The 72,089-nt window shown below is 43.0% G+C and overlaps 4 protein-coding genes across 8 annotated transcripts in view; all 4 read right to left on the reverse strand.

Moving 5' to 3' along the window:
• Positions 1 to 1,917: 1,917 nt before the first annotated feature.
• On the reverse strand, positions 1,918 to 20,886 carry LOC123493089 (putative monooxygenase p33MONOX). Of its 2 annotated transcripts, none has more exons than XM_045226955.1 (8): positions 20,721 to 20,886; positions 10,738 to 10,841; positions 10,314 to 10,501; positions 9,909 to 10,020; positions 9,107 to 9,234; positions 3,963 to 4,102; positions 3,649 to 3,836; positions 1,918 to 3,398 (listed from the first exon to the last, which is right to left on the reverse strand). In XM_045226955.1, the coding sequence occupies exons 2-8, from the start codon at positions 10,763 to 10,765 to the stop codon at positions 3,190 to 3,192; spliced, it is 993 nt and encodes a 330-aa protein (XP_045082890.1). In that variant the 5' UTR covers positions 10,766 to 10,841; positions 20,721 to 20,886; the 3' UTR covers positions 1,918 to 3,189. The 2 variants fall into 2 exon arrangements, with proteins under 2 accessions (XP_045082890.1, XP_045082894.1); XM_045226959.1 differs by lacking the exon at positions 20,721 to 20,886 and adding an exon at positions 17,214 to 17,228.
• A 5,162-nt stretch (positions 20,887 to 26,048) lies between these two features.
• On the reverse strand, positions 26,049 to 37,071 carry LOC123481553 (C-X-C motif chemokine 11-1-like). Of its 4 annotated transcripts, none has more exons than XM_045205989.1 (5): positions 36,847 to 37,071; positions 27,155 to 27,277; positions 26,867 to 26,984; positions 26,686 to 26,763; positions 26,049 to 26,496 (listed from the first exon to the last, which is right to left on the reverse strand). In XM_045205989.1, exons 2-5 carry the CDS (start codon positions 27,216 to 27,218, stop codon positions 26,424 to 26,426), a joined length of 333 nt encoding a protein of 110 aa, XP_045061924.1. In that variant the 5' UTR covers positions 27,219 to 27,277; positions 36,847 to 37,071; the 3' UTR covers positions 26,049 to 26,423. The 4 variants fall into 4 exon arrangements, with proteins under 4 accessions (XP_045061924.1, XP_045061923.1, XP_045061922.1 ...); XM_045205988.1 differs by having other exon boundaries at positions 27,155 to 27,281; XM_045205987.1 differs by lacking the exons at positions 26,049 to 26,496; positions 26,686 to 26,763; positions 26,867 to 26,984; positions 27,155 to 27,277 and adding an exon at positions 30,652 to 32,003.
• Positions 37,072 to 54,985: 17,914 nt separating this feature from the next.
• Positions 54,986 to 55,900, reverse strand: LOC123492719. Its single transcript, XM_045225611.1, has 3 exons — positions 55,652 to 55,900; positions 55,409 to 55,547; positions 54,986 to 55,277 (listed from the first exon to the last, which is right to left on the reverse strand). The coding sequence occupies exons 1-3, from the start codon at positions 55,845 to 55,847 to the stop codon at positions 54,986 to 54,988; spliced, it is 627 nt and encodes a 208-aa protein (XP_045081546.1). The 5' UTR covers positions 55,848 to 55,900.
• A 4,927-nt stretch (positions 55,901 to 60,827) lies between these two features.
• LOC121578962 (A disintegrin and metalloproteinase with thrombospondin motifs 2) overlaps positions 60,828 to 72,089 on the reverse strand; it is a 257,078-nt gene continuing 245,816 nt past the window's right edge. Inside the window, exons 22-23 of the mRNA XM_045226962.1 lie at positions 71,437 to 71,529; positions 60,828 to 63,039 (exon numbers count right to left, since the gene is read on the reverse strand). Coding sequence (XP_045082897.1) covers positions 61,895 to 63,039; positions 71,437 to 71,529 — 1,238 coding nt within the window. The 3' untranslated portion in view covers positions 60,828 to 61,894. The remainder of the gene's footprint in view (positions 63,040 to 71,436; positions 71,530 to 72,089) is intronic.

Here is a 72,089-nt window from a genome sequence, read left to right on the forward strand (position 1 = left end):
TATATGGAAATATCATCATAACACACCATTTAACACTAATAACATAATATCTGGAGATATATATATATATATTAGTACCAGTCAAAAGTTTGGGCACACCTACTCATTCCAGGGTTTTTCTTTATTTTTACTATTGTCTACATTGTAGAATAATAGTGAAGACATCAAAACTATGAAATAACACATATGGAATCATGTAGTAACCAAAAAGAGTTGAACAAATAAAGTATATTTTATATTTTTGAATCTTCAAATAGCCACCCTTTGCCTTGATGACAGCTTTGCACACTCTTGGCATTCTCTTAACCAGCTTCACGACGTAGTCACCTGGAATGCATTTCAATTAACAGGTGTGCCTTCTTAAAACGTTAATTTGTGGAATTTCTTTCCTTCTTAATGTGTTTGAGCCAATCAGTTGTGTTGTGACAAGGTAGGGGGGGGGGGGGTATACAGAAGATAGCCCTATTTGGTAAAAGACCGAGTCCATATTATGGCATAGAACAGCTCAAATAAGCAAAGAGAAACGACAGTTCATCATTACTTTAAGACATGAAGGTCAGTCAATACGGAAAATTAAGAACTTTGAAAGTTTCTTCAAGTGCAGTCGCAAAAACCATCAAGCGCTATGATGAAACTGGCTCTCATGAGGACCGCGACAGGATTGGAAGACCCAGAGTTAACGTTCATTTGAGTTACCAGCCTCAGAAATTGCAGCCCAAATAAATGCTTCCCAGAGTTCAAGTAACAGACACATCTCAACATCAACTGTTCAGAGGGGACTGCGTGAATCAGGCTTTCATGGTCAAATTACTGCAAAGAAACCACTACTAAAGGACACCAATAATAAGACAAGACCTGCTTGGGCCAAGAAACACCAGCAATGGACATTGGACAAGTGGAAATGTGTCCTTTGGTCTGGAGTCCAAATTGAGATTTTGGGTTCCAACCGCTGTGTCTTTGTGAGACGCGGTGTGGGTGAACGGATGATCTCTGCATGTGTATTTCCCACCGTAAAGCATGGAGGAGGAGGTGTTATTGTGTGGGGGTGCTTTGCTGGTGACACTGTCTGTGATTTATTTAGAATTCAAAGGCACACTTAACCAGCATGGCTACCACAGCATTCTACAGCGATACACCATCCCATCTGGTTTGGGCTTAGTGGGACTATCATTTGTTTTTCAACAGGACAATGACCCAACACACCTCCAGGCTGTGTAAGGGCTATTTTACCAAGAAGGAGAGTGATGAATCAGATGAACTGGCCTCCACAATCCCCCGACCTCAACCCAATTTAAATGGTTTGGGATGACTCGGACCGCAGAGTGAAGGAAAAGCAGCCAACAAGTGTTCAGCATATGTGGGAACTCCTTCAAGACTGTTTGAAAAGCATTCCAGGTGAAGCTGGTTGAGAGAATGCCAAGAGTGTGCAAAGCTGTCATCAAGGCAAAGGGTGGCTATTTGAAGATTCTAAAATATAAAATATACTTTCATTTGTTCAACAATTTTTTGGTTACTACATGATTCCATGTGTTATTTCATAGTTTTGATGTCTTCACTATTATTCTACTATGTAAAAAATAGTACTATTGTAATTATTCTGCACTATAGCCTATTTATTGCCTTACCTCCATAACTTGCTACATTTGCACACACTGTATATATATTTTTCTGTTGTATTTCTGACTTTATGTTTTTTTTTTACCCCATATGTAACTCTGTGTTGTTTTTGTTGCACTACTTTGCTTTGTCTTGGCCAGGTCGCAGTTGTAAATGAGAACCTGTTCTCAACTGGCTTACCTGGTTAAATAAAGGTGAAAAAAAAAAAAAAAAAAAAACCCTTGAATGGATAGGTGTGTCGAAACTTTTGACTGGTGGTGTGTGTGTATGTATGTATGTATGTATGTATGTATGTATGTATGTATGTATATATATATATATATATATATATATATATATATATATATACATACATTTTTTTTTTATTCCAGGTTAGCAGTAGCCACTCTCTCATCCAAGACTCTTGAAAAAAAATAAGATCAACTGATGTGGCAGATGCCAGAAGCAAGCTTAGGCACAACGTCTCATTGCACCAAAAAAAGAAAACTATGTAAAACTATCAAACTACCAAAGCATAAGACTGTCAACAGAGGTGATTGAGTCTAGTTGAGTGAAATGGCATTGGCTGGGGGCTGTACAGTGCTTTTAGCGAGAGGGAGTTAATATAAGGAACCATGCCGGTTTTTGTCAGAGCAGGGGACTGATTGAACCAGTACCTGGGCTTAAGAAGACGATTAATATGACGAGATCTCCTCTGATGCCCAGGATCTTTCAAGTAAAAATCCCACTAACCAGCTCTGCAAGCGTTATGTAAAAATGAGTTCGGTACTCACCAAAATATGGAGTTTCTCAGAGCAACTATTAGAAAAAAAAAAATCTCATTTTTGACCAAGTGCGCATGCGCCAAATCCACCTTCGGCGCCTCCAATAAAATGACTCATTACTGCCACGCACAGGTCGGCTGATCCTGCAGCAATACAGACCTTTTTTGGAAGTAAATACAGTGCGTAACGGCAGTAATGACGATAGTTGCTCTGCGAAACGCCATATTGCGGTGAGTACAGAACGTATTTTGACATAACGTTTGCAGAGCTGGTTAATGGGACTTTGACTTGAAGGATCCTAGGCGTTAGAGAAGATCTCGTCATATTCATGGTCTCCTCAAGCCCGGGTACTGGTTCATTGACTCATGAGACATCATAACCACCATTTCAATCTCATGACATCACTGACAAGAGGACGACAATGACAACAGGGCATCATATGCCAAAGCACCAAGGAACTGGGACCCTCTTAAGGCGAGATAGGTGGAAATGCTCTGTTTTGGTGCTTTAATTGGACCAAGGGGGGTTGGCACTAAAGAGGGAGAGGTCTATAGTAGGGTCACTAGCAGCAGGAATAGGGTCAGGTAGAACAGTAAGGTTTAGGGAATAGTTCGGTAGCTTGACCTCCATCTTCTCTGTCTCAGGGCTTCCATAGAGGCTGAGGAGACAGGAGTGTAGTAGACCAGCTACTGGTCGACAGGGGGCGAGGGTAGGCCAACAGGGGGCGAGGGTAGGCCAACAGGGGGTGAGGGTAGGCCGACAAGGGGCGAGGGTCGGTAGGATTCAGGGGAGAGGGCTCCAGGGGGTATCAGAATCCCGATGGCGTCAGGACGTTCATGTCCCGGGGTTTGAGTTTGTGTGGGCGAGTCTGGGGGGGTCTCTTGCCCTCGATGCCGCTGATCTCGATCTTGGGGGGGTTGAACTTGGCAGGGTCGTCCACCATGAGGTTGACCTGGGTCTTGATGCCCTCCATGGTGTTGGACTTCGGCACGCCAAAGTACGACTGTAGTGTGAAGCCTGAGGGAGAGAAGAGGAGACAAGGATGTTCCTCAACTGACAAAAAGGTATTTAGACTTGACAAGGACTATAGTAGGCCGTCATTGTAAATAATAATTTGTTCTTAACTGACTTGCCTAGTTAAATAAAGGTAAAAAAAAATAAAAAAATAGTTGATCTATTCACACATTCTCTCTTGAGAACACAGTCCACAATGACAGCTCAGCCAACAGTCATAATAATAGAGACTCCTGAGGGACTGATTTCTCACCTGTGTTGGTTTCTGAACCGGGGTCAGTAGAGGACTTCTGTACTACTGGGCGAGAAGTTCCAAAGAAGCTCCACCTCTCCCCTCCGGCTCCTCCTCCCTCGTTGCCTCCCATTTCTGGGCCGAAGTTAGGACTGCCGAGCTCCGGTGTGGCGAGAAACGGTGCCGGACTCAGCCTGTTGAACCAGCTCCTGTGCACCCACACATATTAACAATATTAGAGACATGGAACAGTTGTACCCAAAAGTGCCATCTGAAGTTAATCTTTGCAGCTATTGCTTATTCTGAAAGTGGAGAAGTTCTATTCTACTACATACCTGCGGTTGAGTATCGGTGAGGAGTGGGGACTGACGCTGGGGGTAACGGAGGGGGTCCCGGAAGGGGTGCCACAAGGGGTGGATTGAGCTGATGTCGAAAGCCTGTCCTCCTTGAAATCCCCACTTGGCATTCTCAGCTTCTGCAGAGACAAAGAGGTAGAAAGATGCAGCTTAGAGATGTTGTTCAGTAGCTCCCTGTCTGCAGCCCATGAGGGAGCGAGAGGTGTGTGTTCTGCAAGACATTTACAGACAACAACACACATGACAAGACCCAGAGCAGGACTGTGACATTGAGGCGAGTCAAATGATGGCTGGCCACAAACACACAAACCAAAGGCCAGTTTGGGCAGTTCCCCCTCCCCTGTTTGTTTCTGCGTCAAACTAAGGGTTATTGGAAACCGTTGACCGCCCTTGACCTCAGAGAGATAGCCACTCAGGGGGCAGTGAACAGAAGATTCTCTGGCGGGCCAACCGGCTACACAAAGTCCACTGGACCGGCACCCAGACGAATGGCCTTTGAATACCCCTCTCTATGCAGGGATCCCATTCCCATCTGTCCAGAATTAGATGCTCGCTGCATGTCAAGTATTTTAATTATGTAAGTGTAGTGTATGTATAACTCAAACGCATCAAGCCAGGGAGTGTTCTTCCTAGGCCAAACAAGAGAGGCAAACCACCTGTCCTGCACCCACCCACCCAGAAAGAAACCAAACCACCGTCAAGACCTGTCACCAAACATCCCTATTCCCCATATTATCCATAGCAGGGTAACCCTGCCAATATGGTTCCCCAGCTAGGTAGCAATATTCACAGAAGTCTCAGAAGACTAGGCAATCTAGGGAGAGTTTCCCATAGAACCATGCCATGCCATAGGCTAGTGAAAAAGCTCCAATCTTACCGTTTTGAGTCTGTGGATTTTGGTTACTACCATCTCTGGAATGATATTCTCAATGTTCATCATCCTCCATTCCTTCTGGGAATATTGGGATGAATATCCCATACCTCTGTGTGTACTATGCTCCTGCATTTTCTCTGTCTGTTCTCCCAGTTGCGATCCTTGCTCTTGAGTTCTGCTCACTGTACTGCTCATCATTCCAATGTGGCTGATGCACTGTCTGTCCCCTCTTGGTTTGCTCTGCTCCTAACATTCTATCTATGGGTTTCCTCTAGGGTTTCAGCACCTGACCGAAACATAACCTCTTTGGAACCCTGCCCATTAAATCCAAATCTGGTGTCGACCACAGCTCCAGCCGGTTGGTCAGGGACCACATTTTTATGTCACACCAATGTACCAGTCAAAGACCCGGGAGGGGGGGTAAATCCCTGACCATATAACATTGATAGAGCACACCTTTTAAGTAGGCAGGGCAATCTAGATTTGGTGATTTCTGATATATCATCAAAAATCAAACGCAGCACGTTTTTGGACTCATTCCACTGTTTTTACATGATTAAGTACAATACCATTGGAAATTAATGTTGAAAGTTCAATTTATATTCCTAAAACTTAAGGTGAAAATGTCGCTGCTTCCTGTTGACAAGACATTTTGATAAATAGCCTAATGTGAAAACACAGCTTTAAAGTGTCCAAATCAAAAACCAATATGTAGAAACAGTTTGTGATATATTGAAAACATAAAATGTACCATCTACACTGAGTATACAAAACATTAAGAACACTCCATGACAGACTGACCAGGTGAATCCAGGTGAAAGCTATGATCCCTTATTGATGTCACTTGTTAAATCCACTTCAATCAGTGTAGATGGAGGGGAGGAGACAGGTTATAGAAGGATTTTTAAGTCTTGAGACATGGATTGTGTATGTGTGCCATTCAGATGGTGAATGGGCAAGACAAAATATTTAAGTGCCTTTGAACGTGGTATGGTAATAGGTGCCAGGCGCACTGACGTGTCGAGAACTGAACCGCTGCAGGGTTTATCACGCTTAACAGTTTCCACCACACAAAGGTCACACAGCCAACTTGACAACCGTTGGATCATTGGAGTCAACATGGGCGGCATCCCTGTGGAATGCTTTAGACACCTTGTACGGTCCATGCCCCGACGAATTGAGGCTGTTCTTATAAACTAAATATTAGGAAGGTGTTCCTAATGTTTGGTGTACACATACATGTGCAGAAAAAGTAATCACATTAACGTTGTATGTATGTGTGTGTGTGTGTATATATATATATATTTTTTTTTTACAAGTACCGTGTAGCTCAGTTGGTAGAGCATGGCGCTTGCAACGCCAGGGTTGTGTCTTCGTTTCCCACGGGGGGCCAGTATGAAAATGGATGCACTCACTAACTGTAAGTCGCTCTGGTTAAGAGCGTCTGCTAAATGACTAAAATGTAAACTCCAAGCACCAAAAACCCTGTTGTTTTGACAAGTGGCAATAAATCACTCATTGATTAGGGGGTTACATCTGGTTGTACGCGCTGTTGAAACTAACAACTAACGTTAGCTACAAAAAAAAGTATATATTGTCTTGATATTAGACCGGAGTCGAGCGGTCAGACTGGCTCTAGCCAGTTAGCTAGTAAGCTACAGTAGCTTGTTAGCTAACGTTAGTTCGCTAGCACAAATTGTCCCTGTTTCTGTTGCCGGTATAACGTTAGCCAGCAGTTAATAATTATTACCTAGTCAGCTATATGGCTATTCATTGTATGTTAAATTACGTTAACGTTAGTTTCAGCTTTTTTGTTGCTGCTAACGTTAGGTAATGTTCACTTACGGTAGGCCTCGGTTTCTTTTACTCCTGTTAGGTTAACTTAGCGAACGTTACAGGCCTCGACATACAGCAGGATATTGTCAACGAAAAATGAAACAAATACATAGATCTGATTAAATACCTTTTCATGAGAAGATTCCTTTGACTTTCCAGTACGATCCACTCTGTCATTTTATCCATTATTCGTATTTTTTCTTCAGGGTTAATTGACAAATAAAGCACGGAGACGGCGGTACAATGATGTGTAGTTAGCTACAACCCGAAAAAGAATCCCCTTTGTTACAGTCTGATTGGCTGTTTCAGGAAAATATGGGCGCTCGTGTCATTTTAAGGGTGTATGTAAAGCACAGAAAACTAAACTATAGAACAGACGTATTCTTATTATACCTCAGTGGAACAGACGGCATTAGCTACGGTGTTACTACTAGTGTCAAAAGAACATAGAACCCCGAAATCGAATCGAGAACCTGGCAACAAATCAGATTATCTAAAAACAAATCCATCACACAAGGAAATAGGCCTGCTTTATTGAGGGTGCCAATTTCTATATCCAGTAGCATTTATCAACTTTATTAGTGCTGTTTGTTTTACACGAAGGGTAAAATGTATATAAGCTATTGTCGAGCCATTATATGTGTTGATGAAAATGAGTCACCCATATATGTGGATACCATTCACCTATAAAATAACTGAATATAGATTATGAATATAGTACTAAAATGACTACATAACATGAGTTGATATTGATTGAATTCATATATGTAACAGGGTTGGTTATACTACTACTTGCTACTTTAGATACATTTATTTTAATGTTTTTGTATTCAGATTGGTTGGATGACTTTACATGTCAATATAAACTGGGTAGTTTGGCTCCTGGATGCTGATTGGCTGAAAGCCATGGTATATCAGCCGTGGTATATCAGACTGTATACCACAGGTATGACAAAACAACTTGTTTACTGTTCTAATTACATTGGTAACTGGTTTATAATAGCAATACGGCACCTCAGGCATTTGTGGTATATGACCAATATACGACGGCGTTGTGCATAAGAACAGCCCTTAGCCATAGTATATTGGCCATATACCATACCCCCTCGGGCCTTATTTCTTAATTATACCACAGCATTGTTGAATACTTGTTTCTGATTGGCTAGAAGGGCATTCTAGAATGGGCATTAAAACCAGATAATGGACAGTTGGAAAAGATATTGGGACACCTTGCAGTCATGACGCAATATGCCCTTGGCCACTCTTGGAGATTCTATCCAGTCAGATATTTACATGCCAGCGGTAGGTCACATTCTAAAGCAATGTATTCTATTAATGTACATGTGTACAAGTTCAGTATGTACTGTATATATGCATAGGTGCTGCATGCAATAGGGGAAGCTAAGCTTATATGTAACATACATTATGTGCATATTCAAGAATAGCATGCAATCGGTTGGCTCTATAGAGACATCTTTTGTTTACAAACAAATGGCATGTTCGAGCGATGCGCACCCATCCTCGCATCAAAGTTAACAGTGAGTGAGTGATGACTATGAAAACACACCAGACTGGTGGCTATAGCTAAGCTCAACAAGTATATTATTCTTTTGGCTTTATCTAGCGCTATTTGTGATATTTTACCTTGGCTTGCTAAGTAATCAATCCTCTGATGACATCTGCAATGTTGTAGATGATAACCATCTGCATCTGAAATTGGATGTTGTCGTATTCACTTCAACGTAAACAAGCCCCTTTAATGATGCAGCCTGGAAATGGGTATATGGAATCCAAACCATTGACACTTGTGTACAACATGTTTGGCCAGTCTCATTGGCCGCTGAGGGGGTGGGGTGTTTGCCCATGCCTAATCATACACCACAGAGACAACAACTGCACTGGCAGGCAGACACACATGAGGGTTGCATTCAAGATTTATAAGATACACGTGTTAAAAAAAAAAAAGATCCAAGCACACTCTGGATGAAGACAGCAATAGCTATGCATGTTTCTAGTTCTTCAAGATTGATTGCTCTTATATAACACTATGTCCTGCTCCCATCCACCTATGGTATGTCAGGTAGCATGACTCAGAGTCTGCACTGATCAAAGGACTGGAATTACACCAACTATTTACAAACATTAGTTTTTCTCAATCGCGTACAAGCAATTTTTGGTTCTGCGTTGAAACGTATCTATAGCAGAACAGAATTATGAAATACATTTACAAAACTTCTGATCATTTTCTTGCTTTAGTACCTGACTTACATATCTTATACCACCTTTTGCTAAACTTTAAATACAATTGTCATCAGTGAATACAAAATGGTATGTCAGATAGCATGAGGCTGCACTGACATTAACTTATGCATCCCCCCCCCCCCCGCAACCCTCCAGTCCCTGTCATACTCACAGGCATCGGCCCCTCAGCCAGGCGGTGGAATTGTGTGTCCTCAACAGAGAGGCCCTTGTGGGGGGTGTAGCCAGCTTCTGTCAGCCCTGCCTGGAGCTCAAACCTCTGGAGGCTCTCCTGGGTCTGCTCTGAAGGACCAGGGATGGGTTCACAGTCAGTAGTAGGACATACAAGTCTGGTGTGGTGTACTAGTCAAGCACAGCATCATTGAATGCAATGATATTATGTAATCCATCTGATCCCATTGTGGAATATATCTATCTATGTCATCTCTATCATGTAGAGGAGGGATGGGCAACTTTTATGGGGGTGGGGACAACAACAAAAAACTGACCCCCCCTCCCCCTATTCTGACATTTCTACAGTATTCCATATAGTATGATAAGAGTGCATCAGGATTTGGGTTGTCTCACTGTGTTAACATGTTAGATGTGTAGATACATTGTAAAGTTGACAGGTGTCTCACTGTGTAAGCATGTTGGATGTGTAGATACATTGTAAAGTTGACAGGTGTCTCACTGTGTTAGCATGTTGGATGTGTAGATACATCATAAAGTTGACAGGTGTCTCACTGTGTTAGCATGTTGGATGTGTAGATACATCATAAAGTTGACAGGTGTCTCACTGTGTTAGCATGTTGGATGTGTAGATACATCATAAAGTTGACAGGTGTCTCACTGTGTTAGCATGTTGGATGTGTAGATACATCATAAAGTTGACAGGTGTCTCACTGTGTTAGCATGTTAGATGTGTAGATACATTGTAAAGTTGACAATGTGAGTTTGTTTGTTTTCCCACTTACTGATCATGAGTGTGTTCATGAGAGAGGAGGCTTTGGCCTTGACCACAGGGACAGGGGGCTTGACCGGTGCGGCAGAGAAGGTCAGTGTCTTCCCATTCCCACTCTCGTCCTCCTGGACACAACAGGTCAATAGGTTGAATATTAACACCATGCTACGTGCATTGTGGGGGGTCATTCTCCCAGCGACGGTTGATTAAACTCTACAGTCTATAGTGATAACATTTACATTTACGTCATTTAGCAGACGATAACCTTGGCCGGGTTGGACATTGAGCGTTACAGTTGCCGTTACACAAAACGTACTATTACACAACTTATAAACTTCTATACTGTATGTAGTAACAGGATAGATACGGTATTTCTTATCTCAAACAGGCCTAATTAGGAGATATATAGGTTCTGTACCTCAGCAATCCTCTTGAACTTCCTCTGTGGGATGAGAGGGTCATTCCATGGGTTGTTGACACACATGTCAGGGGGAGGGGAGTGCATGGGAGCGTCCAGGGCCTCGTCATAGCTAAAGGCTCGTCTGGACATACCAATAGGGGACGAGAACCCCCCAAAGAATCCCCCCGATACACCAGACTCCAGCGCTGGAATTGGAGAGAACGGCAAGAGAAACATTAGAGCAGCATTTAATAACCTGACCTTATTTATTTGATTGCTAGTGGACCATTTGTGTGTCAAATGAAGAAGCACCCCATCACATTGACTCTCTTATGGTGTTGGGAATCATAGAAACGTTACTAGTCATCAATTACATTTGCTTTTATCTTTGATGATGTATATCACATGTGATCAATGAAGGAGGATGTTCATCATGCATTACCTGGTATATCACCCTGTCTGGATCCCATTCTGCAGTGGGCTATGGAGGACTAGGTTATCTATGAGAATGAAGGTGACTGTGGAGATCTTGACAGGCTTCCTAACCTGCAGAGGTCAGCATAAAACCCAACATGAATTAATCACGGGGCAGAGATCCAGAGGCCTGGGCCGTATCCACAAAGCATCTCAGTAGGAGTGCTGACCTATGATCAGTATTACCTATTAGATTATAATGAATTAAAATAAAAGGACAGGTGGGGACCTGATCCTAGATCTGCACTCCTACTCTTTGTGGATACGGGTCCTGATACAACAACAAAAAATGCTTTACTAATAATGTTATACAATACAATGTGATGTGTGAATCACTGAGGTTCAACACACTAATAAAGGTTGGGTTTTATGTTTGTTTTGGGAAGAGCACACTGTCCTGGGAGGGGTTCCGACCCCCAAATAGACCCGAGTCTGGTTACAAAAGGTCACTACGTCAGAGAGTCATGTCGCGGGAAGACAAGAAGTCACACACGTCACACTACCATGTTACTGTGTCCACACCAGATGGTGAAGGTGAAGCAATGTTTCAATTTACAGTTGTAGGCTTTTATGAGAGAAGATTAGGCAAGTACCTACACTACCGTTTAAAAGTTTGAGGTCACTTAGAAATGTCCTTGTTTTCGAAAGAAAAGCAACTTTTTTGTCCATTAAAATAACATCAAATTGATCAGAAATACAGTGTAGACATTGTTAATGTTGTAAATGGCTATTGTAGCTGGAAATGGCTGATTTTTAATGGAATATCTACATAGGCGTACAGAGGCCCATTATCAGCAACCATCAGTCCTGTGTTCCAATGGCACGTTGTGTTTGCTAATCCAAGTTTATCATTTTAAAAGGCTAATTGATCATTAGAAAACCCTTTTGCAATTATGTTAGCACAGCTGAAAACTGTTGTGCTGATTAAAGAAGCAATACAACTGGCCTTCGAGACTAGTTGAGTATCTGGAGCATCAGCAATTGTGGGTTCGATTACAGGCTCAAAATGGCCAGAAACAAAGAACTTTCTTCAGTCTATTCTTGTTCTGAGAAATGAAGGCTATTCCATGCAAGAAATTGCCAAGAAACTGAAGATCTCGTACAACGCTGTGTACTACTCCCTTCACAGAACAGCGCAAACTGGCTCTAACCAGAATAGAAAGAGGAGTGGGAAGCCCTGGTGCACAACTGAGCAAGAGGACAAATACATTAGTGTCTAGGTCCTCAACTGGCAGCTTCATTAAATAGTACCTGCAAAACACCAGTCTCAACGTCAACAGTGAAGAGGCGACTCCGGGATGCTGACCTTCTAGGCAGAGTTGCAAAGAAAAAGCCATATCTCAGACTGGCCAATAAAAATAAAAGATGAAGATGGGCAAAAGAACACAGACACTGGACAGAGGAAGATTGGAAAAAAGTGTTATGGACAGACGAATCGAAGTTTGAGGTGTTCGGATCACATTTGTGAGACGCAGACCAAATGAAAAGATGCTGGAGGAGTGCTTGATGCCATCTGTCAAGCATGGTGGAGGAAATGTGATGGTCTGGGGGTGCTTTGGTGGTGGTAAAGTGGGGAATTTGTACAGGGTAAAAGGGATCTTGAAGAAGGAAGGCTATCACTCCATTTTGCAACGCCATGCCATACCCTGTGGACGGCGCTTGATTGGTGCCAATTTCCTCCTACAACAAACTATGCAATAACTATTTAGGGAAGAAGCAGTCAGCTGGTATTCTGTCTATAATGGCGTGGCCAGCACAGTCACCGGATCTCAACCCTATTGAGCTGTTGTGGGAGCAGCTTGACCGTATGGTACGTAAGAAGTGCCCATCAAGCCAATCCAACTTGTGGGAGGTGCTTCAGGAAGCATGGGGTGAAATCTCTTCAGATTACCTCAACAAATTGACAACTAGAATGCCAAAGGTCTGCAAGGCTGTTATTGCTGCAAATGGAGGATTCTCTGACGAAAGCAAAGTTTGAAGGACACAATTATTTTTTTTTCAATTAAAAATCATTATTTCTAACCTTGTCAATGACTACATTTCCTATGCATTTTGATACACTGCTCAAAAAAATAAAGGGAACACTAAAATAACACATCCTAGATCTGAATAAATGAAATAATCTTATTAAATACTTTTTTCTTTACATACAGTGGGGAAAAAAAGTTTAGTCAGCCACCAATTGTGCAAGTTCTCCCACTTAAAAATATGAGAGAGGCCTGTAATTTTCATAATAGTTACACGTCAACTATGACAGACAAAATGAGATTTTTTTTCTCCAGAAAATCACATTGTAGGATTTTTTACAATTTTATTTGCAAATTATGGTGGAAAATTAGTATTTGGTCAATAACAAAAGTTTCTCAATACTTTGTTATATACCCTTTGTTGGCAATGACACAGGTCAAACGTTTTCTGTAAGTCTTCACAAGGTTTTCACACACTGTTGCTGGTATTTTGGCCCATTCCTCCATGCAGATCTCCTCTAGAGCAGTGATGTTTTGGGGCTGTCGCTGGGCAACACAGACTTTCAACTCCCTCCAAAGATTTTCTATGGGGTTGAGATCTGGAGACTGGCTAGGCCACTCCAGGACCTTGAAATGCTTCTTACGAAGCCACTCCTTCGTTGCCCGGGCGGTGTGTTTGGGATCATTGTCATGCTGAAAGACCCAGCCACGTTTCATCTTCAATGCCCTTGCTGATGGAAGGAGGTTTTCACTCAAAATCTCACGATACATGGCCCCATTCATTCTTTCCTTTACACGGATCAGTCGTCCTGGTCCCTTTGCAGAAAAACAGCCCCAAAGCATGATGTTTCCACCCCCATGCTTCACAGTAGGTATGGTGTTATTTGGATGCAACTCAGCATTCTTTGTCCTCCAAACACGACGAGTTGAGTTTTTACCAAAAAGTTATATTTTTGTTTCATCTGACCATATGACATTCTCCCAATCCTCTTCTGGATCATCCAAATGCACTCTAGCAAACTTCAGACGGGCCTGGACATGTACTGGCTTAAGCAGGGGGACACGTCTGGCACTGCAGGATTTTAGTCCCTGGCGACGTAGTGTGTTACTGATGGTAGGCTTTGTTACTTTGGTCCCAGCTCACTGCAGGTCATTCACTAGGTCCCCCCGTGTGGTTCTGGGATTTTTGCTCACCGTTCTTGTGATCATTTTGACCCCACGGGGTGAGATCTTGCGTGGAGCCCCAGATCGAGGGAGATTATCAGTGGTCTTGTATGTCTTCCATTTCCTAATAATTGCTCCCACAGTTGATTTCTTCAAACCAAGCTGCTTACCTATTGCAGATTCAGTCTTCCCATCCTGGTGCAGATCTACAATTTTGTTTCTGGTGTCCTTTAACAGCTCTTTGGTCTTGGCCATAGTGGAGTTTGGAGTGTGACTGTTTGAGGTTGTGGACAGGTGTCTTTTATACTGATAACAAGTTCAAACAGGTGCCATTAATACAGGTAACGAGTGGAGGACAGAGGAGCCTCTTAAAGAAGAAGTTACAGGTCTGTGAGAGCCAGAAATCTTGCTTATTTGTAGGTGACCAAATACTTATTTTCCACCATAATTTGCAAATAAATTCATTAAAAGTCCTACAATGTGATTTTCTGTATTTTTTTTCTCAATTTGTCTGTCATAGTTGACGTGTCCCTATGATGAAAATTACAGGCCTCTCTCATCTTTTTAAGTGGGAGAACTTGCACAATTGGTGGCTGACTAAATACTTTTTTTCCCCACTGTAGTTGAATGTGCTCACAACAAAATCACACAAATTATCAATGGAAATCAAATTTATCAACCCGTGGAGGTCTGGATTCGGAGTCACCCTCAAAATTAAAGTGGAAAACCACACTACAGGCTGATCCAACTTTGATGTAATGTCCTTAAAACAAGTCAAAATGAGGCTCAGTAGTGTGTGTGGCCTCCACGTGCCTGTATGACCTCCCTACAACGCCTGGGCATGCTCCTGATGAGGTGGCGGATGGTCTCCTGAGGGATCTCCTCCCAGACCTGGACTAAAGCATCCGCCAACTCCTGGACAGTCTGTGGTGCAACGTGGCGTTGGTGGATGGAGCGAGACATGATGTCCCAGATGTGCTCAATTGGATTCAGGTCTGGGGAACGGGCGGGCCAGTCCATAGCATCAATGCCTTCCTCTTGCAGGAACTGCTGACACACTCCAGCCACATGAGGTCTAGCATTGTCTTGCATTAGGAGGAACCCAGGGCCAACCGCACCAGCATATGGTCTCACAAGGGGTCTGAGGATCTCATCTCGGTACCTAATGGCAGTCAGGCTACCTCTGGCGAGCACATGGAGGGCTGTGCGGCCCCCCAAAGAAATGCCACCCCACACCATGACTGACCCACCGCCAAACCGGTCATGCTGGAGGATGTTGCAGGCAGCAGAACATTCTCCACGGCGTCTCCAGACTCTGTCACGTCTGTCACGTGCTCAGTGTGAACCTGCTTTCATCTGTGAAGAGCACAGGGCGCCAGTGGCGAATTTGCCAATCTTGGTGTTCTCTGGCAAATGCCAAACGTCCTGCACAGTGTTGGGCTGTAAGCACAACCAACACCTGTGGACGTCGGGCCCTCATACCACCCTCATGGAGTCTGTTTCTGACCGTTTGAGCAGACACATGCACATTTGTGGCCTGCTGGAGGTCATTTTGAAGGGCTCTGGCAGTTCTCGTCCTGCTCCTCCTTGCACAAAGGCGGAGGTAGCAGTCCTGCTGCTTGGTTGTTGCCCTCCTACGGCCTCCTCCATGTCTCCTGATGTACTGGCCTGTCTCCTGGTAGCGCATCCATGCTCTGGACACTACGCTGACAGACACAGTAAACCTTCTTGCCACAGCTCGCATTGATGTGCCATCCTGGATGAGCTGCACTACCTGAGCCACTTGTGTGGGTTGTAGACTCCATCTCATGCTACCACTAGAGTGAAAGCACCGCCAGCATTCAAAAGTGACCAAAACATCAGCCAGGAAGCATAGGAACTGAGAAGTGGTCTGTGGTCACCACCTGCAAACCAGTCCTTTATTGGGGGTGTCTTGCTAATTGCCTATAATTTCCACCTGTTGTCTATTCCATTTGCACAACAGCATGTGAAATTTATTGTCAATCAGTGTTGCTTCCTAAGTGGACAGTTTGATTTCACAGAAGCGTGATTGACTTGGAGTTACATTGTGTTGTTTAAGTGTTCCCTTAATTTTTTTGAGCAGTGTATATTTCCTATTCAAACTAATTTCATGTATATTTTCATGGAAAACAAGGAAATGTCTAAGTGACCCCAAACTTTTGAACGGTAGTGTATATTGCAATGGACTTTGTTTTCTTATTGCAAGTTGCAACAGACCAATGCTGTTTGCACAACATGCACCCCTATAGGAATTATCCTGGTACTTGGTGGCCTAAGCTCTCCGTGATCTACCACCAATGTTATCAACAGATCAGTAACAAATGCTACTATTTTAACCCCATTCCCAAGATTCTATGAGGTGAATTCGCTGAATCGGTGGAGACCCCACGGAAAACACATACAGTGAGCTCCATAATTCATTGGACAGTGACCATTGTTTTGTTATTTTGGTTCTGTACTCTAGCACTTTGAGTTTGAAAGGATACAATGACAATGAGGGGGAAGTGCAGACTGTCAGGTTTAATTTGAGGGTATTTTCATACATATCGGATGAACCGTTTAGAAATGACAGCACCTTTTGTACATGGTCCCCCCATTTTAAGGTACTACAAGTATTTGTTAAATTGGCTTCACAGATGTGTGTCGTTAGGCAGGTGTATTCATTTGTGTCGTTAGTGAATGCAGGAGAGCTGTTGATGAATAGTATTGATTCTAGACTTTGCTATTGCCTTTGGAGGTTGTTGTTGGGGTGTGACAACATGAGGAAGACAGCAGTGTCGATGCAAATGAAGCTGGCCGTCATAAGGCTCAGAAATGAAAATCAATCAATCAGGAACATTGCAAAAACCCTGGCCATGCCCAAGTCAACAGTTTGGTTCATCATTAACAAGAAAAAAACAACCGGTGAACTCAATTATGTCAAAAGACCCGGTAGACCGAGGAAGACCACTGTAGTGGATGACCGGAGAATACTCTCTATGGAGAAGAAAACCCCCCTGACAACAGCCCAACAGATCAAAAACACTCTCCTGGATGCAGGTGTAGATCTACCATACGTAGAAGACTACACCAGCAGGACTACAGAGGGTACACTACAAGATGCAAACCACTGATAAGCCTGAAGAACAGAAAGGCGAGATTACAGTTTGCTAAAAAGCGCCTAAAAGAGCCCCAAGAGTTCTGGAAAAAAGTATTGTGGACAGATGAGACAAAGATTAACATGTACCAGAGTGATGGAAAGAGGAAAGTGTGGAGAAAAAAAGAGAAATGCCCATGACCCAATGCATACCACCTCATCCGTGAAACATGGTGGAGGGGGTGTTATGGCTTGGGCCTGTATGGCTGCCAGTGGAACAGGCTCACTTGTCTTCATCGATGATGTGACTGCAGACAGAAGTAGAACAATTAATTCTGAAGTCTACAGAAATATTTTATCTGCTCAGATAAAACCAAATGCCTCCAAACTCATTGGACAGCACTTTATCATGCAACAAGACAATGACCATAAACATACTGCTAGAGCAACGAAGGGGTTTTTGATGGCCAAAAAGTGGAAAATCCTTGACTGGCTGAGTCAATCACCGGATCTGAATCCAATTGAACATGCATTTTACATGCTGAAGAGGAGACTGAAGGCAATAAGTCCCCGAAACACGCAGGAACTGAAGATGGCTGCAGTACAGGCCTGGCAGAGCATCACCAGGGAAGATACCCAGCGTCTGGTGATGCCGATGCATCGCAGACTTCAAGCAGTCATTGCATGCAAAGAATATGCGACCAAATATTAACAATGATTACTTTATTCTACATTATGTTAAACTGTCCAATGTTTTTTAATACCTGAAAATGGGGGGGACCATGTACAAAAGCTTCTATAATTTCTAAACGGTTCATCCGATATGTATGAAAATACCCTCAAATTAAAGCTGACAGTCTGCACTTCACCCTCATTGTCATTGTATCCTTTCAAACTCAAAGTGCTAGAGTACAGAACCAAAATAACAACAACATGGTCACTGTCCAATGAATTATGGAGCTCACTGTATATAGCCTACCATAGCAGGCTGCTGTGTAAAAGGTAAGGAATAGAGAGGAAACAGTAATGGGAGGTAAAGTATTTGCAGAACATGAGAAACATGCGATTGTCATGATCGTTAAAGTCTGCATAACTTTATCCTATACTGAAATTGACAACGTCAGCAGTAGCACTTGCCAGCTGGACAGTGACTTGCACAAATACAATAGTGATGTGGAGTTCGAACGATTCGTTCTTTTTGAACGACTCTTTTTACTGACTCGAGTCATTATTCGTTTTTCAGAGTGACTCTTTCATTTTAGTCGTTCGTTTGACCTGCTGGCCGCAATTAATTCAAAGCAGGATCCTCCGGTTCAGAGACGTGCTCCGACAACCAACAGTCCATCATGTGCGCGCAGAAAAATAGATCATGCTGCAGGCAGCATAAAGAAGGAAAATAACTAATAAATGATTGCATGGTGTAAGAAATAATGCATGCAATCAATTGATTATTGAATGTTATTGATGGACACAGCTTTGTAGAACCAAAACATACACAGCCTGCCTCTGCTCAGCACTCGAGAACGAATCGTTTGTGTGGCTGCTGCAGTTCGTGAACGATTGCCTATAGCAGGTGTAATCAACCCTGGTCCTTGAGTGCCGCAGGCACTTCATGTTTTTGATTTAACTGACCTGGAAGACCATGCAGGTGTGTTTAATTTAGGCAATCACTGAACTGATCAATTAGCTCAGTTGGTCAGGTTGGACTGGGCGTAATATATGGTATTTTATGTTTTTGAATAATACAAGTTATACATTTGCTTTTTAAGTAGTGCTTGGCCCTAGGGTGGCAATATATACATTCTAAGTGATTTCAAAAGGTCTTTCTCCATTCCGATTGTTTTATACTGTTAAATTCAACAAAAAAGAATTTTCAGCATTTTCATCAATTTCTACATTTCCTGCAGTCATTTGAGATCATTTCCACACTGCCATGTAGGGCTGCACGATATGGAATCATTTAAATAGAATGATTATTCAAATGACATAGTTAGAATATAATAGTGGGCACTTTGAATACAGTGTTGTTTGAAATGCCAGGGAGGAGTTATTGTAACATGCCAGGGTAGGAACTAGTGTTGATAAGTGTTTCCTAGGGGACCCTATCATTTTTGGCTACATTGAATGGTTTCTCTTAGCTACTTCATATAGCTAACATATTCATGCTTCGCATATTCCTCTTTGATTTAGAAGATACTGTTGCACGAACAACATGCAGATTTAGGTCTACACCATCACTGGTATTATCAGGCTGTATAGCTAATTATGTTTGCTTTGACTCAGTACATCTATTAGCTAGCTAGCTAGTCAGCCAGCTAACTAGCGATTAGTGGCTAATAAGATTTAGTCCCAATTTGCTAAGAAAAGAGAAATTAGCTGTTTGCAGATGTAAGAAACACAAACTAATAGTGTCATTATAGAACGCTAGTGGATTTATATTCAAAAGCAAAGTGAAAACAGCATCCTTGCCATCAACATTGTTGCATGTGCTGCATTGACCATGCAGACTGAACGCAAGTGTCTAGTGGTCGAGGAACTAGGGGCTATGCTAGGTCTGTGTGGAAAGCGGCATGGAGAGAGCGAGAGAGCGTAGAGAGATTACTCAAGTAGCGAAGTAAACTATAAAAATGGATGTTACACACAGCATATCACATTTTAACAAACCAAACATTGAAATACTGTTATAGAAGGTAAAGTAAAAAGCCGAACCGCTCGATGCATCAATACCGGCCCAGAGTTGTGCACCACACCTGGCCAACTTAACTATATCAGTCGGAACAAAATCCTGCAGTACCTGCCCGATATTGGCCAGCCTTCGTGCCCAAACCCATTCAGTGTGACACATGTAAATGATTTGGTAATGTGTCAAGATTGAACTGTGACTGAAGGAGTGGGATGGTTGTTTGATTTATTTTTGTATTATGTCGGGCCCCCTCCCATTCTGCCAAGAGTCGTTCACAATCTAGTCCGGTTGCGGCCGCATCTAGACCTTGTTTCAAAGGTATCAATAAATAATCTTATTTGTATGCCTAGCAATAACAAATGTACATTGTTTGAATCACAGTTTTATACGTTTCTGTCACATATGACAGCTCCAATAAGCCCCCTATTGTGAACGAGATGGCTTGTAGAATCATGATTCTTTCGAGTTTTTAGATAATCGTTCGCCGATAGGGGGTCCTGCGTGCTCTGGGCATTAGGCCTACTGACTCAAATGAACGAAATGAGTCGAAATATTCGTTCTTTTGACTGAACGAGTCGAAAAGATCAGAGTCAGTAAATAGAGTCAACTTCCAATCACTAAAAGACAACGTGAAAGGCAGGTAGAATAATGGAGTTACATTTATTCGATCGGATACATGCGCCTTAAATATATTTATATTGATATCCCATGAATATTATAGGCATACTTATAATAAACATATATCATTATCCTTGATATTAAGGTAGGCTACTATTGCTGTAGGCTATTAAAATAGCATTACACATAGGCTACAACCTATCCACCGAACGCAATAAAAAAACATGTAATAATAATAATAATATGCCATTTAGCAGACGCTTTTATCCAAAGCGACTTACAGTCATGCGTGCATACATTTTTTGTGTATGGGTATGTATAGATCATAGTGGTTATTACAGAAACATGACAAGATTATTATTATTATTATTATTATTATTATTATTAAGATGCGGTTATAATTTATCAGGATTTTTCCTCACCTATGATGACGATGTACCTGCTCTGCCTCAAGAAAGTCCACTCACTGTCGCAGCTGCGCTGTGTTTGAACCGATTTTGGTGAACAAACAGACACCGGCCGCCTTGTCCATGACTTTTGGACGGGCACGAAAATGAAGTGCAGTGACAAGCGGTCAAGCACCGCACCAATTAATGAGCAGACAAAAAAATAACGGAAGTGATCATGCTGGGATGGAAATTCTAAAAGTGAAAGTCCTGACTCCTCCCCCGTGCATAGATTTGTCTGTCTTGATTCTAGACATAATGCATTTTATTTTGTACATTGCTCTCACCTCACAATAACATCCCAATTATTACAATTATATTTATATATTTGAATGTGTAGTAAACATGTTATTATACAAATTTCAACTTGCTTTGTTGTATCCCTCCATACATTCACCCATACATTCACCCATACACTCACCCATACATTCACCCATACAGTGTAATGACTAGAAAACCAACTTACTTCCCCTTGAGTGTGCACATCATGTGGTTGAAGTTCTGTAAAGTTACTTTAGACTCTCTACCACTATTACATAACCTTAATGATGGCAGCACACACAGTCACACAATAACCTGGTTTCCCCAATGCAAATAGGGGTTTAGACATATAGGGGGCCAGCCAGATACCTGACGACGAACAAGATCGACGACGACCACATCCTCATATATTTTGGATTAGAATCATAATATGTTTAGCCTGCTTAATTGCTTATACATAACTTAAAACGTTCTAAAGTAAAGGTCTACAAGTGTTTTCCATTTATCTATGTATCAGATGTCAGAACAGAATTCTAGGCCTGAGGAACTGACAATCCAATCTTGAACTTGCTAGACTGCTGAATTTCACTCTGTACCCAAAGTAGCAGATGCCTCAGTGTTCTCATTGTTCAATTGAAAGTTGTCTCAGGTTCATCTGGACCAACATCTGCAATGATGCATGTATAGGTATTTCAGAATGACTATATAATGTTGAGACCTTTGAGCCATGCCTTTTAAAGTCATGTTCTACCACCATACTATTGGCCTTGGCTTTTTTAGCTACTTGCCTTTTTACCATCAGGCCTTTTGCATTTTCACATGACCATTTCAACACCAAAGCTCTGCATTACAACTTTTACCTTGACTGGATCCTGGAAGTCATGTCTCCTCCTTTACCTTTTCAAAGTCAACTTGCTACGACAAAATTACTGCTTATACATAATTAAATGATGAACACCCTCCTCTTAGTTTACTGCAAGGAATCCAGGTGACATTATAACCCAGGGTTTCCCAAACTCGGTCCTCGGGACCCCAAGTGGTGCCCGTTTTGTTTTTTGCCCTAGCACTACACAGCTGATTAAAATAATGAACTAATCATCAAGCTTTGATCAATTGAATGAGCTGTGTAGTGCTAGGGCAAAAAACAAAACGGGCACCCCTTGGGGTCCAGAGGACAGCGTTTGGGAAACGCTGTAATGACCTGTCAACTTTGATTGAACCCCACATTACACTCTTAGAAAAAAGGTGCTATCTAGAACCTGAAAGGGTTCTTCGGCTGTCCCCATAGGAGAACCCTTTGAATAACTATTTTTGTTCCATGTAGAACCTTTTTGGTTTCCAGGTAGAACCCTTTTGGGTTCCATGTAGGACCCTTTCCACAGAGGGTTCTATATGGAACCCAACATGGTTCTACGTGGAACCAAAAATGCTTCTCCCTGGAAACAAAAAGGGTTGTCCTATGGGCACAGCCGAAGAAACCTTTTTTCTAAGAGTGTAGGGTGTACAGGAGCAATAAATTCAGCTCTAGCTTTGGAGGATGCAATGAAAGTTCTTTGCCATTATGCATTACATCATTGTGGAATGGACAAGATAACGTCAATCTCTAAGATTGTAACTGATTTGCACCAGAAAGTGAGGAGACAACATTAGAAAGTGAGGAGACAACATTAGAAAGTGAGGAGACTACATTAAAAAAGTGAGGAGACTACATTAGTCTATTAGTGTGTGGTCTGCGTCTGGGGGCCATGGGGAGTAAAGTCAACTCAGAGACCCTAACCCTAACCCCTACACCATGGAATGGGAACACATTCTCAACATGGTTAATATCAAACCCAAAATAACCACAGCACCCCGACGGTCGGTCCGTCTCACTGGATCGGGTTCCCTGTGATATTTGTGAGCATGGGTAGGAGCGTCTAGGACCATGGCATGTGATAGTCTACAGGCAGAGGAACGTCTGTACAAGACGGAGAGAACACCGATTTATTAGATGCTGGAAAGGACATCTGCATTCTGTATGATCGTGCCTGCGTTCCAAATGGCACCCAATACCTTTGACGAGAGCCTCAATGGGCCCTGGTCAAAAGTAGTGTACTAAATAGGGAATGGGGTACGATTTGGGATACAGTTGTACTGTATCTGCTAGACTTAGACTACCAGTCAAAAGTGTGGACACACCTACTCATTCAAGGGTTTTTCTGAATTTTTTATATTTTTTACATTGTAGAATAATAGTGAAAACTTCAAAACTATGAAATAACACATATGGAATCATGTAGTAGCCAAAAAAGTGTTAAACAAATTTCAGATTCTTCAAATAGCCACCCTTTGCCTTGATGACAGATTTGCACACTCTTGGCATTCTCTCAACAAGCTTCATGAGATAGTCACCTGGAATGCATTTCAATTCAGAGGTGTGCCTTCTTAAAAGTTAATTTGTGGAATTTCTTTCATTCTTAATGCATTTCAGCCAATCAGTTGTGTTGTGACAAGGTAGGGGGGTTATACAGAAGATAGCCCTATTTGGTAAAAGACCAAGTCCATATTATGACAAGAACAGCTGAAATAAGCAAAGAGAAACAACAGTCCATTATTACTTTAAGACATGAAGGTCAGTCAATACGGAACATTTCAAGAACTTGAAAAGTTTCTTCAAGTGCAGTCGCAAAAACCATCAAGCGCTATGATGAAACTAGCTCTCATGAGGACCGCCACAGGAATGGAAGACCCAGAGTTACCTCTGCTGCAGAGGATAAGTTCATTAGAGTTACCAGCCTCTGAAATTGCAGCCCAAATAAATGCTTCACAGAGTTCAAGTAACAGACACATCTCAACATCAACTGTTCAGAGGAGACCGCCGTGTCTTTGTGAGACGCGGTGTGGGTGAACGGATGATCTCCGCATGTGTATTTCCTACTGTAAAGCATGGAGGAGGAGGTGTTATGGTGTGGGGGTGCTTTGCTGGTGACACTGTCTGTGATTTATTTAGAATTCAAGGCACAATTAACCAGAATGGCTACCATAGCATTCTGCAGTGATATGCCATCCCATCTGGTTTGGGCTTAGTGGGACTATCATTTGTTTTTCAACAGGACAATGCACAACACACCTCCAGACTATGTAAGGGCTATTTTACCAAGAAGGAGAGTGATGGAGTGCTGCATCAGATGACCTGGCCTCCACAATCCCCCGACCTCCACCCAATTGAGATGGTTTGGGATGAGTCGGACCGCATAGTGAAGGAAAAGCAGCCAACAAGTGCTCAGCATATGTGGGAACTCCTTCAAGACTGTTGGAAAAGCGTTCTAGGTGAAGCTGATTGAGAGAATGCCAAGAGTGTGCAAAGCTGGCATCAAGGCAAAGGGTGGCAATTTGAAGAATCTCAAATATAAAATATATTTTGATTTGTTTAACACTTTTTTGCTTACTACTTGATTCCATTTGTTTTATTTCATAATTTTGATGCCTTCACTATTATTCTAGAATAGTAAAAATAAAGAAAAACCCTGGAATGAGTAGGTGTGTCCAAACTTTTGAATGGTACTGTACGTCAGAAGTAGTCACAAGATATAACTTCCTCAACCTTACCCAAGTCATCTGCCCTTCTGAGATATAACTTCCTCAACCTTACCCAAGTCATCTGCCTTTCTGAGATATAGCTTACTCAACCTTACCCACATCATCTGCCTTTCTGAGGTATAACTTCCTCAACCTTACCCAGGTCATCTGCCTTTCTGAGATATAGCTTACTCAACCTTACCCAAGTCATCTGCCTTTCTGAGATATAGCTTACTCAACCTTTCCCAAGTCATTTGCCTTTCTGAGATATAGCTTACTCAACCTTACCCAAGTCATCTGCCTTTCTGAGGTATAACTTCCTCAACCTTACCCAAGTCATCTGCCTTTTTGAGGTATAACTTCCTCAACCTTACCCAAGTCCAAGACATCTGCCTTTCTGAGATATAACTTCCTCAACCTTACCCAAGTCATCTGCCTTTCTGAGATATAACTTCCTTAACCTTATCCAAGTCATCTGCCTTTCTGAGATATAACTACCTTAACCTTACCCAAGTCATCTGCCTTTCTGAGATATAGTTTACTCAACCTTTCCCAAGTCATTTGCCTTTCTAAGATATAGCTTACTCAACCTTACCCAAGTCATCTGCCTTTCTGAGATATAACTTCCTCAACCTTACCCAAGTCATCTGCCTTTCTGAGGTATAATTTCCTCAACCTTACCCAAGTCATCTGCCTTTCTGAGGTATAACGTCCTCAACCTTACCCAAGTCGTCTGCCTTTCTGAGATATAACTTCCTCAACCTTACCCAAGTCATCTGCCTTTCTGAGGTATAATTTCCTCAACCTTACCCAAGTCGTCTGCCTTTCTGAGGTATAACTTCCTCAATCTTACCCAAGTCATCTGCCTTTCTGAGGTATAACGTCCTCAACCTTACCCAAGTCGTCTGCCTTTCTGAGGTATAACTTCCTCAACCTTACCCAAGTCATCTGCCTTTCTGAGATATAGCTTATTCAACCTTACCCAAGTCGTCTGCCTGTCTGAGGTATAACTTCCTCAACCTTACCCAAGTCATCTGCCTTTCTGAGATATAGCTTATTCAACCTTACCCAAGTCATCTGCCTGTCTGAGGTATAACTTCCTCAGCCTTACCCAAGTCATCTGCCTTTCTAAGATATAACTTCCTCAACCTTACCCAAGTCCAAGTCATCTACCTTTCTGAGATATAACTTCCTCAACCTTACCCAAGTTCAAGTCATCTGCCTTTCTGAGGTGATTTCCACAATGTTTTGGAAAGTGTAGGCTATGTTGTGGGATTTTCAAGCATATGATGCCGTCTGCAGGCTGTGTAGTATAGGCTACCATATTTGTGTGCAGTGTACCTGCAAGGCGGCATGAGAGTGCAAGCTTTCCTTCTGTAAGCTAGACCAGTCTCAGGCCTCTGTGTTTACACTGCTCCTCTGCAGCCACAAGATGGCACTATTTAAATGATTCTCCAGTGAAACTCAAGATATCTTGAGAAAATAGCTTTTTAACATCTCTTTTTATCATTTGAGAAAACACCTGTGCAAAACATAACAAAATAGAAGCCTAACAGCCCAAAATAGACATGAAATGTAAATAGAAAAAAAGTACAAAATAGAAAAAGTAGCTTCCCACTGGGCACAGACGTCAATTCAATGTCTATTCTACGTTGGTTCAAAGTAATTTCATTGAAATGACGTGGAAACAACATTGATTCAACCAGTGTGTGCCCAGTGGTTGTGCATTAGACTGCTTTGACATCGATTTGGTGTTTAACATTGAGAGCGAAGGGACGTCAGACCTTATAACAACAGTTCATGAGTCCTGACTCAGAGCTGGTCCCATATAGAGTCATAGAGGGAGTCTGAGACAGGGAGTCAGATACCAGCAGAGTTATTGCGGTTCTCATCGGGGATGGCCTCATTGAGACTGGGTACAGCAAGCCTCTTCCTGTGAATTAACCAATGGGACAAGATGGTGAGACAAGGCTATGCACTTTTCACTCCTATGTCCTCAACAAACTGTTACACTAAATTTTTAATGCAATAATGATAGTTCTTTAAAGAATGATTTAAACTTTTGTATGGTAAATGATGACACTACCAAGAGGTAAACAGAAACTAGATTTACATGACTCACATCAGGCGAGTGAGAAGGTTCTGCACATTCTTCATGCTGGGGTCCAGGCAGTACTGGAGTCCATTCTCAAGGCTAACACTGTCAATATATAGAATGGTTGACATTTACATTGCAATGTTTTTAGCTGACGTCTTCATATCATCATCATCATCATCATAACTGATAAGATATAGATACTCACATGAACTCCAGCCTGTTACAGGAGGTGGTTGGTGGGTAGACCTGGATGTCCGCAACAGCTGTTGTGCGTCCAAAGCTATTCCGCACCTTCCGACACAAACAACGCTGGCTCACAGAACCTATACATAGAATCATTTTACATTAAATTGAGTTAAGTTGAGCTACTTGAAATGACTAAATAGCAATACAAAAACAATTAGCCTGCTCCCAAAATTGTAATATTCTATTCACATTTAATAAATGACCATAACACAGTAATGGTAGTTATGGTAAAGAGAGGTAGACTCACGCTGGGCGACTGTGCTGCAGACAGTGACAGCAAGGAGCAGGAGAATCCTGGTGGCCATGGTCATGTTGTGTTCAACCTGTGGTCTTCTCTGCTGGTACAGTACAGCTGTTGGTAGAGATGAGTCTGTCTGATGTGAAGAGATGGAGATAAGATGAGTGTGTGAACAGATAGATGAGATGAGAGAGAGGTACTGTGAGGGGTTGAGAGAAGTGGCCTCTTATATACACATCTCGAAAGCCTTTTCCTTTTCAGTGATCAGAGGAAATTACCCTCTTTAATGGAAACTGAAACTAGCAACAGCAAGAAAATACACCCACTTCACTCCTCACTCTGCAACCTCACTTATTATCACGTTTTAGAGTGGATAATAATAACGTTTATTTTTATTTTTAGGATTTATAGTAGTTAATTTGGCTTTGAGTCACTTCTTTAAATCCTAGTTGAATATATTGTTTAGTCAGATCAAAGGAACTAATTTCCCTTATTGATGTGGTTAACCTCCCTAATATCAGTTACTGGGAAATACACTGAGTGTACAAAACACTATGAACACCTGCTCTTTCCATAGACTGACCAGGTGAATCCAGGTGAAAGCTATGATCCTAAAGATGGAGGGGATGAGACAGGTTAAAGAAGGATTTTTAAGCCTTGAGACATGGATTGTGTATGTGTGCCGTTCAGAGGGTGAAATGGCAAGACAAAATATTTAAGTGCCTTTGAATGGGGTATGGTAGTAGGTGCCAGGCGCACCGGTTTGTGTCAAGAACTGTAACGCTGCTGGGTTTTTCAACAGTTTCCTGTGGGTATCAAGAATGGTCCACCACCCAAAGTACATCCAGACAACTTGATTCAACAGTGGGAAGCATTGGAGTCAACATGGGCCAGCATCCCTGTGGAACGCTTTCGACACCTTGTAGAGTCCATGCCCCAACAAACTGAGGCTGTTCTGAGGGCAAAAGGGGGTCAAACTCAATATTAGGAAGGTGTTCTTAATGTTTTCTCCACTCAGTGCATGTACGTATATGTCTTAATAATTAATATTATTATTGATTCTTTCTAATTCTCTGTGGAAAAATATGATGTTAATTTAGTCTGTTTAGTAACTGAATAGAATAAATGAGGAAATTAAAGAATGAATAGAAATATCATCTCAACCACTAGAACTATTGTGTCTATGAATGGGATGTACAGTATTTTCAATTATCATTGGTTATATTTAGTGTCATACTTCAGACTTCTTTTTGTCTGAGATGTGGGTGTTAGAATGTTTTGTGTTTGTTGTGTGCGTGCCTTGCATGCATGTTTCCATGGCTGTGAAGAGGGGGTATTAGGGTGTTTCAGACCGTTCCATTGTGAAAAGGCACTTTTCTTTTCTTCTGGTGGGTTGAGACCTTTTGTTGTTGTCCCCCACAATGAAATTGGAGGGGGACTATGGATCCGTCTCCATCGGTTCGTACTTCTCAGTGTATGTGTATGGAAGATCAAACCCATAACTTTGGTGACGTACGCAAGCACCGTGCTTTCACCAACTGAGACATTCGAACCAATGAGAATGACATCTCCACATGGTCAACACTGTAGGGAAAGTATCTAAACAAAAGTCCATTCTGACTGAGGAGGCCTGTGGTGAAGTAAGGTTAGCCACTAGCCACACGCTGCCTTTATACATGTAAGTTAATTAGGGCCTCTCATACGCTCTAGAGGCACTTCATGATGATGTAAAAGCACTTCATGATGACCACCTATAGGTTTTTCTATTTGGAATTAGGCTTTAGACGCTGACAGGTGCTTCCTCTCCAGAATGTTCACAATGTTCACATTGTTCTTAAAAAGTAGTGCCTTGAACCAAAGGGTATTTTAAGCACTTTTCATTAAAGCTACAGAAGACACAGCATACATGAATGGAGTGTGTGTATCATAGCTCTCAAATCTCGTGTGTTTGGTTTTTCATCCAGACTTGGTTTTCCATTCAGATGGAAAAGGCGTTAGAGAGTTGCTGTGGGCAGATATAGCCATAGCTAACCCTGCTCTTTTTCTATCTCCACTGTAGGCAGTCTTCTGTCAGCTCACGCTTCAATATTTGATATGAATGAATATTTAAACAAATATATAGCGATGCAGAGTGTACGTATCCGGCCCACCAGTTATAGGTGAGCAAAGGCACACAATGTTTCTGCTGTCTTATTCTGATGAGAGAGGGGAGAAACATTTCAAAAGGAGGATGTCATACTTAGAAAGCGTTTGCTTCATTTGCATTGCAGTGCCATATCAAGGACAATGATCATTTTCAAAAAGGCATACACATCAAACAAAAACAGTGATGTTTTTAAAGTAATACATTGGTTTTATTGTCTGTTATCTTTTTGGACTAATACCATAAAGCTAACTGTCTGCTGTCATTGGAAACATCTTAAATGTCACCTACAGACAGGAAAGACGCTCACACACCATCTTACTGTTTATTTTTCTTGCTTTTTTTTCAGCTCAGAACAAAAGCAGGATATCAGTATCAGCATCATCAGTATGAAGCTGACCACAGCTCCAATCCAAACCACTACACAGCAAAAGCCCCCTCCCTACACAGAAACCACAGAGAATGAAACCACAGAGGAACACTTAGCTACAGCGTCATCATCTCTTCCTCCACAGAGGAGAGAGGGCAGATTATTATTGCTCTAATTCTGGATGTGACTGTGTAACCGATTTACTGAATTGGACTGAAATGTGTGTTTTCATCTAATAGATAACTAGTGACTACAAACACAAGGTCAGTCAAAACACAAACATAATGTACATCAGTCACCTTATCTTATTCCTTTTGGACGGGGTTGATCAGGTTGCACAAACAGTGTGTGTGTGTGTGTGTGCACGCATGTCTGCCAGTGCAGTTGTTGTCTCTGTAGTGTATGATTAGCCTGTGTATGCTTGTGCGTGTGTAATACTCTTCTTCTCATTCTATGGAGAAAATAGTTTTGTCCTGCTTCTCTCTGACTGCAAGTGGAGCCATTTGCTTTATACAGTGAATAAAACTAGAGCCATTGATGTGCTTGTAGAGACTATTTGCTAAGTATCATCATAACTGTAGTATCATTAATGAACCTGTCAGGATCTTACCAGCTGTCCTCAGCCTGCCCTCTGCTGGTTTATTCTCACCAGGGTTGGACACTGCAGATCCTGAGGGGTTAGCCATAACCCTAAGCCTAGCTTCATGTCCACACCCCGGCTCAACCTTGACCATAGCTTCATGTCCACACCCCGGCTCAACCTTGACCATAGATTCATGTCCACACCCCGGCTCAACCTTGACCCTAGCTTCATGTCCACACCCCGGCTCAACCTTGACCCTAGCTTCATGTCCACACCCCGGCTCAACCTTGACCATAGCTTCATGTCCACACCCCGGCTCAACCCTAACCCTAGCTTCATGTCCACACACAAATGATCACGCCCCTGAAAACAGTCTTAGGTTTACAATCATGAGAGACACGGACACTGTATTAAAAACATGTTTTTTTTATCAATTCATTAAACAAATACACAGAGGTATAAAAAGTGTGCAGGTATGATCAATCATGTATTTACTGTATACAGCAACACGAATACGTCCTTAAGCACACCACAGATAATAAAATACAGCAATTTTCAAGAATAACATAACGTAATCAATACATAATCACATCGTTTTCTTGGCTGAATATCACTTATTATGGTTAACGAACAGTCTGTTGGTGTCATATTTTTCATTTGGAACAGTCTATGGGCTAGATCTATATCTATAATTCAGTGCCATTTGTCATAGATCAGCATCTATTTGCCATCATGTCGATTCAACAGGCATCTACTGTCATAGTGAAACTGTGGTGTCTTGTCATTGTACATCTCCTGTCATATAAATCTATAGTCTGTTGATGAGGTTCAGTGACTGGTAGCTCTACATATCTGCGATGGCAGGCAGTATGCAGGCTCGTACACGGGCCTCCTTCCAGACACAACAACAATCTGAGCTCTCCCTCTCTCTCTCCTCCTTCTCCTTACTCTCTCCCTCTCTTCGTCCCCCCCATTTTCTTTGTTTAATAATGGGCTACTTATCCTAGCCTGTAGCTGTTCTGCAGATCCCTGTGTAGGTGTGCATCTCTGTGGGGGCTGTGTGGTTAGGTCAGAGGGGGAGGGGCCACAGTCAGCGGTGGCTGTGTTACTGAACCCAGGGCAGCTGCTCTTACGTTGCTGCTGGAGGTCAAAGGGCAGGTCAGAGGGGCAGGAGCGGGGGTAACTGTGTGCCCGTGGGCGGGACTGGCCCTCAGACACCACCCCTTGTCTCCTTAAACCCAATTCCCTGATTGACAGGTGGAGTGGCCGGGGCTGCCGTACAGGAACTCTAAGGGGTCTGACGCACCAAGGCAACCAAACGCAGGCTCATTACAGTTGGAATCTTTCCCCTGTCCACCGCATACAGTGATGAAGTCAGAGTACATCCCAGGCCTTTCCTTCCCATGGGCCTTTTCCCTGTGACAAAATGCAGTGGCCTTTGGAGAGTTTTCATCTTGCACAGCAAGCTGCGGCAGCCTCGACCTCTGGTGCAGCGAGTCCTGCTTGCGAGGGTTGATGATGTCATTGGTGTGAAAGGAGGTGGGGTGAGCCAGGTGGCAGATGGACAGCAGGTAGTCCTCTGAGGAGAGGGTGTGTGGGCAGGGCCCTGGGTGGGTGGTAGGCTGGACAGAGTGAAGGGTGTTGGACTGGTTCGTCTGGTTCATGTGGTTCATGTCTCTGACCAGATCCTCGTAGCCCTCTCTGATAGTGGGCAGCTGTAATCTCCTCTTCTGGGATACCGGTTTGGACATAGGACGCATGGCTGCTGGGAGAGACCGACAGAGAGAGAAGTCAATCACCAAGAGATAATGTTTGAATAATATCGGAGTGACTTTGTCTTCATGGACGTGGGGTCTGACATTTGGGAAATGGGTAGGTTATGCATACTCTGATTTAATCATATTTGATAACTGGTCCTTTCAATGCTCCCCACAGAACCACATCAACACCACTTCTAGACCTGATAACCTTAGCCCCACAGAACCACATCAACACCACTTCTATACCTGGTAACCTAAGCCCCACAGAACCACATAAACACCACTTCTATATCTGGTATCCTAAGCCCCACAGAACCACACCAACACCACTTCTATACCTGGTAACCTAAGCCTCACAGAACCACATCAACACCATTCTATACCTGGTAACCTAAGCCTCACAGAACCACATCAACACCATTCTATACCTTGTAACCTAAACTCCACAGAACCACATCAACACCATTATATACCTGGTAACCCAGGTTCCCTTGGAGAGTTCATCAATGAGCTTGACGCCTTGATAAGTTCCTTTCCTGAGGATGGCTCACCCCTCACAGTTCTGGGTGACTTTAACCTCCCTACGTCTGCCTTTGACTCATTTCTCTCTGCCTCCTTCTTTCCACTCCTTTCCTCTTTTGACCTCACCCTCTCACCGTCCCCCCCTACTCACAAGGCAGGCAATATGCTTGACCTCATCTTTACTAGATGCTGTTCTTCTACTAATCTCACTGCAACTCCCCTCCAAGTCTCCGACCACTACTTTGTATCCTTTTCTCTCTCGCTCTCCTCCAACACTACTCACTCTGCCCCTACTCAGATGGTAATGTGCCGTCGAAACCTTCGCTCTCTCTCTCCCGCTACTCTCTCCTCTTCCATCCTATCATCTCTTCCCTCTGCTAAACCCTTCTCCCTCCGATCTCCTGATTCTGCCTCCTCAACCCTCCTCTCCTCCCTTTCTGCATCTTTTGACTCTCTATGTCCCCTATCCTCCCGGCCGGCTCGGTCCTCCCCTCCTGCTCCGTGGCTTGACGACTCATTGCGAGCTCACAGAAGAGGGCTCCGGGCAGCCGAGTGGAAATGGAGGAAAACTAGACTCCCTGCGGACCTGTTATCTTTTCACTCCCTCCTCTCTACATTATCTTCCTCTGTTTCCGCTGCTAAAGCCACTTTCTACCACTCTAAATTCCAAGCCTCTGCCTCTAACCCTAGGAAGCTCTCTGCCACCTTCTCCTCCCTGCTGAATCTTCCTCCTCCTCCCCCTCCCTCCTCCCTCTCTGTGGATGACTTCGTCAACCATTTTGAAAAGAAGGTTGACGACATCTGATCCTCATTTATTAAGTCAAATGACACCGCTGGTCCTGCTCACACTGCCCTACCCTATGCTTTGACTTCTTTCTCCCCTCTCTCTCCAGATGAAATCTTGTGACTTGTGACGGCCGGCCGCCCAACAACCTGCCCGCTTAACCCTATCCCCTCCTCTCTTCTCCAGACCATTTCCGGAGACCTTCTCCCTTACCTCACCTTGCTCATCAACTCATCCTTGACCGCTGGCCATGTCCCTTCCGTCTTCAAGAGAGCGAGAGTTGCACCCCTCCTCAAAAAACCTACACTCGATCCCGCCGATGTCAACAACTACAGACCAGTATCCATTCTTTCTTTTCTCTCCAAAACTCTCGAGCGTGCTGTCTCTAGCCAACTCTCCTGCTATCTCTCTCAGAATGACCTTCTTGATCCAAACCAGTCAGGTTTCAAGACTGGTCATTCAACTGAGACTGCTCTTCTCTGTGTCACGGAGGCTCTCCGCACTGCTAAAGCTAACTCTCTCTCCTCTGCTCTTATCCTTCTAGACCTATCCGCTGCCTTTGATACTGTGAACCATCAGATCCTCCTCTCCACCCTCTATGAGTTGGGCATCTCCGGCGCTGCTCACTCTTGGATTGCATCCTACCTGACAGGTCCCTCCTACCAGGTGGCGTGGCAAGAATCTGTCTCCGCACCACATGCTCTCACCACTGGTGTCCCCCAGGGCTCAGTTCTAGGCCCTCTCCTATTCTCTCTATACACCAAGTCACTTGGCTCTGTCATATCCTCACATGGTCTCTCCTATCATTGCTACGCAGACGACACAAAATTAATTTTCTCCTTTCCCCCTTCTGATAACCAGGTGGCGAATCGCATCTCTGCATGTCTGGCAGACATATCAGTGTGGATGTCGGATCACCACCTCAAGCTGAACCTCGGCAAGACAGAGCTGCTCTTCCTCCCTGGGAAGGACTGCCCGCTCCATGATCTCGCCATCACGGTTGACAACTCCATTGTGTCCTCCTCGCAGAGTGCAAAGAGCCTTGCCATGAGCCTGGACAACACCCTGTCGTTCTCTGCTAACATCAAAACGGTGATCCGATCCTGCAGGTTCATGCTCTACAACATTCGCAGAGTACGACCCTACCTTACACAGAAAGCGGCACAGGTCCTAATCCAGGCACTTGTCATCTCCCGTCTGGATTACTGCAACTCGCTGTTGGCTGGGCTCCCTGCCTGTGCCATTAAACCCCTACAACTTATCCAGAACGCCACAGCCCGTCTGGTGTTCGACCTTCCCAAGTTCTCTCATGTCACCCCGCTCCTCCGCACACTCCACTGGCTTCCAGTTGAGGCTCGCATCTACTACAAGACCATGGTGCTTGCCTACGGAGCTGTGAGGGGAACGGCACCTCCTTACCTTCAGGCTCTGATCAGACCCTACACCCAAACGAGGGCACTACGTTCATCCACCTCTGGCCTGCTAGCTCCCCTACCTCTCAGCCCAGTCAAAGCTATTTGCTGCTCTGGCACCCCAATGGTGGAACAAGCTCCCCCACCACGCCAGGACAGCGGAGTCACTGACCACCTTCCGGAGACACTTGAAACCCTACCTCTTTAAGGAATACCTGGAATAGTATAAAGTCATCCTTCTACCCCCCATTAAAAAAAAGAAGGAAAAAAAAGTGGTTGTCCCACTTGCTATCATAAGTTGAATGCACCAATTTGTAAGTCGGTCTGGATAAGAGCGTCTGCTAAATGATGTAAATGTACATGTAAATGTAACCTAAACTCCACAGAACCACATCAACACCATTCTATACCTGGTAACCTAAACTCCAAAGAACCACATCAACACCATTCTATACCTGGTAAACTAAGCCCCACAGAACCACATCAACACCATTCTATACCTGGTAACCTAAACTCCACAGAACCACATCAACACCATTCTATACCTGGTAACCTAAACTCCACAGAACCACATCAACACCATTCTATACCTGGTAACCTAAACTCCACAGAACCACATCAACACCATTCTATACCTTGTAACCTAAACTCCACAGAACCACATCAACACCATTCTATACCTGGTAACCTAAGCCCCACAGAACCACATCAACACCATTCTATACCTGGTAACCTAAACTCCACAGAACCACATCAACACCATTCTATACCTAGTAACCTATGCCCCACAGAACCACATCAACACCATTCTATACCTGGTAACCTAAACTCCACAGAACCACATCAACAAAATTCTATACCTGGTAACCTAAGCCCCACAGAACCACATCAACACCATTCTATACCTGGTAACCTAAGCCCCAAAGATCCTCCTATTTCTTTATACTTATCTCCGCTCTCCTCTTCTCTCCTCTGTTTGCTCAGGAGGAGCTGTGTAAATAGGTCCGTAAGACAAACACACCGTGACCATAGCTACATAAACACACTGGTATATAAGTACCATAGATACCAGACCAGCCAGCCAGAACCCACCAGAACCAGCCAGAACCACACACTGTAGCCTATATTTTCTCATGCCACCCATATTGTTTCAGCCCTGACTGCAGGCCGCAGAGTATTTCAGTCCCGACCTCAATGTCAAAAATTGCTCCAGCCAAACCCTAAAGCCAGCCTCTCCCAGTATCCCTCAAGGTGGAATAGCTGCTAAATATAGAACCACAACTAGCTGGTATGCAGTGACTCAGAACCATACTAGCATCCTTCCTATACATAGCAAAGATACAGGTAATTGCCTAAATAAAGGAAACACCAACATTAAGTGTCTTAATAGGGCGTTGGGCCCCCATGAACTGCCACAGCACCTTCTTTGCAGCTTGGCATAGATTCTACAAGTGTCTGGAACTCTATTGGAGGGATACAACACCATTCTTCTATGACAAATTCCATAATTTGGTGTCTTGTTGATGGTGGTGGAAAACGCTGTCTCAGGCGCCGCTCCAGAATCTCCCTTAAGTGTTCAATTGGTGACTGAGACGGCCATAGCATCTGGTTTACATCGTTTTCATGCTCTTCAAACCATTCAGTGACAACTCGTGCCCTGTGGATGGGGGCATTGTCATCCACTCCCATCAGGATAGAAGTGCTTCACCATAGGTTGAAGGTGATCACTCAGAATGGCTGTGTATTTATTGGTGTTTACCTTGTCCTCTAAGGGGTTGAGTGAACCTAAACCATGGCAAGAAAATAATAATTATAATAATAATTAGTCATTTAGCAGACGCTCTTATCCAGAGCGACTTACAGGAGCAATTAGGGTTAAGTGCCTTGCTCAAGGGCACATCGACAGATTTTTCACCTAGTCGGCTTGGGGATTAGAACCAGCGACCTTTCGGTTACTGGCACAACACTCTTAACCACTAAGCTACCAGAGCTGCCAGAACTCTCATTTACTCAAGTGTTTCCCTTATTTTGGTAGTTACCTGTATATTAGCATCCTGTGTATAACCTAATACAGTAGTTACACCTGTAGGTTTAATGGACTTTGGCACAACTGCTTGGCAGACTCACCTGTAATAAAAGGTGTAGTGTATATCCAAGTCTTTTCTCTGCTCCTGTAGCGTGTCTGTAACAGGGTTCTCTCGTTAACTCTTCAGGAGAATGTGTGAATGAACATCTGTGCAGATAAGATCTGGCTGCGTAGCTTTAAAAAAAGAGAAGTAGCGATGCTGGTCTCTGAGCGTGCTCTGTGGCTCTAACTGTCTCTGACTGTGTCTGTCCTGAGGTAGCAGTAGACTGCAGATTTATCTCCTCCCTCTCTCTCTCCCTCAGTCTGCCCTTCCCTGATTCTAAATATAGCATCACCATCCGTTTCCTATCCCTGAGCACTGTCATTGGATGATTTTGTTGATGAAAGGAAACAGAAAGAGAGGGGTAGATGAAGAGATTGATATATATATATATATATATATATATATATATATATATATATATATATATATATATATATATATATATATATATATATATATATATATATATATATATATATATATATATATTATTTTTTTATAAAGAGAACAGAGGTAAAAGTGGGGGCAGGTTGAGAGAGTTGTGGTAACAGAACATTTCTCAATCTAGCCCTGTTTATTACCAGGCTGTAATTAGCTCAGGTACAAAATAAAGCTGGTATACTACACCAATGTTTCTCTGATAAAAAGTGTCCTGCTTAGACATAGAACCCCTATAAAGTGGTAGAATGTAGCCTCAGTATCTCTGATAATATTACTGATGCCATAATGTCTCCAGGTGGCATTATGATGTGTGTGTGTGTGTGTGTGTGTGTGTGTGTGTGTGTGTGTGTGTACGTACACACACCCTCCATATGTATCCTGGAGCATAGAGCAGAATTAAAAGATTTAGCTTCACTGTCCAAATACATATGGAGGGTGTGTGTACACACACACACACACACACACACATATACACACACACACACCCTCCATATGTATTTGGACAGTGAAGCTAAATCTTTTAATTCTGCTCTATGCTCCAGGATTTGAGATTTGAGATGTTTCATATGAGGCGACAGTACAGAATGTCACCTTTTATTTGAGGGTATTCCCATTTGAAGTCATAAGTATTTGGACAAATTCACTTATAGTATATTAAAGTAGTCAAAAGTTTAGTAGTCCCATATTCCTTGCATGTGTCACGGTTTCGGCCGAGGCTGCTCCTTCTCCTTGTTCGGGCAGGCTTCGGCGGTCGTCGTCTCCGGAGTACTAGCTGCCACCGTTCTATGTTTCGATGTTTGTTTGGTTTGGTCTGTTTTGTTACACCTGTTCCTTGTTAGTGTTAATTATGTGTCCTATAAGTTCTCTTGGGTTTTGTCATGTGTTGTGTGTAATTGTTCTTTGTCAACTTGGGATGCTAGTTCATTTATCTCTCGGTATTGTTTTGAAGAGAGTTCCGCACAGTGTGCGCCTTTTGTTTTGTACTATTACTGGTGTGCGTAAAGTTCGCTTGCCTGCCGGGTTGTATTTAGCCGTGTTGGCTTGTTCTTTTGTTGTCTTCACTAAAGACGTTAGTATGAAGCCTCTGTGTGTCCTGCGCTTGATTCCACACCACATCTACGCTCAACCTTGACAGCATGCAATGACTACATCAATCTTGTGACTCTACAAATTTGTTGGATGCATTTGTGGTTTGTTTTGGTTGTGATTTTCCCAATAGGAAGGAACTGAATGGTGAATAATGTATTGTGCCATTTTTGGAGTCACTTTTATTGTAAGTAAGAATATAATATGTTTCTGAATACTTCTACATTAATGTGGATGCTACCATAATTATGGGATAATCATGAATGAATCGTGAATTATGATGAGTGAGAAAGTTACAGAGGCACATAGATCATACTCTCAAAACATGTTTTGCTGTAGCCTCTGAACGGCATCTAACTCATCATTATTCAGGATTTATTCAGGATTTTTCTTAATCATGGCATTATCAGGATTAATTTAGAAGTGTTCATAAACATCTTATCTACTCACAATTACTCAAGTCATCATTCAGTTACTATTGGGCAAAACAGAACCCAAAACACATCCAAAACAAACTGCAAATTCATCCAACGAGTTTGTAGAGTCACAAGCTTGATGTAGTCATTGCGCGTAAGGAATATTTACCCTGATCAGCCAGTACCGTCAAGGAGCTGTTGAAGAGTTTTGAATCGGCTTTGAATAGTCAGAGGTACTACTTTAACCTATTACACCCTCTTCTGAACATTAACTATTATTTACAGTATATGAACTCTGTACAGTGGACTCTTCAGAAGCCAAGTCTACCCAGGTCACTCTGTGTACGTGTATCCTAGGGATTTGTCTGCCGTTAAAGGGGCTGACTAAACTTTTTTTTTGGGTCGCCTGTCCAAACAGTGCAAAAAAACTTAACGACTAAAACCAGATATAAAGTATGTAGAAAAGATCATGGACCTATACAGTTATATAATACAATCTTTGAGAACTAACAATCACCCAAGTAAAAGCTAGACAGTCAGGGAGAATTGAAAATTCCCAAAACAATTAATTTAGCAGTATAGATTTTGTTATGTTTGAGCGTAAGAACACAGCATTAGCCATGGGAAAATGTACAGAACTGCATGTTCTCTCAGCTCCATGGCAAAATGTGTAGAATTGCAGAAAATACAGTGGGGGAAAAAAGTATTTAGTCAGCCACCAATTGTGCAAGTTCTCCCACTTAAAAAGATGAGAGAGGCCTGTAATTTTCATCATAGGTACACGTCAACTATGACAGACAAAATTAGATTTTTTTTCTCCAGAAAATCACATTGTAGGATTTTTTATGAATTTATTTGCAAATTATGGTGGAAAATAAGTATTTGGTCACCTACAAACAAGCAAGATTTCTGGCTCTCACAGACCTGTAACTTCTTCTTTAAGAGGCTCCTCTGTCCTCCACTCGTTAACTGTATTAATGGCACCTGTTTGAACTTGTTATCAGTATAAAAGACACCTGTCCACAACCTCAAACAGTCACACTCCAAACCCCACTATGGCCAAGACCAAAGAGCTGTCAAAGGACACCAGAAACAAAATTGTAGACCTGCACCAGGCTGGGAAGACTGAATCTGCAATAGGTAAGCAGCTTGGTTTGAAGAAATCAACTGTGGGAGCAATTATTAGGAAATGGAAGACATACAAGACCACTGATAATCTCCCTCGATCTGGGGCTCCACGCAAGATCTCACCCCGTGGGGTCAAAATGATCACAAGTGAGAACGGTGAGCAAAAATTCCAGAACCACACGGGGGGACCTAGTGAATGACCTGCAGAGAGCTGGGACCAAAGTAACAAAGCCTACCATCAGTAACACACTACGCCGCCAGGGACTCGAATCCTGGAGTGCCAGACGTGTCCCCCTGCTTAAGCCAGTACATGTCCAGGCCCGTCTGATGTTTGCTAGAGTGCATTTGGATGATCCAGAAGAGGATTGGGAGAATGTCATATGGTCAGATGAAACCAAAATATAACTTTTTGGTAAAAACTCAACTCGTCGTGTTTGGAGGACAAAGAATGCTGAGTTGCATCCAAAGAACACCATACCTACTGTGAAGCATGGGGGTGGAAACATCATGCTTTGCGGCTGTTTTTCTGCAAAGGGACCAGGATGACTGATCCGTGTAAAGGAAAGAATGAATGGGGCAATGTATTGTGAGATTTTGAGTGAAAACCTCCTTCCATCAGCAAGGGCATTGAAGATGAAACGTGGCTGGGTCTTTCAGCATGACAATGATCCCAAACACACCGCCCGGGCAACGAAGGAGTGGCTTCGTAAGAAGCATTTCAAGGTCCTGGAGTGGCCTAGCCAGTCTCCAGATCTCAACCCCATAGAAAATCTTTGGAGGGAGTTGAAAGTCCGTGTTGCCCAGCGACAGCCCCAAAACATCACTGCTCTAGAGGAGATATGCATGGAGGAATGGGCCAAAATACCAGAAACAGTGTGTGAAAACCTTGTGAAGACTTACAGAAAACGTTTGACCTGTGTCATTGCCAACAAAGGGTATATAACAAAGTATTGAGAAACTTTTGTTATTGACCAAATACTTATTTTCCACCATAATTTGCAAATAAATTCATAAAAAATCCTACAATGTGATTTTCTGGATTTTTTTTCCTCATTTTGTCCGTCATAGTTGACGTGTACCTATGATGAAAATTACAGGCCTCTCTCATATTTTTAAGTGGGAGAACTTGCACAATTGGTGGCTGAATAAATACATTTTTCCCCCACTGTATGCTTTAAAACTGCAAACATTTCTCTCAGCTCCATGGAGAAATGTGTTTAACCTCTTAAGGATCGTACCTTTTTTTCAATTTTCGCCTAAAATGACATACCGAAATCTAACTGCCTGTAGCTCAGGACCTGAAGCAAGGATATGCATATTCTTGATACCATTTGAAAGGAAACACTTTGAAGTTTGTGGGGATGTGAAATTAATGTAGGAGAATATAACATATTAGATCTTCTCAAAGATAATACAAACAAAAAAATGTTTATTTTTTATTTTGTGTTCCATCATCTTTGAAATGCAAGAGAAAGGCCACAATATAATATTGCAGTTTAGGCGCAATTTAGATTTTAGCCACTAGATGGCAGCAGTGTGTGTGCAAAGTTTCAGATTCATCCAGTGAAGCGTTGCAATACTGGACTTTTTTGTACCAAGTCTGCCCTAATGTGCTGAATTGGTCAATTGATACATTTTCAAGTACATAACTATAGAGAACATACAAAAATGATATGGTAATACAAAATGTAAGTTTACACACTCCCAGGAATGTCATACATAATGGATCATTAGCTTATAAACTAACATGATGGATCATTAGCTTATACACTAACTTTCACACATCTAGATGGCCGTGCGGGGTGGGTGTGGAGCCAGAGACAGCAGGGGTTCAAACTGTAGAAACCAGTTCCTACATTTGAATATAAAAATGGATTTTATAAAATAAAACTATGCTACATTTTATCTCTCGGACCCTTAGGATGACAAATCAGAGCAAGATTACTGAATGTAAGTACATTATTTACCTTCAGAGGTGAATGTATCAAACTAGTTGCCGTGATACGTTTTTCGTTGTTGTGCACTCTCCTCAAACAATAGCATGGTATCTTTTCACTGTAATAGCTACTGTAAATTGGACAGTGCAGTTAGATTAACAACAATGTAAGCTTTCTGCTCATATAAGACATGTCTATGTCCTGGAAAGTTTGCTGTTACTTACAACAGTCATGCTAATCACATTAGGGCACGTTAGCTCAACTGTCCCGTATACGGGACACCGATCGCGTAGAGATTACAAATGCCAAAATATTCTCTCAAATTCAGCCATGCTGATGGGCAGACATCACTGGGTTTCAAGGAAATCTGTTTCTTGGAGAGATTAGGCAACAGAGGGCAAGAAGGCAATGTCATCAAGGGGTTACTCAAAGCTGGGACCGAGAGACTGAAAAACAGCTTCTATCTCCAGGCCATCAGACTGTTAAATAGCCACCACTAGCCGGCCTCTGCCCAGTACCCTGCCCTGAATTTAGTCACTTTTACTAGCCGGCTACCTTAGAGACTGCTGCCCTATGTCATAGTCATTGAACAATGGTCACTTTAATTATGTTTGCATACTGTTTTACCCACTTCATATGTATATACTGTATTCTAGTTAAGGCTCATCTTATATAACTACTGCTGTACACACCTTTTCAATTCATATACTGTAAATACTGTCTATACACACCATTATATACATATACACTGAGTGTACAAAACATCAGGCTCACCTGCTCTTTCAGTGACAGACTGAACAGGTGAATCCAGGTTAAAGCTGTGATAACTTATTGATGTCACCTGTTAAATCCACTTCAATCAGTGTAGATGAAGGGGAGGGGACATGTTAAAGAAGCCTTGAGACAATTGAGACATGGATTGTGTATGTGTGCCATTCAGAAGGTGAATGGGGAAGACAAAGGATTTAAGTGCCTTTGAACAGGGTATGGTAGTAGCTGCCAAGCGCACCAGTTTGAGTGTGTCAAGAACTGTAACGCTGCTGGGTTTTTCATGCTCAACAGTTTCCCGTGTGTATCAAAAATGGTCCACCACCCAAAGGACATCCAGCCAACTTGACACAACTGTGGGAAGCATTGGAGTCAACATTAAAAAAAAAAAAAAAACATTGGCCAGCATCCCTGTGGAACGCTTTAGGCACCTTGTAGAGTCCATGCCCCAACGAATTGAGGCAATTCTGAGGGCAAAAGAGGGTGCAACTCAATATTAGGAAAGTGTTCTTAATGTTTTGTACACTCAGTGTATATTTATATTCTAGATTTTGACGTTGATCTTTTTTGATATTTCTTAATTTCGTTATTTTTATGTGTTGGATTTGTGTGTATTGTTTTGTATTGCTAGTTATTACTGCGCTATTGGAGCTAGAAACTTAAGCATTTTGCTGCACCTGTAATAAAATCTGCTAAATATGTGTACGCGACCAATAACATTTGATTTGATTTGACCTCCACACACAGAGGGGAGGGAGAGAGAGAATGAGTACCTTGTCAGTGCAGGCAGTGTTCTTTGAGGATTTGTACTTTTCCATTCATTCATATCCATTAATTCCAGTTAGGACAACAAATGCCACATGCCTTTTTTGCCCTTAGAGAGAGGTTCATAAGTTATGAGTTGAGAACAGTGTGAAATGGGAGCTGGCAGAGAGTGTTGGTGTGTGTTTGGGTTGAGAATAGTGTGAAATGGGAACAGGGCAGAGAGTGTTGGTGTGTGTTTGGGTTGAGAACAGTGTGAAATGGGAACAGGGCAGAGAGTGTTGGTGTGTGTTTGGGTTGAGAACAGTGTGAAATGGTAACAGGGCAGAGAGTGTTGGTGTGTGTTTGGATTGAGAACAGTGTGAAATGGGAACAGGGCAGAGAGTGTTGGTGTGTGTTTGGGTTGAGAACAGCAGTGGCTGGGGGGTTCTGGATGTCATAGGAAATTATTGGTGGTGGTGCAGCCTCACCCTTAGGCAGAGAAACACTGTGTGTGTGTGTGTGTGTGTGTGTGTGTGTGTGTGTGTGTGTGTGTGTGTGTGTGTGTGTGTGTGTGTGTGTGTGTGTGTGTGTGTGTGTGTGTGTGTGTGTGTGCATATGAAGAGATGACTTATACTCAGTCTTTACATCCCATCTATAGAAAGATCCCTTTCTTTTTTAGACTCTCTAATGTGAGTAGTCATAAGAGAGAGCAGCTAGCGAGTACCTCACTCTAAATGCTACTCTGATTCATAGAAGATTTACACACACCACACACACACGCACACACACCCCACACAGGCAGTGGTTAGAGAAGGATATGGCTATAAATAAAAATGTTGAGATGCATGCTGTCAGTACAGCGTGACCAGCATGACTTAATCTAGCCCTGATGAACAGGAGGTAGCACAGAGGATACAGCCTGACTCAAAGGTAACAATACTGATGGTTCTCAACAACAATATGATCCCATATATGCTCCAAGATCAATACGGAACAGACATTCATTCATAAAGAACAGGAAAAAATGAATTCATAGGAATGCTGCAACATGACATCACAAACTCTCTGTTATGTTTGACAGGCTGAGAAACAATATTGAAGTCAAAGTGAAAATTGTCACACATAAATGGGCTTTAAAATAACCAAATATATCCCCCCCTCCTGAGAATAGAAGATCAATTAATTTGGAAAGAGGAGAGCGAGAGGGGAGAGAGGAGAGGAGACAGAGGAGTCAACCTGTTGTCTGCGGCATTGTGTGTGACAGACGTGTGGTGAGCCATTGATGTCTACCAGCAGGATGCCACTTACCAAATGGCTTTTCTATGAAACTGTGATATAACCAACCTCGTTGTGTTTCATGGAACTGGACTCTGTTTTTGGGAGGGAAACAAACATCCTTATGTGTATCAGTTTGAACTAATGACCAGCTAGTATCCTAAATAGCCACATCTCTTACGTCTTCCAGAGTTATAAATTGCACAGAAACAACAATAGGCGTCTTTCAGTCTTCCTGTGGCTAATGCTCCTACATTGAGGAGAGATGTCACTGTGATTATTTGGAAAGGTCAAAGCACCAACAAATGATAAACAAATATGAAATTACCAGTTAATGCTAGAATCCTTAGTTGCTACACTGAACAAAAATATAAACGCAACATTCAACAATTTAAAGATTTTACTGACTTACAGTTCATATAAGGAAATCGGTCAATTGAAATAAATTCATTAGGCCCTAATCTATGGATTTCACATGACTGGGAATACAGATATGCATCTGTTGGACACAGATACCTTAAAAAAAAGATAGGGGCGTGGATTAGAAAACCAGTCAGTATCTGGTGTGACCACCATTTGCCTCATGCAGCACAACACATCTCCTTCACATAGAGTTGATCAGGCTGTTGATTATGGCCTCTGGGAATGTTGTCCCACTCCTCTTCAATGGCTGTGCGAATTTGCTGGATATGAGGCAGGAAATGGAACACACTGTCATACACGTCGATCCAGAGCATACCAAACGTGCTCAATGGGTGACATGTCTGGTGAGTAGGGCTGTTACGGTGACCGTATTACCGCCACACCGGCATTCATGAGTCAGTAAAATTCCACATGACCGTTGAGGCATGGTGATCTTCTCTTATGCACTCTGGACATGCGTTGGTAGTAGCCAACTTGCTAACGACCATCAGGTCCTAATGGCCAGGACAGCCTTTCTAAGGGGATGATTAATTCAAAACATCCATTCGCATATTAGAGCTTATGCATATGCATAGGTCTATATATGAGCCCCCCCCAAAACAACTGAATTCAAATTATGATTGTGCTGTTATACAATACATAGCCTACTGCATATTACACATGGCAGAAAAACACCCCCAAAAAACTGATTTAAGATGTCTTTGGTGCATAATTGGTCTAGCATATACTCCAAAATTAAAGACATTTGAGTAATGGCCTTTGACTGTGGACTGTATTATTATGTATACTGGATGGACTGGTTACCTTCTGCTACTCTCAAAAATTTATATCCATGAGTCTGGGAGAAAACGTATAGCCCTAGGCAATGCTGTTGGTTCATTGATTGTGCAGGGCGGCTTACAGTTAGCCTACAATTATAGTGCATTTGTATTTCATTTTGAATAGCCTAGTAATAGGGATTTTTTTATATTTTCTTAATTAATCGGGTGACACATTACCTTTAGCTATACAGAATTCTCACCACCATGCGTTTCCAATCTCCTCCTCTCTCTCCTTTATTCCTTTCTTGAGCCATGCAGAGGGGCTGTCCACAGTTTAGTGAAATATGTCATTGCAAAAACATGTTACTATCGATGTTTCGAACAGATTTCACTTGGTTTCCCAAATTAAGCACTGGGTAGCTGCAGGAACATGGTTGGAGAGCCCAAGGCATACAGAGTTTGGGGCGGAATATCACCTGTCAGGCAGTGAGAGCATGCTCCTCAAACAGTGGATGATGCGTGGAGTGAAATAAGTGTTCTTATATTTACTTCTCAGCTGCTCATATTAAGCACATGCTCTGCTATAAAACCGAAGTAGCCTACCCAGCATCATTGAAAAACCACCCAGCAGGAAAGCGCGTGGCCTCCATACGCTATTCGAGTGCATAAGGGTGTATTTTCTTCCCCTGACCCTGTTCCTGCCCATTTGATAATGGGCCATTCTATATCGAAAATAAATTTTACATATTAGTAAACACAAGATTCAATTGAGAATAGTCTGATGGGTGAAAACATGATCACTTGATGAGAGAACAGCTGTGCAGCCTGAGGCAACTTTCTCAAATCATCAATAGCGTATAGCCACATAATGCTGCTCATATACAGTATCTTTTGATTTCTAAGGAATTCTAAGGTTTGTATCATTCACAACTTAAGTTGCCAAATAACTCTAAATCTACCGTATAATAATACTTTTTACACTCAATTTAGCCACTTCCTATGTGCTCTAGCTCCGGAATGGGAAAAATATAATTCATATTTTATTCAGCTAAGTTCAATTATAATTTTCTGTGTCCACACACTTTTGTATATACATTTGTGGTCAAAGGTTTTGAGAATGACACAAGTATTGGTCTTCACAAAGTTCGCTGCTTCAGTGTTATGAGATATTTTTGTCAGATGTTACTATGGTATACTGAAGTATAATTACAAGCATACAAGTGGTCCTCTGTAGCTCAATTGGTAGAGCATGGCGCTTGTAACGCCAGGGTAGTGGGTTCGATCCCCGGGACCACCCATACGTAAAAATGTATGCACACATGACTAAGTCGCTTTGGATAAAAGTGTCTGCTAAATGGCATATTATTATTCCATAAGTGTCAAAGGCTTTTATTGACAATTACATTAAGTTTATGCAAAGAGTCAATATATACCCTTCTTTTTCAAGACCTCGGCAATCCACCCTGGCATGCTGTCAATTAACTTCTGGGCCACATCCTGACTGATGGCAGCCCATTCTTGCATAATCAATGCTTGGAGTTTGTCAGAATTTGTGGGTTTTGTTTGTCCACCCGCCTCTTGAAGATCGACCACAAGTTCTCAATGGGATTAAGGTCTGGGGAGTTTCCTGGCCATGACCCAAAATGTTGATGTTTTGTTCCCCAAGCCACTTAGTTATAACTTTTGCCTTATGGCAAGGTGCTCCATCATGCTGGAAAAGGCATTGGTCATCACCAAACTGTTCTTGGATGGTTGGGAGAAGTTGCTCTCGGAGGATGTGTTGGTACCATTCTTTATTCATGACTGTGTTCTTAGGCAAAATGGTGAGTGAGCCCACTCCCTTGGCTGAGAAGCAACCCCACACATGAATGGTCTCAGGATGCTTTACTGTTGGCATTACACAGGACTGATGGTGGCGCTCACCTTGTCTTCTCCGGACAAGGTGTTTTCCGGATGCCCCAAACAATCGGAAAGGTGATTCATCCGAGAAAATGACTTTACCCCAGTCATCAGCTGTCCAATCCCTGTACCTTTTGCAGAATATCAGTCTGTCCCTGATGTTTTTCCTGGAGAGAAGTGGCTTCTTTGCTGCCCTTCTTGACACCAGGCCATCCTCCAAAAGTCTTCGCCTCACTGTGCGTGCAGATGCACTCACACCTGCCTGCTGCCATTCCTGAGCAAGCTCTGCACTGGTGGTGCTCTGATCCCGCAGCTGAATCAACTTTAGGAGACGGTCCTGGCGCTTGCTGGACTTTCTTGGGCGCCCTGACGCCTTCTTCACAACAATTGAACCTCTCTCCTTGAAGTTCTTGATGATCCGATAAATGGTTGATTTAGGTGCAATCTTACTAGCAGCAATATCCTTGCCTGTGAAGCCCTTTCTGTGCAAAGCAATGAAGATGGCACGTGTTTCCTTGCAGGTAACCATGGTTAACAGAGGAAGAACAATGATTTCAAGCACCACCCTCCCTTTAAAGCTTCCAGTCTGTTATTCTAACTCAATCAGCATGACAGAGTGATCTCCAGCCTTGTACTCGTCAACACTCTCACCTGTGATAACGAGAGAATCACTGACATGATGGCAGCTGGTCCTTTTGTGGCAGGGCTGAAATGCAGTGGAAATGTTTTTTTTGGGATTAAGTTCATTTTCATGGCAAAGAGGGACTTCATCTGATCACTGATCATCAAAACTGAGGCAGCAGACTTTGTGAAAATTAGTATTTGTGTCATTCTCAAAACTTTTGACCACGACTGTATAGCGTAACTAATAAATGCCTCATGAGCTTAGTTCGACTGTCGTACTCCATCAGAACCCAAAATATAAGCTTGTTTTACTCCAATGTTTGTAAACAATGTAAATGTAAACAAACTACCTCTGGAAGCAACGCCAGCACAAGAACTCATAGTCTGGAGCTTCATGAAATGGGTTTCCATAGCCGAGTAGCCAAACACAAGCCTAAGATCCCCATGCACAATGCCAAGCGTCGGCTGGAGTGGTGTAAAACTTGCCGCCACTGGACTCTGGAGCAGTGGAAACGCGTTCTCTGGAGTGATGAATCACGCTTCACCATCTGCCAGTCCGACGGACTAATCTGGGTTTGGCAGATGCCAGGAGAACGCTACCTGCCCCAATGCATAGTGCCAACTGTAAAGTTTGGTGGAGTAGGAATAATGGTCTGGGGCTGTTTTCATGGTTCGGGCTAGGCCCCTTAGTTCCAGTGAAGGGAAATATTAATGCTACAGCATACAGTGACATTCTAGACGATTCTGTGCTTCCAACTTTGTGGCAACCGTTTGGGGAAGGCCCTTTCCCGTTTCAGCATGACAATGCCCCCGTGCACAAAGCAAGGTCCATACAGAAATGGTTTGTTGAGATCGGTGTGAAAGAACTGGCCTGCACAGAGCCCTGACCTCAACCCCATCAAACACCTTTGGGATGAACCGGGAACGCCGACTACGAGCCAGGCCTAATCGCCCAACATCAGTGCCTGAACTCACTAATGCTCTTTTGGCTGAATGGAAGCAAGTCCCCGCAGCAATGTTCCAACATCTAGTGGAAAGCCTTCCCAGAAGAGTGGAGGCTGTTATAGCAGCAAAGGGGGGACCAACTCCATATTAATGACAATGATTTTGGAATGAGATATTCGACGAGCAGGTGTCCACATACTTTTGGTCAAGTGGCGCAGTGGTCTAAGGCACTGCATCACACTGCTAGCTGTGCCACTAGAGATCCTGGTTCGAATCCAGGCTCTGTCGTAGCCAGCCGCGACCGGGAGACCCATGGGGCGGCGTACAATTGGCCCAGCGTCGTCCAGGGTAGGGGAGGGAATGCCTGGCAGGGATGTAGCTCAGTTGGTAGAGCATGGCGTTTGCAACGCCAGGGTTGTGGGTTCGATTCCCACGGGGGGCCAGTATGAAAAATAAAAAAATTATGTATGCACTCGCTAACTGTAAGTCGCTCTGGATAAGAGCATCTGCTAAATGACAAAAATGTAAAAGTAGTGTGTGTCTATGCATTTGAGAGTGGTTACATTTCTCCAGGCCCTTTCCTCAGCTTTTGACCAAAACAGAGGTGAGGGTGACCACTTTGTTCTTGTTTCAGTTAGGGACTCTAGCTTTAAATGTTAAAATAAAATCTTAAAACAACAAACAGAAGAACAGCACATCTGGCTAAGAACAACCTGTTCTTGGTCTGTAACAAACATTTGATCTGGATTGATAAGTGGACGCTCAACAAGAATGGGACACAATGTAAACCATTACTGTGAATTACCTCCTCACCGACCCGTGTTTCTTATTGAATTCTGAGAAAGGCTAAAGAACATTCTTCTACAGCAGAAATGTACTAATCTAATATCTATGTTCTTGTTCTGTTCTTGTTGTTCTGTGCCCGTGCTGATAAGATCAGGGTGAGAGAGATTAGAGGAACCACTGCTGCAGATTTAGGGACACTTAATTCACTAACATGAAATCAACTCTCTATTTGTGGTGTGTGTGTGTGTGTGTGTGTGTGTGTGTGTGTGTGTGTGTTAACAATACAATTTTGAACATCCACTCACATCAGACTACATTAGCTTACTCATTCTGTTGAGTAGCCCACTTGTCTTACCACCGAGGCTACAAGGTTACATTCTGAATGGAAATGCAATGGACATATCACACATGCTAAATCACACATTATAAATAGCAATGTTTCACAGGCCAAGTCATCAAGGCTCTCCCCTTTGTCTCCAACCCTTTCATAGCTGTTGTTCTTCATGTGTGATGGGATAATGTCATAGTGATGGGAAACACAGTAGTTAATGTGATGCCTGTCACACTACATACTGACTCACATATCCATGACCTATATACAAGGATACAACACAGTATTCTCTCTCACACACATACACACACAAACGTATTGCCTTGAGGTACACCAAGGACACAAACATGTTGGAGAGAACAGAGGTCAATACTATGGTTAACTTCCCCTTATGTTAGGACTGTCGCCACAGTCCACGGCTGTATGATGGGTCAGTTAAGATTAAAAGCTCAACCAGAGGCTAGCTAAAGGAACCCGTGGAAATGTGATTAGTTCAAGAGAGAGAGAGAGAGGAACTCGTGAACAGGGAGGAGGTTACTATGAGACAAAGCGCTGCGACTATGTCAGAGAGAGAGATAAAAGGAGCTCAATTTATGTGTCCTCTGTGTCGCCAGCATCAAGGTGAGGAAGGTGTGTGTGCATGTGTGTGTGTATGTGCGCGTGCATGCGTGGTGTGTGTGGTCGAGGCCATCTGAAGCCCTAAATGGGAGTTCAGCACACTTGTGTTTCTATGAAGGGTTTATGGAGCACAAGAAAGGCATGTTTTGTTATTAAAAGCAATGTCAGTGTAAGAGCTATGCCATCTCCTATTAATACATATTATTTAGAGCAATATGTTAATGTAACAGCATAACACAGCACAGGTAGACAGAGAAGTAGATAGAGAGGTGAAGAAGCCAGTACATGGACATGCACTGAGTGGACAAAACATTAGGAACACTTTCCTAATATTGAGTTGCACCCCATTTTGCCCTCAGAACAGCCTCAATTCGTTGAGGCATGGACTCTACAAGGTGTTCGAAAGCGTTCCACAGGGATGCTGTTCCATGTTGACTCCAATGCTTCCCACAGTTGTGTCAAGTTGGCTGGATGTCCTTTGGGTTGTGAACCATTCTTGATACACCTGGGAAACTATTGAGCATGGAAAACCCAGCAGAATTGAAGTTCTCGACACAAACTGGTGTGCCTGGCACCTACTACCATACCCGTTCAAAGGCACTTAAATCTTTTGTCTTTCCCATTCGCCCTCTGAATGGCACACATATACAATCCATTTCTCAATTGTCTCAAGGCTTAAAAATCCTTATTTAACCTGTCCTCCCCTTCATCTACACTGATTGAAGTGGATTTAACAAGTGACATCAATAAGGGATCATAGCTTTCACCTGGATTTACCTGGTCAGTCTGTAGTCCCCTGTAGCTCAGTTGGTAGAGCATGGTGCTTGCAACGCCAGGGTTGTGGGTTCGTTTCCCACGGGGGGCCAGTATGTAAATGTGTGCACTCACTAACTGTAAGTTGCTCTGGATAAGAGCGTCTGCTAAATGACTAAATTGTCAAATGGAAAGAGCAGGTGTTCCTAATGTTTTGTACACTGCTTACTCTGCTTCCCTCTAGTGGTCAGTGATTAGGCGAGAGAGAGACTCATTGTAGACATTAGAACAGGAATATCATGCAACACCTGATAAGCAAAATACCACAGGCACTTGAACTTTAATAAATATTAAACATTAAGTTCTGATTCATATGTACAGGCAGATCCGTAGGTGATTTTGCAGCAGCTGCAAGACAAATTGCTCCGATAATAATAAAACTAGCCCTGAAAGCTTCTATTGTGAAGCAGTAGCTCCAAATAGATTTGTATCATTTTTCGTTCTTTGTTTTTGCTCTTTGAATATGTAGTGAATGGATAAGGTATCTGTGACTCTTTGCTGGGCATTGCTTTCAGCACCAACAAGGATAAAAGCATTGCACCACCACTACTGACCATATCAACTCACAGACCTGATTATGATGACGGATTTCCTTCAATGAACCATCCAATTCACCTTAATAACCCCTACTGCATTTGATACTGTATATTATAAGAGATATATGGGGCTCTATTTTCGGCTGGCACTAGCGGCAAACGCATGTTAGTTTGCAAATTTGTCATGTAAAAACTGGCGCACTGCCATTTTCCAGCCCTAACGCCAGGCTCGGCAATTTACCTGTCTTATATCAGCTCTCTTGCACTCAGATGGGCGGGGTGGAACTATTTGAGGAGTGTCCTTAAAAACATGATCAAAAGTCCTAATTTCAGGCAGCGCTGACGGTGATATTTAAGACCAACCAAAAGCTGATTTTAGCAGTTGGTTATGGCATGAATTTTCACAGCGGAAACGCAGCCTATCCAGCCGTGACTCATTTGCGCATGGAACAAGAGTAGCCCAATGTGCTTTTGGTGCCTATGTACTTCGTATTTAGAAACATAAAAAACGAATGTTTTTTCCCATTTCGTTTTTTTTTTTTTTTTTTACCAAGCATAGCCTCCCCTCCTCTCAATTAAGACTTTTTTTGTCTGCCCAATGAAATCCGAAGTAGTCAAGACTGTCGATAAAAGGTTTGGCTCCTGAGACCGCTTGGAAATAAATCTTAATCACCAAAGCTTTATTAAAATATCAACTTTGAGATGAGTAAAACAGTGAGCTGACATTCCCTTTTTATCTATTCATTGTAGGCAGGCCCACATTATTTTAGACATGTAGGTCCCGTTTTCGCCATGATGTAGGCTATGTATCAATGCCCATCATGAAACGAGAGATGAGAACCGCGGTGAATACCGGTGACGCTCCTATTTAAAAGTTATCTGTAACCTGTAATAAGTGCTTGTTTTCGGTTTCATATGTTCAAAACCCAAGCCCTCCCTTAGGCCTACTATAAGGAAGGCTGGTTCAACAGCAATGCTTGTCTTTTTTTATCCTTTAGATGTTATGAAATTTTCACATTTTAAATGTATTTATTGTTGTTTTAAAAAGAAACGTATTGTTTTTCCGTTTAATCTTATTACAACCAAACGTATTAGAATGATTCACCTTCCTGATTTTATGGTGACAATGTCTGTGGCGTGCTTGCAATGCAACTTCTGGAGATGTGTGAATGCGATCTGGGCCCGTATCTCTAAAGAATTTTTGTGCAAAAAGTGGCTCCTAGCGGCCAAATTCTAAGAAAATTCTCAGAGGCATGACGTTTTCTTAGAATTTCCCCTAAAAGTGACACGAAAATCCCAGTTAATATAAAAGCTATTCCTCAAGAGTCCTAGCGCTTAAAAGGGCTCCTAAGGCGAGATCTGCTAAGAGCAGGGAAGAGGACTTTTAGTGGCTTAGGAGTTACCCTAAGCAGCTGCACAAAATGGCCAACAGAGGAGGCAGGAGAGATGTCCTGCAAACACTGGATGACAGGGAATTATTGAGACGCTACAGATTGGATCGTGCAGGAATCATGTTTGTGGTGGATCTCCTTAGAGATGCAATTACTTCACCAACTCGACGCCACAACGCTATTACACCGGAGAAGAAAGTAATCACAACCCTGAGGTATTTGGCAACAGGGAAAATGCAACAATGCAGCAGTGATGACTTGGGTCTGTCCCAATCCTCCGTCAGCAGAGTCATCACCCAAACACTGACAGCTTTGTCACAACCTAATATTGTGACACAATTTGTTTCATTCCCGCTGGATGCCCGCACTTTACACACACATAAAAGGGCATTTATGGACATTGCAGGATTCCCTGGCGTTGTGGGTGTAATTGATGGAACACATGTGAGAATAATTGCGCCATCAGAGGACGAGGCTGTCTTTGTTAACAGGAAGAATTTCCACAGCATCAATGTGCAAATAGTGTTCAATGCGGCCTGGAAGATTTTGGACATTGTGGCTAAATGGCCAGGCTCCACACATGATGCGAGAATGCTCTCCGAGAGTGGCATCAGACAGCTTTTTGAGAGACGCTATGTGCCAGCTAATTGCCACTTGTTAGGGGACAGTGGCTACCCATGCAAACCATGGCTCCTTACACCTTACCTCCAGCCACGCCAAGGGCCCCAACTAAACTATAACAGGTAAGCCAAACAATACAAAAATCATGGAAATGAAATGCAAGCAATATGTTAGAGCATCCAAGTAGTGCAATATTTCCATCAAATAATTAAAGGTCTGTATTCTATTGTAGGGCCCACAAGACAACAAGAGCGGTGGTGGAGCGTGGCATAGGCCAGCTTAAGAGGCGCTTTCATGTTCTCCACGGAGAGGTGCGGCTGAGGCCTGAAAAAGTCAGCAAACTCATCATAGCCTGTGCAATATTACACAATATTTGCAAGGTTAGACAGATTGCAGAACCTCTGGAGGATGGCGATGAGGATGAGGATGGAGACAACGATGAGGATGGTGGTGAAGAAGATATTCACATTCCACAGGGGAACCTAGCCCAGAGTGGACTGCCTTACAGGGCAAACTTCACAAATTTACATTTCAGGCAAGCTGTAGCCCCATGTCATTTGAGAACTTGTGATGGTATTAAGAACTACCACAGTTTTACTGCACATCACCTGCAACTGTTAAATGCAAGACACAGAACACAATCTCTAAATGGTTTATTTTTAGGTGTTCAATTTTAAGGCGGTAGTACTCCTCCTGAAGGGAAAGGACTTTTTTTTGTTGTTCAAACACATCAATTGTGAGTTGCAATCTTCTCTCCTGCAGGGATGCTGACGGAGCAGGTGCTGCGGATGGGAATGGTGTTTGATCCGCCGGGCTATCCTGAGTAGCAGCTGCAGATGGTTCAGGCGGCAAACTTGATGGGCCCGGTTCTTGTGATGGCTCCATGCTACAGAAATACATAGGCCTAGTTTAATTATTGTTTTGATTAAATTAATTTAATACAATGAGCATGGATAACACATGAAATGGCTTCTGCAATGAATAAACACTGTTGATATGAATAACCCTGTGTCCTACCTTTGCTGCATTTCAAGGGCCTGCATCATTGACGTGTCAATGCCTGTTGGCAGCCCGGTGACACTGACCTCAGAGTGTCCCAGGACTTGAAAGACAGTGTCGGCCACCTGGGACAGCCGCTTTGCAGGTGGTCCACCCCCTAGAAAGAAACAGTCAATGAACACAGTACTTAGGCATGTAAATTAACTTTGCCAGCAGGAGCAAATTGCCAGATTATGTGGTAGGCCATAGTATTTTGCTCACCTGTGAGTGAGGATTCCCGCTTGTGTGCTGCAATCTCATCTTTTGCCTTGGACTGCAGCACATACCACCTTTTCTCACAATCGTCGCCTGTCCGCACCACCAGTGGAAAAGAGGCATTGATTGTTTGGGATATTGTGTCCCAGGCGCGCCTCTTGCCTTGGCTAGTGACAGTTGGGCCAAATTTTCCTCGTAACATACCTTTATGTTCGTTCACCAACTGGGCCAGCAACAAACCTTGCTCCTCAGTCCAGTTCGAGCTTGCGATTCCTTTTTTTCTCCATTTTCTGTGTTTGTAGGATATTTGTTAACAAGCCTTCATAAATAGACCAGCCAGCAATCACAGACATTGTTAAAAGCTGAGCTGTGTTACCCTCGTTAAGTTCACACTGAGTTGTAACGTTGCAATTTCTACTTCATTAAGGACAGCCCCTTGAGATAGGCCATCTTGTTTTCAATGGGGTCCATATGGAAGTGAAAGTACAAAATATGCCAGCTAGGATATTAATATGAGCAAATGAGACACAAATCATTATTTGAACAGGGTGTAATGAGCTTAAGTTTTCACATATTTTAGATTCTAATGTTAGGCTATAACCCCTACAGCTTACTATTAATTTTCCAGATATTTTCTTGAATGTGAAATATTATTTACAATTATAGTCTGCATAAGATTAGAGTGTATAATTATGTTTATTGATTTGAGGGTACATCCTTTGCTCATTATCACCAAAAGTTCATTTTCATCAAACTTGTAGGATCAACCAATCACGGCTTTTGAAATGATGACTCATACCTAGCAACGGGGTCAACCACACCTCCTCACTAAGATAGGATTTTTCATCCATTCCTGGCTCAGAGTTCACTGAAAATGTTCTGGAATCACTTCTAAGCTAAAACTCCTGGCAAGGAATTTTTAGGTTAAGTTAGGAGCTCTCTGAGAGGATTCTCAGAATCTTTAAGGATATGGGCCCTGATCTGTAAAATGGTTCCGATTACGTTCATAAAACATAGGCCTATTTAGGAGCAGTATAAAGGTGAGTGGACATTCTCTTTCTCTTTATATTGGACCTTTGTCCAGCTACTGTGAAAGGTTTGGACATGCGTAAAACGCTCCATAGTCTGCGTTGTTTTAATATTATAACAAGTTGTTGTTTTGTTTAGAATTTGATTAGAATTAGTCATTCTCTTTTTAGGCCTTATAAACAGTTAATTTAATCTTGTTTATTGACAATGTTTGGCATGACCATGCTCTGCCATAATGCAATTTACAGTAGACTTAGCTCCTATATCAGTGTGAATGCTATTGAAGCCATTCAATTACTTACAACAATGTGGACGGCAAATGGGTTCAAGTTAACATATTTAGCAAAGATGGGTCTACATTTTGTTATTTCGTTCTGTAAGCCATTTAACAAACTATAACGGACTAACATTGGAATTGGAGTTGATTCCAAGGCAATACATAAAGGCCGTAAATACACAACTTGAAGCAACCACATATTTCGCATGGAGCATGTTCTGATTGTCCGGTGAGGGCCCAAACTTCGACACACCGACAACTTGTTTATTCATCAAAACCCAGCCCTTTCGCGCCAACGCCAGGGAGTGCACAGATAATTGTGATAGTGAAAATAGCAAAACATTTCTGACACACTCGAGAGCCTATAGCGCTACCGCCTGCGCTTAGATTTACCATAACGTTAGGTTTGATAAAATGGAGCCCATGGAATCATTTAAAAATCACACATATTCCAACAGAGCACCAATAAAATCCAATAGAGTTGTCAGCAATGGCCCTCCATAGTCCCCCAGAGCTCTTGTTCATTGACGCCCTGAGAAGCAGCAGAAAGGGACATGTGAAAAAGAACCCACTGAGTCTGACATACAGTCGATGTGTAATGGACATGGCATTGGCAGCACTGCGCTAACCCATTAGCTTCCAGAGTTTTACACGACCAGGAGAAGGGATATTCTGGGGGATATGAGATATGTGGGTTCATCCCAATAGTCTAAGCTAGGCTTCTTCTCTGTATCTCATCTGCACAGATCTAAAGGGGGAAAAACAGGGTAGGTGAATGCACTACGCTGGATATCCACCAGGTATTTGCTTTCACCATTCCAACTCTTTCTCATCCGTGCAGACGACGTAAAGGAGACGAAAGGGGAGGAAACCACTTTAGACTATTAATATGTACCTCTGGTGAACTGATGTGGCATAGTCTGTTTTTATATCTCCAAACCTCCAGAGTGTCTGTCTACCCTGATTCAGAAATGTTGTGTCCCAAATGGCAGTCTATTCTAGGGTTGAATATTTTCCCGGTATTTTACAAATATTCCATCCCGAGAATAAATAACTTTTCTCCTGCTGAACCCGGTATTTCCCGCCCAAACCGGAAGTGTCTGGATTTTATTAGAGCTTTGATCAGCATGAAAATTCAAACCTGATGCTACCTGAGCCTGACGAGCCATATATTAAATACCTTTTATGAGCCCTACATTAACAACATTTAATGAGCCCAAGCCCAAAAAAGCCCAAATGATTGTGCCATTATCCAATACATATACTGTATGATATAGGCTACTGCGCATTACGCACGACATAAAAACATAAAATTCCATAGATGTAGTTCTCTAGGGTAAATAAATGAAACTAGCTGCAGTAGGCTCATCTTATTGAGTGTGAACTGGAATTACGCACATCGTTCAAACATATACATTTTAGTCATTTAGCAGACGCTCTTATCCAGAGCGACTTACAGGTGCAATTAGGGTTAAGTGCCTTGCTCAAGGGCACATCGACAGATTTTTCACCTAGTCGGATCGGGGATTAGAACCAGCAACCTTTTGGTAACTGGCACAACGCTCTTAACCACTAAGCTACCTGCCACATGATAAAGCAAAAGTGAACATTCGATTATGGTGCAGCACATGCGGCCTACAAAGTTACAAGTATAAACTAGCAAATTTGATTTTAATTTTGAAATATAATAGTTTTATAATAGTAATTTGTATAATTAGTACGCTGACGCATATATATCTTTCATAATATTTCCTCTAATGTTATTAGCCTACCTCCTCTTTCTCTCTCTATTGTTGCTCCATTCCTTCCTCGTTTTCAACAGTTAAATGAAATACGTTTTGTTGTCTTTATCTTAATCATTCTAATAACATCCTTGAATAATATAGGACTAGAATTAGATGCAGAAGGCTTTCACTTCTCTTCAAGAAGATTGAATGGTTATGGGTCTAAGTAAATAACTGATATAGTCCACCGCCATCGCGCGTTCGCTCTTCTTTCAAACTACCCGTGAGTTCTATTGGCTGCTGTATTTAACATTCAGCAAAAAAGAGCTTGCTTCCCTCTTTGAATAGTCTAATGCTATAAGAAATGCAAAAAAAAGATGTCCAGCAAGCTATTCTATTCTAGCTTTTCCTGCATGAGACTCCTAAGAGCTAAGGAGAGGCTAGCGGAGCACATGTGCTTGCGTATTGCGCAAGAGACAGAGGCTATAAAATAGAAGCTTATTATGTATAACCCATCATTAATTAGCTAAATATAAGGCTGTGTTGAACATATTACCTGAAAGAGGTAGGCTAGGACATCTACAGTGCCTTCGGAAAGTATTCAGACGCCTTGACTTTTTCCACATTTTGTTACATTACAGCCTTATTCTAAAATGGATTAAATAAATAAAAATCCTCAGCAATCTACACACAATACCCCATAATGACAAAGCGAAAACAGGTTTTTATACATTTTAGCAAATGTATTAAAAATAAAAAACAGAAAAACCTTATTTACAGAAGTATTCAGCCCCTTTGCATTGAGACTCGAAATTGAGCTCAGGTGCATCCTGTTTCCATTGATCATCCTTGAGATGTTTCTACAACTTGTGGTCTACCTGTGGTAAATTCTATTGATTGGACATGATTTGGAAAGGCACACACCTGTCTATATGAGATCCCACAGTTGACAGTGCATGTCAGAGCAAAAACTAAGCTATGAGGTCGAAGGAGTTGTCCGTAGAGCCCAGAGACAGGATTGTGTCAAGGCACAGATCTGGGGAAGGGTACCAAAACATTTCTGCAGCATTGATGGTCCCCAGGAACACAGTGGCCTCCATCATTCTTAAATGGAAGATGTTTGGAACCACCAAGACTCTTCCTAGAGCTGACCGCCCGGCCAAACTGAACAATCGGGGGAGAAGGGCCTTGGTCAGGGAGGTGACCAAGAACCTGATGGTCACTCTGACAGAGCTCTAGAGTTCCTCTGTGGAGATGGGAGAACCTTCCAGAAAGACAACCATCTCTGCAGCACTCCACCAATTAGGCCTTTATGGTAGAGTAGCCAGATGGAAGCCACTCCTCAGTAAAAGCACATGACAGCCCACTTGGAGTTTGCCAAAAGGCACCTAAAGACCTGAAAATAGCTGTGCAGCAACGCTCCCCATCCAACCTGACAGAGCTTGAGAGGATCTGCAGAGAAGAATGGAAGAAATTCCCCAAATACAGGTGTGCCAAGCTTGTAGTGTCATACCCAAGAAGACTCAATGCTGTAATCGCTGCCAAAGGTGCTTCAAGTAAATGTGATATTTCAGTTGTTTATTTTTAATAAATTAGCAAACATTTCAAAAAACCTGTTTTTGCTTTGTAATTATGGGGTATTGTGTGTAGATTAATGAGGGGAAAAAACAATTTAATCAATTTTAGAATAAGGCTGTAATGTAACAAACATGTGGAAAAAGTTAAGTGGGTCTGAATACTTTCCGAAGGCACTGTGTATATATAGGGCTATATATCAATCTAGAACATGATTATCTATTTTGGATGCAATTTCAATGGAGTTGATGGAGAGAGAGAGAAAGACTGCAAGAGAGAGCTCGTGCACTGATTTAAAGCAATGATATTCAGGTTTTAAAACTCTGTAGCTGCAATAAAAAATACAATCATCTTTACAATTAAAAAAACAAGGTGACCCCCGAAAGCCAGATGGAGATGGGTAAATTAAACGCGCATTTGGTCTTTATTTTACTGTAGCATAGGCTATGCTGCAGCAAATGTAGGCCTACCTGTCACAAGTTACCATAATGAGATGATCGGTCTACATGCATTGTGAACTGCTCTCCATACTGAGATGGGTCTGTCCCCACCCTGAGCATTGATTCATCATGCATAGGCCGTAGAGAAGCCAGATTTAGACATTGCAATTAATGTAAGTTTCATTTCGTAGAGAAGCCAGATTTAGACATCACATATAATTTAACAGTTCCATTTCGTAGAGAAGCCAGATTTAGACATTGCATATCATTTAGCAGTTCCATTTCACGCCATGCTGTTTATATAAATAATTTATTATGATTGACCTGTTTCTTGCAGTTATTTATCCTGAGAAAAGCGAGTGGTTTGGGGCAGTAAATCCCGGTAAATCTTGGTAACCGGGTTCCCGCCATTCAACCCTAGTCTATTGCCTTTAAAGCACATTACTTTGGACCAGGGGCCATAGGGACATACCCCTAGAAAAAGACACATATGGACACTTCCTATCTAACATGTCTCATTAAATGGGATCAGACTGGTATTTATGTCTGTTTGACTTAAAGAGGGGGCATATCAACTGCAGTCATAGGCTGTAATCTAACATGGTATGTTAGACTTGTTTGGGATGAGCAAGCTTACCTGGGTTCTGGCATGGTGCTGGGGAATAAGACTTCATTTAAATAAAATCTACTTCGAGCTTTGTCGACTTTAATGGCCTGAAGGTCCAACGTTTCACGCCCTGAGCTTATCCAGGTGTGTGCTGCTTATTAAAGATAAATACATATTTACTGTATGTGCCTTGCTCTGAAAACCTAAGCACACTGGGGGAGGTTTGGAGAGATAAAAGTTTCCCTTGTTATGGTGCAGGTTCAAGAGGATGTACGGTCCACAGCACATCTGGCTCTACTCTCAGCCTTACAACAAGACCAACCGCTTTTATTCAAAACAACTGTGCAAACATCTGGCTTTGGTTCTCTCTCCACATAGTTCAGTTTGCCGTGTGGCTGGCTGGTGTGTGTGTGTAACAGAACAGGGCGGTATGTATGTCTGTACCGTGGCTCTGGATGTGTGGTGGGTAATTGCCTGACAGAGAGCACCAAGGCAGGTTGAGGGTTAAACAATAACTCCAGTCTGTTAGCAGACATAGGTAAATCTCTATAAGAGAAATCAGGGAGGGTAAGGGTCAAAGGTTAAGGTTTGAGGTCATCACGCAGCGCCCCTGTGGGCCCGCTTCATCCTCAACAGAAAGTTCCTCTTCTCCTCCAGGAGTTCCTGGATGCGTTTGTTCCGTGTTCTCTCCATGAGGAACACACGGCTTCGTCTGGGGATCAGGTTGTTTTGGGAGATGTCATTGTCCACTCCGATGATCCGGTTGTAGGGATCGTCGATGGAGTTGTTCTCGCTGGTGTCCTCCTGGCGGCTTGGCGGCCACGTGGGTTTTTTGGTTGTTGTTGTTGTCATCGTGGCGATGGTTGTTGTGGGAGGCGGGGCTGTCGTTTGCTCTGTTGTGGGAACAGTGGCCCTCACAGATATGTACTCTGTGAAATCCGACAAATCAGGGGTGGTCATATCTATGATGTCATCGCTGGGGACGGTAGGAATCATCACTGTCATCATTGTGACGTCATCTTCATAAGGCATGGTTCCACTGGGCATTGTGATATCACCATAGGGCGTGGTTCTGCTGTGCATTGTGACATCATTGCCATAGGGCATGGTTCCACTAGGGATTGTGACATCATCACCACTGGGCATTGTGACATCAGTGTATGGTATGGTTCCACTGGGCGATGTGACATCCTCAAAGTAGTTGGTTTCAGTTGGCTTTATGACATCATCCATGGAGAATAGGCTGCTGGGAGTTGTGGTTGATGCACCTGTGGTGTCGTTGCTGACAAAGGTGACGTCAGTGAAAGGGCTACTGGGAGTTGTAGTGTATGTGCTGGTTCTGGTGGAGAGGGTGAATGAGGGGTACTTCCTGGTTGTGTCTCTGGGGGTCACACTGTGCTCTGGGGTCATGGGGATGGGGTATGTGGTGTAGTATGGGTGGGGTGCTGTATAAGTGTCTGTGGTGCTCATTGGGCGTGGCGTGGTATAAGGTATATGTGTTATACTTCTTGGATGAACCGTGGGCTGAAAGGGGGTGTTGTTGTCCTTGGGTTGAGGCAGAGGCCGGGGGCGAGGCAGGGGGACAGCTGTGACCCGGGGAGGGGCGGTGGTGCTCAGGCTGCTGTCCGTCACGTTGCTGCAGGATTTGCAGCACATGCGCTTGTAGCCAGGCAGAGTGCAGTAGTGGATCAGCACCTCCATGCGACAGAACACTGACCTGTCTCCATGACAACGCTGCTTGCCTGTGGGGGAGAGAACACAGAGCTGAGACTGGGCGGGGCTGGAGATGGTGCTGTGGGAGTGTGTGTGTGTGTTTACAAACGGTTTAGTAAAGTAGTAGAGGTAATAAAGCCAGACCATTAACAACTAGAGCAGGAAGGAGGAAGAAGAAGAAGAAGAAGAAGAAGAAGAAGAAGAAGAAGAAGACCCAAGCAGCATTGACAGCAGAGTCAATAGATTAGTCCATAGCAACTAAAAGGGAAGAAGAAGAGTGGAGTGAGTTCTTTGTTGTTGTGGTGCTGGAACAGTAACCTGGCTCCAGTGTTGGGGAGTAGTGAACTACATGTAGTTTAACTAGTAATTTAACTACATTTTGCATTAGCTTTGTGGTAGTTGAACTAAATTCAAATCTAGGTAGTGTTTTCAGTATATATATTTTTGCAATGTAGCGGTGTAGCTCACTACTTGTACTACACACTACTTTAAAACATATATATACAGTGGGGGAAAAAAGTATTTAGTCAGCCACCAATTGTGCAAGTTCTCCCACTTAAAAAGATGAGAGAAGCCTGTCATTTTCATCATAGGTACACGTCAACTATGACAGTCAAATTGAGAAAAAAAAAATCCTGAAAATCACATTGTAGGATTTTTAATGAATTTATTTGCAAATTATGGTGGAAAATAAGTATTTGGTCACCTACAACAAGCAAGATTTCTGGCTCTCACAGACCTGTTGTCACGATCGTCTTGAAAAGTAGCGGGCCAAGGCGCAGCGTGAGATGCGTACATATTTATTTTATTGTACACCACAGCGAACAAAACACCAAACGAAACGTGAAGTCCTTCGACACAAACACAAATCAAAAGGAACAAGAAACCACAAACACAAAGTGAAAGACAGACAGTTAAATATGGCTCCCAATCAGAGACAACCAGCTGACACTCGTTGCCTCTGATTGGGAGTCACTCAGACCAACCTAGAAATACAAACATAGAATATAACACCCTGGCTCAACATACGAGAGTCCCCAGAGCCAGGGCGTGACAGTACCCCCCCCCAAAGGCGCGGACTCCGGCCGCGCCAACCAAACACAACAGGGGAGGGACCGGGTGGGCACTCCGCCTCGGCGGTGGATCCGGCTCCGGGCTTGCCCACCACCCTCCAACCAACCCCCCATAGCGCCCCTGGTCCGGTCTGACCCCGCTGGCTGGAGCTGGACTGGACGTAGCAGGGGCGGTAGGCTTCAGCTCCTTAGTGGAGCAGTTGAGCGGTACCTGAATTGGCACCGATGACCCAGGCACGGGTTTTGCCGGACTGACGACTCGCACCCTAGGCTTGGTGCGTGGAGCAGCGACGGGCCTTACCAGGCTGACGACTTGTACCCCGGGCTTGGTGCGAGTAGCAGGAACGTGCTGAACCAGGCTGACGACTCGCACCCCTGGCTTGGTGCGAGTGGCAGGAACGGGCTGGACCAGGCTGACGACTCGCACCCCTGGCTTGGTGCGAGTGGCAGGAACGGGCTGGACCAGGCTGGCGACGCGCACCGTAGGTTTGGTGCGAGTGGCAGGAACAGGCCGGGCCGGGCTGGCGACGCGCACCGTAGGTTTGGTGCGAGTGGCAGGAACAGGCCGGGCCGGGCTGACGACGCACACCGTAGGTTTGGTGCGTGGAGCAGGGACAGGCCGGGCTGGGCTGGCGACGCACCCTGTAGGCTTGGTGCGTGGAGCAGGAACAGGCCGGGCCGGGCTGGCGACGCGCACCGTAGGTTTGATGCGAGTGGCAGGAACAGGCCGGACAGGGCTGACGAAACGCACCACAGACTTGGTGCGGGGAGCAGGAACAGGCCGGACAGGGCTGACGACGCGCACCACAGACTTGGTGCGGAGAGCAGGAACAGGCCGGACAGGGCTGACGAAACGCACCACAGGCTCGATGCGAGGAACAGGAACAGGCCGGACCGTACTGGGGACACACACCACTGGCCCTACGCAGGGATCAGGAACGGGCCGGACCGGACTGGTAACACACCCCAGTACCTCTCGCCGTGCCTCCACACTTTCCCTCTCCTCTGTGACCGGTGGCCCCCTTAACCTGGCGGCCTTCTCTGCCAACCTTCTGCACCACTCTATCCCGTACTCCTGCTGCCCCGTCGTCCACGGCGTGAGCCCCCCCCTAAAAATTTTCTGGGCTTGTCTCTCCCCCGTGGACCAGGCCTCCATGGTTCTTGTCCAATTCTCTCTCCACTTCTCGTAATTCCAGCCTTTCTCCTCATCACGCTGCTTGACCCAGTCGTGGTGGTTTCTTCTGTCACGATCGTCTTGAAAAGTAGCGGGCCAAGGCGCAGCGTGAGATGCGTACATATTTATTTTATTGTACACCACAGGAACAAAACACCAAACGAAACGTGAAGTCCTTCGACACAAACACAAATCAAAAGGAACAAGAAACCACAAACACAAAGTGAAAGACAGACAGTTAAATATGGCTCCCAATCAGAGACAACCAGCTGACACTCGTTGCCTCTGATTGGGAGTCACTCAGACCAACCTAGAAATAAAAACATAGAATATAACACCCTGGCTCAACATACGAGAGTCCCCAGAGCCAGGGCGTGACACCTGTAACTTCTTCTTTAAGAGGCTCCTCTGTCCTCCACTCGTTACCTGTATTAATGGCACCTGTTTGAACTTGTTATCAGTATAAAATACACCTGTCCACAACCTCAAACAGTCACACTCCAAACTCCACTATGGTCAAGACCAAAGAGCTGTCAAAGGACACCAGAAACAAAATTGTAGACCTGCACCAGGCTGGGAAGACAATCTGCAATAGGTAAGCAGCTTGGTTTGAAGAAATCAACTGTGGGAGCAATTATTAGGAAATGGAAGACATACAAGACCACTGATAATCTCCCTCGATCTGGGGCTCCACGCAAGATCTCACCCCGTGGGGTCAAAATGATCACAAGAACGGTGAGCAGAAATCCCAGAACCACACGGGGGGACCTAGTGAATGACCTGCAGAGAGCTGGGACCAAAGTAACAAAGCCTACCATCAGTAACACACTACTCCGCCAGGGACTCAAATCCTGCATTGCCAGACGTGTCCCCCTGCTTAAGCCAGTACATGTCCAGGCCCGTCTGAAGTTTGCTAGAGTGCATTTGGATGATCCAGAAGAGGATTGGGAGAATGTCATATGGTCAGATGAAACCAAAATATAACTTTTTGGTAAAAACTCAACTCGTCGTGTTTGGAGGACAAAGAATGCTGAGTTGCATCCAAAGAACACCATACCTACTGTGAAGCATGGGGGTGGAAACTTCATGCTTTGGGGCTGTTTTTCTGCAAAGGGACCAGGACGACTGATCCGTGTAAAGGAAAGAATGAATGGGGCCATGTATCGTGAGATTTTGAGTGAAAACCTCCTTCCATCAGCAAGGGCATTGAAGATGAAACGTGGCTGGGTCTTTTAGCATGACAATGATCCCAAACACACCTCCCGGGCAACGAAGGAGTGGCTTCGTAAGAAGCATTTCAAGGTCCTGGAGTGGCCTAGCCAGTCTCCAGATCTCAACCCCATAGAAAATCTTTGGAGGGAGTTGAAAGTCTGTGTTGCCCAGCGACAGCCCCAAAACATCACTGCTCTAGAGGAGATCTGCATGGAGGAATGGGCCAAAATACCAGCAACAGTGTGTGAAAACCTTGTGAAGACTTACAGAAAACGTTTGACCTGTGTCATTGCCAACAAGGGGTATATAACAAAGTATTGAGAAACTTTTGTTATTGACCAAATACTTATTTTCCACCATAATTTGCAAATAAATTCATAAAAAATCCTACAATGTGATTTTCTGGAATTTTTTTTCTCATTTTGTCTGTCATAGTTGACATGTACCTATGATGAAAATTACAGGCCTCTCTCATCTTTTTAAGTGGGAGAACTTGCACAATTGATGGCTGACTAAATACTTTTTTTCCCCACTGTATATGGGTGAAGTAGGCAAAACTTTTCTTTCTTTTTCATACCTGCTTAATTCTCACTTGAAACATTGTTTTTGTGTTTAATAGGCAAAATTACACATTCTGTTAACATATGACCCCAAAGTGATCTGTTCTTGTAATTTATAGTCTATGACATTTCTGATTTACATGAAGTTAACTACTTTTTCAAAGTAAATTTAGTTTAATAAACTATATTTTTCTTAAGGGTAGCTTTTGTGTAGTTTAACTTTTTTTTGTGTGAAGTAATTGGTAGCTTGGTAAACTATATTTTCAGAGTAGCTTCCCCAACACTGCCCGTCTCTTTGCAGACCAAACTAAATGTTTCTGACATCTCATCTGTCTTTCTTTATTCGTTTCAGATCAGTGTAAATTTACTATATCAATATCACTTCATTCATATTTTTTTATGCAGGATAAGAGGCTTGATCTTCTTTAATCCGTCTTTCATTATTCATGGCAATATCACTTAATTAGACAATGTTTTACCCTTTGTAAGGTTGGAGCAATCTTCGAGTTGCGTTATACCTCACACCAAGTCAAACCATCACAAACTCAGGAGGAGAGAGCGAGAGCGCTTTTTAAAACATTTTATTATTTATACAACTTTGCAGTTGATAATGACAGGAACTAAAACAATGAGATGTACTCCCTCCTCAATATATAGATATATTATTTTCTTAAGAAAAATAAATCAACTGTATCGAAAGGTACATGTTCACAGTCACTTTGGTAAAACACTTCATTACTGGGAAGTCAACCAATCAATCCGTTTAGTTAATCAATTGATAAGAAGTCAAATGAATAAATTACATAAATGAATAAATAGATTTGAAGTTGAATAAATAAAATACAGAATTCTCCATGATGAATGATGTAAAAACTGGAATGGCACGTTTAAGTGTCATATGAAACATTTACAAAACGTTAATACATTTTTCCCTGATAAATCAAAGTGCATATAGACATAGTGCACATAGTCCTTCTGAATGTTTCCCCGACGTCAATCCAACGTCAATCCGATGTCAATCCGACGTCAATCCAACGTCAATCCAACGTCAGCCAGCCCCACCCAGCAGGCTAGTGAAGCCACGAAACAGTTACCCATAGTATAGAATATTATATATATTTTTTTCCCATAAGTAAGAAGATAACAGTCATAAACATTATTAAATACAGTCAACACCAACATTATATACAGTATCGCACTGCAAGGTCTAGCTTAATTGGCCTCCTACCGTCCGACTCCAGCATGAACATCGGATAGCTCGCTACTAGTCACAACAGAAATATGTGATCACAATGCAATGATAAGACTGAAGTGTTTTTCTAGATGTCGTCCTCAGTGTGTCGATCGATACCCTGGGCCCTTTGTAAACCATACCCGGTGGTCAGACCACGGTCCAAACCTTTTGCTTGTTGCAGGTTCTGATCGTTTGCCTGTGTTTGCCTGTTAATTTGAAGCTGCCTCTAAGTGATTAATAAAGGTTTTGATGAGTAAAGCCATCTCTTTCACAGATAAATGCCATTACATTCAATCCAAGATAAGGCATTGTTCATGTGTTTAATGTTCATCACAAAAGGAAAAACAAGATCTGATGCTTTCAAATGAAGGTTTATGAGGTATTTATGTTTCAGAGTTGTATGTCTACAAGAAGCCTGCATGAACACGCACACACACACACACACACACACACACACACACACACACACACACACACACACACACACACACACGTAAGGAATGCAAATGTGCATGACAGAAAGGTGATCCTTTCCCTAAAGAAAAAAGGAGCGACAGTAAACCCCATCCATCTGAGAAAATGGATCGGCAACTAACTGACCAAGTCCTGCATAATATAGGTCTATACCCCCTTCCCCCCTGACGCTGTAAATATTCACTTCTGTATTATTCATGTAAAATCAATAAAAAAATACACATAACAGTCAAGGATCGAAGTGATCAATAGCAGTCTGTAGGTTATAATAAACTACAGCTTATTCATGGTAAAACATTATTATATTATTCATATTATTGTTACTCATATAGATTTTCATATATATATATATATATATATATATATATATATATATATATATATATATATATATATATATATTAGTTGAAGTCGGAAGTTTACATACACTTAGGTTGGAGTCATTAACACTCGTTTTTCAACCACTCCACAAATTTCTTGTTAACAAACTATAGTTTTGGCAAATCGGTTAGGACATCTACTTTATGCATGACACAAGTAATTTTTCCAACAATTGTTTACAGACAGATTATTTCACTTATAATTCACTGTATCACAATTCCAGTGGGTCAGAAGTTTACATACACTAAGTTGACTGTGCCTTTAAACAGCTTGGAAAATTCCAGAAAATGATGTCATGGCTTTAGAAGCTTCTAATAGGCTAATTGACATAATTTGAGTCAATTGGAGGTGTACCTGTGGATGTATTTCAAGGCCTACCTTCAAACTCAGTGCCTCTTTGCTTGACATCATGGGAAAATCAAAAGAAATCAGCCAAGACCTCAGAAAAATAATTGTACACCTCCACAAGTCTGGTTCATCCTTGGGAGCAATTTCCAAACGCCTGTAGGTACCACGTTCATCTGTACAAACAATAGTACGCAAGTATAAACACCATGGGACCACGCAGCCATCATACCGCTCAGGAAGGAGACGCGTTCTGTCTCCTAGAGATTAATGTACTTTGGTGCGAAAAGTGAAAATCAATCCCAGAACGACACCAAAGAACCTTGTAAAGATGCTGGAGGAAACAGGTACAAAAGTATCTATATCCACAGTAAAACGAGTCCTATATCGACATAACCTGAAAGGCCGCTCAGCAAGGAAGAAGCCACTGCTCCAAAACTGCCATAAAAAAGCCAGACTATGGTTTGCAACTGCACATGGGGACAAAGATTGTACTTTTTGGAGAAATGTGCTCTGGTCTGATGAAACAAAAATAGAACTGTTTGGCCATAATGACCATCATTATGTTTGGAGGAAAAAGGGGGTGGCTTGCAAGCCGAAGAACACCATCCCAACCGTGAAGTTTGACCCAAGTTAAACAATTTAAAGGCAATGCTACCAAATACTAATTGAGTGTATGTAAACTTCTGACCCACTGGGAATGTGATAAAATAAATAAAAGCTGAAATAAATAATTCTCTCTACTATTATTCTGACATTTCACATTCTTAAAATAAAGTGGTGATCCTAATTGACCTAAGACAGGGAATTTTTTCTAGGATTAAATGTCAGGAATTGTGAAAACTGAGTTGAAATGTATTTGGCTAAGGAGTATGTAAACTTCCGACTTCAACTGTATATATATATATATATATAGAAATACAAACATATTTATAGGTGTATTTGTTTTAAAGTTTGCAAGCATAAATAAGCTGCAGTTATTGAACTTTAATATAACAGTCAAAGAGAGGATGTCTGATGAGGTGGTGAAATGGGAAGCAACCTCACATGGTAAAACTACCCTGTTTTCATTAGCCTATTACTCTTCTGCACTCTTTACCTCTTCACCCAACAGCTCCGTATATAATATTCCTAAAAAGTGTTGGTTTGTGTCACCTCCTGTTCCTGTCAGTCTGAGAATAGGACCTAGAACGAGATGAACCATCGTTGTCATTTTGAATGGAACCAGGATGTGAGATGAGCACTTTAGCAAAGATGTCCTCATTGTGACAAGATCACATTCACAATAAAGCTTTAGTTTCTTTTTTTTTTTTTACACATATTTGTATTTTTTAAATCTTCGTTATTTTCACACTTGTCGCCCCGGACGATGACGGCGTGGTGACCCCAAAAAATCGCAGCCGCATCTCAGGAGCGTGACCCATGACGACCCGCAGCTAGCTCACGCAAAACATGGCCGCCAAACAGAGGGGTGGGCTCACGCCTCACTGGCTCCTCGACACCACAAACAGCCGCCAATCAAACCTTCTCGCCATTTTCCATTTCCAGCTTCTCTTCAATGTTTAATTGTTTTTCTTTTTAGTTTCGACTGGCCAGCGGTTACAACACAATGCTCCACAAAAGAGAGAGAGAGATAAGAGAAGAGAGAGACAGAGCAAGAGAGAACCAACCAACCAATCAGCACACAGGAGCCAGAGACCTCCCCCAATCAGAGCTGTCTCGCACACAGAGAGAGAGAGACACACACCCCCCAAAAGAGAAGCGAAAAGCTGGCGCTCGCTCGCAGGCGCGGGCACAGGCATGGACACAGGGGTGGGGGTGGGGGGAGGGTGGTCAGGGAGTGAGCCTGCCCCCAGGGCCCCTAGCCCAGGCCTGTTGCAGGGTGAAGAGGACAGAGAGAGAGGTCAGGGTCCAGGTCAGGACAGCCATGCACCGGAGGCCGGGCCCAGAGCTATAAAGGGATGGTTTTTTACGTGAGCTGTTCCTCTGGTAGGGCAAGTCTGGGTCTGGACGGGACAGCCACTGGATCAGGATGTTGCCATTCTTATTCAGGTCTGACGAGCCTCCTGGAGATGGAGCAAGGAGAGAAAAACATCAGAGAGGAAAATGACTATGAGTCAGGAGAGACTTCTACTGTCTATTCTACATGCCATTAATACACCAATCAGTAGTAATAATAAAGAATAATGGATTGGATTTATATAGGGCTTTTCTACTAACTAACCACACATCAGCTATCAGGTGGAGAGGTGAGGAGTGATATATGCCAATTAGGAATGAGGGGGATGATTAGGTGGCCCTGATGGAATGGGGCCAGATTTGGAATTTAGCAATGCCACCGGGGTTAACACCCCTACTCTTACGATAAGTGCCATGGGATTTTTAATGACGACAGAGAGTTAAGACACCTGCCACGAAAGATGGCACCCTGTGCAGGGCAGTGCCTCCTCCTTGTCCCTGGGGCATTGGGATCTCCTTACACCAGAGAAAAGAGGGCCCCCTAGTGGCCCTCCAACAGCACTTCCAGTAGCATCTGGTCTCCCATCCAGGGACCAACCAGTACCAACCCTGCTTAGCTTCAGAAGCAAGCCAGCAGTGGGATGCAGGGTGGTATGCTGCTGGCAAG

This window comes from Coregonus clupeaformis, chromosome 2, assembly GCF_020615455.1.
Source record: "Coregonus clupeaformis isolate EN_2021a chromosome 2, ASM2061545v1, whole genome shotgun sequence".
In the NCBI taxonomy this organism is placed as follows: domain Eukaryota; kingdom Metazoa; phylum Chordata; class Actinopteri; order Salmoniformes; family Salmonidae; genus Coregonus; species Coregonus clupeaformis.

Excerpts from the sequence above, each read along its gene's own strand:
- LOC123492719 (XM_045225611.1), bottom strand. The coding sequence starts at position 55,847 with ATGTTACGAGGAAAATTTGGCCCAACTGTCACTAGCCAAGGCAAGAGG. Across the intron at positions 55,548-55,651 it reads GCGGGAATCCTCACTCACAG|GGGGTGGACCACCTGCAAAG; the intron begins GTGAGCAAAATA and ends GTTTCTTTCTAG. Across the intron at positions 55,278-55,408 it reads GCCCTTGAAATGCAGCAAAG|CATGGAGCCATCACAAGAAC; the intron begins GTAGGACACAGG and ends GTATTTCTGTAG.
- LOC123481553 (XM_045205987.1), bottom strand. The coding sequence starts at position 32,001 with ATGCGTCCTATGTCCAAACCGGTATCCCAGAAGAGGAGATTACAGCTG.
- LOC123493089 (XM_045226955.1), bottom strand. The coding sequence starts at position 10,765 with ATGGGATCCAGACAGGGTGATATACCAG. Across the intron at positions 4,103-9,106 it reads TGGCTGAGGGGCCGATGCCT|AAGCTGAGAATGCCAAGTGG; the intron begins GTGAGTATGACA and ends TTGTCTCTGCAG. Across the intron at positions 3,837-3,962 it reads TCACCGATACTCAACCGCAG|GAGCTGGTTCAACAGGCTGA; the intron begins GTATGTAGTAGA and ends GTGGGTGCACAG.